The 72089-nt window shown below is 37.6% G+C and overlaps 2 protein-coding genes across 2 annotated transcripts; one reads left to right on the top strand and one right to left on the bottom strand.

Moving 5' to 3' along the window:
- Nucleotides 1-3695: 3695 nt before the first annotated feature.
- gmppab (GDP-mannose pyrophosphorylase Ab) lies at nucleotides 3696-17391 on the bottom strand. Its single transcript, XM_007230839.4, has 12 exons — nucleotides 17106-17391; nucleotides 14922-15019; nucleotides 14185-14288; nucleotides 12294-12486; nucleotides 10240-10299; nucleotides 10011-10141; nucleotides 8157-8291; nucleotides 7965-8065; nucleotides 6984-7030; nucleotides 6811-6903; nucleotides 6496-6664; nucleotides 3696-4426 (listed from the first exon to the last, which is right to left on the bottom strand). Exons 1-12 carry the CDS (start codon nucleotides 17143-17145, stop codon nucleotides 4326-4328), a joined length of 1272 nt encoding a protein of 423 aa, XP_007230901.2. The 5' UTR covers nucleotides 17146-17391; the 3' UTR covers nucleotides 3696-4325.
- Nucleotides 17392-35344: 17953 nt separating this feature from the next.
- Nucleotides 35345-71417, top strand: mylkb (myosin light chain kinase b). Its single transcript, XM_022675490.2, has 17 exons — nucleotides 35345-36396; nucleotides 39080-39196; nucleotides 43215-43280; nucleotides 51114-51164; nucleotides 52034-52161; nucleotides 53894-54050; nucleotides 58704-59009; nucleotides 59160-59201; nucleotides 59938-60028; nucleotides 60689-60892; nucleotides 61520-61737; nucleotides 63135-63258; nucleotides 64258-64410; nucleotides 64672-64795; nucleotides 65986-66085; nucleotides 66187-66321; nucleotides 68433-71417. Exons 1-17 carry the CDS (start codon nucleotides 35637-35639, stop codon nucleotides 68699-68701), a joined length of 3045 nt encoding a protein of 1014 aa, XP_022531211.2. The 5' UTR covers nucleotides 35345-35636; the 3' UTR covers nucleotides 68702-71417.
- Nucleotides 71418-72089: the final 672 nt, after the last annotated feature.

Here is a 72089-nt window from a genome sequence, read left to right as displayed (position 1 = left end):
TTGATTCTGGGTTTTGATAACAGATGGATGGTACTCTACTTGTTAGTTTAGTAGGTTCTGGGGTTTAATAACAGATGGATGGTGCTGTGCTGGTTAGATTAGTAGGTTCTGGGGTTTGATAACAGATGGATGGTACTCTACTGGTTAGATTAGTAGGTTATGGGGTTTGATAACAGATGGATGGAGCTGTGCTGGTTAGATTACTAGGTTCTGGGGTTTGATAACAGATGGATGGAGCTGTGCTGGTTAGATTACTAGGTTCTGGGGTTTGATAACAGATGCATGATGCTGTGCTGGTTAGATTAACAGGTTCTGGGGTTTGATAACAGATGGATGATGCTGTGCTGGTTAGATTAGTAGGGTCTGGGGTTTGATAACAGATGGATGGTGCTGTGCTGGTTAGATTAGTAGGTTCTGGGGTTTGATAACAGATGGATGGTGCTGTGCTGGTTAGATTAGTAGGTTCTGGGGTTTGATAACAGATGGATGGAGCTGTGCTGGTTAGATTAGTAGGTTCTGGGGTTTGATAACAGATGGATGGTGCTGTGCTGGTTAGATTAGTAGGTTCTGGGGTTTGATAACAGATGGATGGTGCTGTGCTGGTTAGATTAGTAGCTTCTGGTGTTTAATAACAGATGGATGGAGCTGTGCTGGTTAGATTAGTAGGTTCTGGGGTTTGATAACAGATGGATGGTGCTGTGCTGGTTAGATTAGTAGGTTCTGGGGGTTGATAACAGATGGATAGCGCTGTGCTGGTTAGATTAGTAGGTTCTGGGGTTTGATAACAGATGGATGGCGCTGTGCTGGTTAGATTAGTAGGTTCTGGGGTTTGATAACAGATGGATGGTGCTGTGCTGGTTAGATTAGTAGGTTCTGGGGTTTGATAACAGATGGATGGTGCTGTGCTGGTTAGATTAGTAGGTTCTGGGGTTTGATAACAGATGGATGGTGCTGTGCTGGTTAGATTATTAGGTTCTGATGTTTGATAACAGATGGATGGTGCTGTGCTGGTTAGATTAGTAGGTTCTGGGGTTTGATAACAGATGGATGGTGCTGTGCTGGTTAGATTAGTAGGTTCTGGTGTTTAATAACAGATGGATGGAGCTGTGCTGGTTAGATTAGTAGGTTCTGGGGTTTGATAACAGATGGATGGAGCTGTGCTGGTTAGATTAGTAGGTTCTGGGGTTTGATAACAGATGGATAGCGCTGTGCTGGTTAGATTAGTAGGTTCTGGGGTTTGATAACAGATGGATGGCGCTGTGCTGGTTAGATTAGTAGGTTCTGGGGTTTGATAACAGATGGATGGTGCTGTGCTGGTTAGATTAGTAGGTTCTGGGGTTTGATAACAGATGGATGGTGCTGTGCTGGTTAGATTATTAGGTTCTGATGTTTGATAACAGATGGATGGTGCTGTGCTGGTTAGATTAGTGGGTTTTGGGGTTTGATAACAGATGGATGATGCTGTGCTGGTTAGATTAGTAGGTTCTGGGGTTTGATAACAGATGGATGGTGCTGTGCTGGTTAGATTAGTAGGTTCTGGGGTTTGATAACAGATGGATGGAGCTGTGCTGGTTAGATTAGTAGGTTCTGGGGTTTGATAACAGATGGATGGAGCTGTGCTGGTTAGATTAGTAGGTTCTGGGGTTTAATAACAGATGGATGGAGCTGTGCTGGTTAGATTAGTAGGTTCTGGGGGTTGATAACAGATGGATGGAGCTGTGCTGGTTAGATTAGTAGGTTCTGGGGTTTAATAACAGATGGATGGAGCTGTGCTGGTTAGATTAGTAGGTTCTGGGGTTTGATAACAGATGGATGGAGCTGTGCTGGTTAGATTAGTAGGTTCTGGGGTTTGATAACAGATGGATGGTGCTGTGCTGGTTAGATTAGTAGGTTCTGGGGCTTGATAACAGATGGATGGTGCTGTGCTGGTTAGATTAGTAGGTTCTGGGGTTTGATAACAGATGGATGGTGCTGTGCTGGTTAGATTAGTAGGTTCTGGGGTTTGATAACAGATGGATGGAGCTGTGCTGTTAGATTAGTAGGTTCTGGGGTTTGATAACAGATGGATGGTGCTGTGCTGGTTAGATTAGTAGGTTCTGGGGTTTGATAACAGATGGATGGAGCTGTGCTGTTAGATTAGTATTGGTAGTTGGTATTTTAGAAAATATATTGTTGTAATTTAAGTAGCATCTGTCTATTATACATGCCCTTATTTGATCTGATTCTAAACACGATAAAAAAAAAATTTAAACTTGCTAAAACACTTTACTGCAGTGGGGGTTGAATAAATTTGAACAGAACAGTATTTTAGCTTTACTTCTGAGCTTCTCAGCAGAGGAAACTGACCTGTGCACGATTGATGATTTGCCTACAGGTCACTAAAATAGGACCCTAAAAGCTGCTAGAAAAAGCATTTATTTCCTGTTATACAGTGCCTTGCAAAAGTATTCGCCCCCCTTGGCTTCCAACATAAATATATGATATTGTCATTTTTTTTGGAAATTGTCATTTTTCAATTTTATTCGGCCCCTTTACTTTTAGTGCAGCAAACTCACTCTAGAAGTTCAGTGAGGATCTCTGAATGATTCAATGTTGACCTAAATGACTGATAATGCTAAACAGAATCCACCTGTGTGTAATTAAGTCTTCGTATAAATGCACCTGCTCTGTGATAGTCTGAGAGTTCTGTTTAAAGCGCAACTTTTTTAGTCTAAATACAAAGTGCTTTGTGTGGCTGAAAAGTAACACTACTCATCACCCTGAACACACCATCCCCACTGTGAAACATGGTGATGGCAGCATCATGCTGTGGGGATGCTTTTCTTCAGGAGGGACAGAGAAGATGGTTAAAATCGATGGGACAATGGATGGAGCTAAACACAGGACCATTCTGGAAGAGTCTGCAAAAGACCTGAGACTGGGACGGAGATTCAACTTCCAACAAGACAATGATCCAAAATAAATAAACGTATCCAGGTGTTAGAATGGCCAAGTCAAAGTCCAGACCTGAATCCAATGGAGAATCTGTGGAAAAAGCTAAAAACTGCTGTTCACAAACCAACACTCTCCAACCAACCTCACTGAGCTCCAGCTGTTTTGCAAGAAAGAATGAGCAAAAATTTCATCCTCCCAATGTGCAAAACTGAGAGAGATATACCCCAAGCGACTTACAGCTGTAATTGCAGCAAAAGGTGGCGCTACAAAGTGTTAACAAAGTCGCCGAATAATATTGCATGCCCCACTTTTCAGTTTTTCATTTCGTTCCACTTCACGATTGTGTCCCACTTGTTGATTCTTCATAAAAAATTACAATTTTATATCTTTATGTTTGAAGTCTGAAATGTGGCAAAAGGTTGAAAAGTTCAAGAGGGCTGAATATTTTTGCAAGGCACTGTACTTACCAAAGTGAGTTTTATTGCAGGCTGACCATACATTTGCCTGGGTTAAACACTAATGCTATTCTGTGTTTATGCATGTGTTAATAGTTAAAGTTCCTATGTGGTCGGTCTTTAAATAAAGTGTTAACAAAACAACTAAGACCCAATCCCCCTTTTACCCCTCGCCCCTACTACTCAGGACTACCTGTCCGCCTTGCTTGTTTCCTCAGAGGGTAAACATGGACTCCAAACAGACATTTCTTAAGAGTAACACTCCTGTACTGTTATGAATAATAATGGTAAGATGGCAGTGCAGGAGACCAAAGAAACCCAGAAGTTTATTATTTTGAAAAAAAATCAATACATTTTACATTGCTAGCAGTATGTCTCTGTAGTTAGCTAGCTAAATTTGCCGCTCCACTTTAAATGGTACAGAACCGGTTAAACTCCGTCATCCAAGGATACTGCACGATTTAAAGTGGAACGAGAAACTTAGAAATTTGGAGTATTTTTACGACATTGATCAGCTTCTTAAAGGGTTAATCCACTTCCCTTTATATCTCAGTTCCAAAGGAAATATGATAACTAAAAACAAGGGCTAGAAAACAAATGTCAAATGGACATTTCAAAAGGTCTTTGACATTAAACTTGTAATAAAACTAAACATCTATATTAACATTTGTGCTTCATAATTTTAGAGTAGCATAATCAGTAGGAAAGAACAACTATTAAAATCTACAGTTTCCAAAACCAAGACAGTGTCTAAACATGATAAACCCATAAAACCAAACAAACTACATAAAAAAAACCATAAAAACATATGTAGACAATAGAGATATATTAAAACGATTCTGTGCAATTAGTGTGTCCTTCCTTCCTTCCTTCCTTCCTTCCTTCTTCTATGCGATTGTTTGTCCCGAGTGTTTTCTAAAGAGGAGCTGGGGTCCTCTAGAGGATGATCTGGTTTTTGAAGCTCCGGTTGAGATCTTTGTGAGGAAGGACGATGGAATTCCGTATAATGACCTCTGATGGAATGTTCACATTACATCCTAAAAGAGGAAAAACAAACATAGGTTAAAACCTTACATTAATGCAGATTGGTGGATAAAATGTTTTGGCTTGTTGCTTTATGAGTTTAAGTATCTGGGTCTGAGAGAACACAGAATATCTGATGTATCTTTCTTGGATAAACATTGTCAGTGATGTCTATTTATCATTATCTGATTTAGCTATATGTTAAGAAATGATGCCTGATAACAAATAAAAAAACATTGCAAGCCTGCATAATTTTTGTTTTTTACCCCACGTAGGCTGGGGTGCTGGTGGGCCATTTTTGGGCCAGCAGCAAGCGTGACAGGCTTGCCTGACAGATCCCTAAATTTAGCTACTTACAATAATCAATAAAAGAGGGGAAAAAACATGAATAACTTTTTTTTTTGTTTTAAAATCCCTGTGCTGAAAGAAATACTTCTACAGTACTACAATAGTATTCATTTGCTTCTCAAAAATGAAGATTCATATGTAACCAAACGTTTCTTGCATGGTTGTTTACCTTCAATGACATTAAATATAGAAGACAGATAGATATAAAGACACAATGGCAGACTGGATAGTTATTAAATGAAACCAACAGCTCCATCTACAGGCCTATTTCCCTTATTACATCAGATTAAGAAATTTTAAACACTGCTTAAAATCTCTTTTTAAACATGGTGTTTAACATAAAATTGTTCTTTAAATTGTAAGGGTGATCAATCCTGATTCTGGAACCTTGTGATCCAGAAGAGTTCAGGTCCAACACCTGGTTCTATACACGTTTCTACACCTAAAAGTCTTGGTCTGATTTCGGCACAACACCGCTTCTTTTTCTTCTTCTGTTGCTTAATGGGTGCAAGTAGCCTGCCTTTCATATCAGATATCAGCTGTGAAATACAGTGGTGTGAAAAAGTGTTTGCCCCTTCATTCAATTTCCTTTTTTTTTTTTGCATGTTTGTGACTCTAAAATGTTTCAGGTATGATCTTCTGAAGATCATTTTGGTCCAGTCTCTTTCTTATGAGGGATTCATGAACGTTGACATTAACTGAGGCAAGTGAGTTCTGCAGTTCTTTGGATGTTGTTGTGGGGTCTTTTGAGATCTCTTGGATGAGTCACTGCACTCTTGGGGTAATTTTGGTCAGCTGGCCTTTCCTGTGGTTCGCTGGAGTCCCAAAACTTTAGAAATCTCAATTACTTTCTTTCTCATTTGTTCCTGAATTTCTTTGGATATTGACATGATGCCTGGTGTTTTGAGTATATTTTAGTCTACTTGTCAGGCAGATCATATTTAACTTATAAACATATATCTATAATGTCTTATCTATAACTACATACTTACTAATAAGACTCCAAGTACAGATATATATCTATATAATCTATAAACACGTTTATAGTTACTTTATTAGTTTATTGCTAGTTGAAATTATAATTCCAGACATTGTTATAATGACTATTAAAAAAATCCAGGTCCACAGATCCATGAATTAATTTTGACTAGTGCAAATGCTACTTCAACATATTTCTAATAGTTTTGAATATGTTGAATATGTGACATTTTAGATCTCTATAATAGAATTTTAGCTACCATTAATTCATGTTTTGCGTAGTAAAAATAATATTATTGATTTCTAAAATGTTTTACTAGTCAAAATTACAGTGAAGACATCTGGTATTATACTTTCTTCAAGTAATAATAATGATAGGTATATGTAGCTGGAATTTTACTAGTAAATATATAATTATACATAAGATGGAAGAGTGAAATTTAAATCAGCTGTAAAATATGACTGGTCAGAATTACATGAGGAATATGCTGTGCTGGTGATGTGATTTGTCAGAATGGCTTTATTAATCTGTAGATCTGATATTACTACTAGTTAATATTTCATAGCTGATTTTTGAAATAATAGTTTAAACTGGTAAATCAGTAAAATCTACCCATCCACATACCTACCTATGTAAAAAATTGAGTTATGACTTGTATTATTGGTGTCATATGAGACTAAAACAGCTTGCCATAAACTGCATAATATGAGCGAGTCCACGGATAGAAGAACGTGCAGATTAAAATGTGTTACGTACCGAGGATGGTAATAGAGGGAGTCAGACCCCCGTCCCGGAACAGAGTCTCACTGTCGATTTTAGCGTAGGGGTCATTGGGGTTGGGGTCACTTGGGGTACCCTCCACTCTCGCCCACTTTCCAATGGTACTCTCCCACCCAACAATGCTGTTCAGCACACAACAGTGATCCTGCAACACAGATCACAGCAAAATCCTCTGACATCTGTTTTCTACCTTATATTCAACATTATAGAGCCTCTCTAATTAGATCTAATAAAACAATAATAAAGAGTTTATTCACTGCGTCGTATTTAACTGAAATCAGATGATTATACCTGCAGTGTAGCTCCATGTAAAACAATACACTCCCTCACTCTGACTCCCGCACCAATCGTTACTCCTGTCCCAATAGAAACATTGGGGCCCAGCTGAAAAAAGATAAAGCCATTACAATAACAGTGTATGATAATGTGATGCATTTTATTCAGTGATATTCTGATATACTTACCACAGCTGTTGAGTCTATATTAGCTGTTGGATGGATGTACACATCTCCTGAAAATTTTAATAAGTTAGTAAGCAAAGCCCACAGAATGTAATTTATTATTATTATTATTATTATTATTGGCATTTTAATAATAGTGTCTTATTAAAAGGGATTTTAGAGTTTGCAATTCTTCTTCTTAACAAAAATCACAATGATTCGACAAATTAAATAAATTAAAAACTCATAAAAATGTATTGTAAAACAATGCTAATTGACAGCTGTAACTTTTATATTAATTGATATTATATTAATTGATATAATAATTTAGAATTAAACAGGCAATATTAGTATTGAACTAGTTTTATACTATATTTTACATAGATTTAAATAATTATGTAGATCTAATCAATATTTATCAACACAAAATATTAAAATTATAACAACAATAATAAAAATACTACTAATAATAATAATAATAGTAACATATTACATTTTATCATGTTAATGGCATTTTAACATAAAGTTAGGCCTGTCACGATACCATTTTTGTGGACGATACATCATTCCAGAAATTATTGCAATAAACTATATTAGTCATTTTAAAACCATTTAAATTCCACTGAAAAAAATATAATAGCATAGCATAACAAAGCAATTCTACTCTTTTAAATACAACAACATTATAAATAATCATAGTTTGGAAAAATATATATTTTTTCTTCACCTACTGCAGTCCACACTGTTTGTATGGAGTCAAATATGTCAATATGTGAACAAACATTAAAATGAATGCAATAGACAATATAACGATTATCAATTATTATTGAGGTCATGTCCATTTATTGTCTGATAAATTGATAGTAATTATGTAATTATGCAATTATTGTGACAGGCCTATATTAAATATATATAAATATTATTAGCAGTAGTAAAGGTAATATTAATTATCACAATAAAAGTATAATATAATAATAAAATTAAGAGTAAAAAAAAAAGTGATACCTATAATTTTAGGTCCTTCTTCTTCCTGGTTGGTGGCCAGTCTCTCTGGGTGAGTCTGATGGTATCGGTTCAGGTATAAACGACTGGCGTATATCGCTGATCTGTCAATAAAATAAGATATCAGTTCTAATATTAGTATAAATTAAGATTTATATTAAATGAGATGGGAATGTGGGCGTGTTCCTCTCTCACCCTGCAGATTTAATCTGACTCCAGAAGTGCTGAGTTTTATAGACGTACAGCTGCTTCTGAGCCGCGAGCTCTGTAAAAATATCCTTTTCCAAACGGATCGCTTCCGGCATCAATCTACCGCACGGAGGATCATCCCTGCACACACAGACAGACCCAATTACTTCACCATCAAACAGAACACAGACACTGCAGATTCCAAACACATAAAAAAAAGTTAAAACAAATACCATAGCTGTAAAAAAATATATGTATTTAATTATAATTTGAATTTTTAATATAAAGTGCGGATGCTAAGATCAGAATACCGGGTTTTAGTGTCTCATAACCTTCAGAAAGTGATTACGATTTTGAATAATTTTGACTAGTTACCATATTTCAGCCTAATTATTTTTATTTCCTATAATTCATGTATAATTCACTATTTATGTTTTGGCATTCAATAAAAAACGTTGTTCATCATCATCATCATCGTTTTAAAATAAATGTCATATTTATTTTACCACAGCAGGGTAGACAGCTTTACCTCAGCTAAATATGGAAACAATATTATAAAGTGAATTAAGTGAATTAATATTATTAATTACTGAACATGACAATAAAACAGTATGAAAATTGTGACATCACTGATATCAAAGGTTACTTTCTAAAAGGAGTGGAGAAATCCATAGAAGACAGGTTCGTCATGGAATTGTGGGACAAGGGAAATCAAATAGCTTGATACGTTTCTTTATTAAAATAAAATGATTTAATTTTAAGAATATATAAATTAAAAATGTGCTATTTAACCACTTAAAATAATTGTTTAACTATCAGTATGTTTAACATGGAAAAACTCCATCCCTACATGAAAGAAACTGTATAAAATGTAGAAAAGGTTTATTAAAGTGAAGGTTAACATTATTCTATATGTGTAATAATGTGTTTCTGTAGAGTAAATGTTTAAAAATGTATTGTTGCAGAGTTTAAAAAACTATTCTGTGACACAAAAGGCAGGTTGTATTAATCCTAACAATATTTACCAGATGTTAACACGCCCACTGATTGTCGCAGCAACATCTGAAGCAGAAACACTTTTGATTGGCTGCTTTCTAACCTGCCTGCACTGATTGGTATCTCCCATTGCTTCTTTAGTTTACAGTAAAAGATACTAGACTAACCTCCTAAGACCCGAACTCTTGCATGGCATGCATTTTTTATTTCTCTTTGCTATTAGGGCTAATTGATACCTGATTAGTGTGTAAAAACAAATAATTATCTTTTCACTTGATGTAGTTTCTGAGAAAAATTATGTCCACATATGAGGACTTTAGTTTTATATTTCTATAGAACACAAAGAAGTCACAAATAGTAAAGATGTGCAAAACATTTATTTTGTGCCTGAACACAAAAAGGAGCAAAACGTAGAAAAGTAGAAACAAAAAACATTTACTGTATTTACAGTTCATTTGAATTTCCATGGACCATCGTGGAGTAAAAATTTATAAAAAGCCAGAAAGCCAGTATTTAAAAGAAACTTTTCTCTGGGAGGACTATCACTCAGCTCAGTACAGACATCACATTTTTCTCTGATGTAGCTCCACTGTGGGTGATGGTTGAGAAACTCATAAGATTATAAACAATACAGTCTGTACAAATTCTTGTTGGCTTTCTGTACCTGAATGTCTCCAATATAAACAAATATTTCTTTACAGAGCTCTCACTTCAGCCATGGATGGTGATGCCCTGTGCATTTCAGTGTGTGATTTGCTTAATAATGCAACAAACTGAAGTCTCATAGAGCCACTGATCATGTATTTAAATACGTGCTTAACTCATCTATGTGTGTGAGAGTGAAGATAAAGATAAATCACTTACTGGAGTCTTTCTTCCTGATTTCTCTGAAACACTGTTCCAATATGGCCAAAAATCTCAGGTGTGAAAAGGTAGACGCCACAATTAATAATGTCGCTTACAAAAGTGCTGGGTTTCTCCACAAAATGAAGAACCTGAAGATAGAATCATTTCAACACAACCATTATAACATAAATAATATATGATTATTAATGTTATTATTTGTAAGGATTTTTATTTTAGTGTCAGATACCTCATTTGTTTTCTGATTTTCCACGATGCATCCATAGTTCAACGACTGCTTCCTGTTAGCCTGACAAATGTGAAACAATAATAATATAACATTTAACAAAACTGTAAAATATATATACCGTACTGCACTCTCTGAGAGAATGCTGTTTATCTGGGTAGTAAGCTTTTGTTGAGGCAGAGCTCTAGAGTGTGACCAATTTGGTCACACATGCGACTTAATTTATCAATAGTTTTATTTTCAAAAACTTTATTTTCCATCTCTGTGTGGTTCAAGACACATCTCTATCTAAACCAATCCGAGCGAGTGAAGGGCGGAACCCCACTGAATTTTAATTATATTTCAACATCACTCAGAATCCGACCAAGGCTGTTTTAACATAATTAATTAAGAAAACAGTGATTAATTTAGCATGGCCAATTAGCCGTTAGCCGCCAACGTTAGCCATCTTCATTGCATGGGACCCACAGCTGCATTCTGGTGTTGAAAAGGTATTAACTACAGACTGGAGTAAATATAGTCATAATCCACATATAGTGTAAAACCACAGGATCTACAATCACTAACCAGCACACCAACACAATCATCCACTTTTAAAAACATGTGCTGATTAATTTAGTTCAGAAATACTGTTAGCATCGCTAGTTAGCCGTTAGCCATCTTTAGTAAAATCTGCAGTCTTTTAGCCTAGCTAGCATTGAGCCGTCAGCTGTAATCCAGTGTTGTGAAGGTAATCGGTAACTAACTCGAGTGAACTACAGCCATAATCCACATCCAATATCAAACCATAGATCAGCATAACTGCATTAGCCGATTAGCCAATAGACACTGCAGCTAATCCACTAATCAGCTACATGTCATAATAAAAGTCATTAGATCAGCTTGTAGACTTACACTTGTAAACCAAGAACAATAAAGAAAATCAATTTTATTTTATTTTGACCTTACTAAGTACATTTGTGATCAAAATATGGTAAAATATCTAAATTCTCTTAATAATTGCATCTAATTTTAAGCGTTTTAAGCAGAGCTGGTATAGATTCTAGAATTGTGCTTCAAATAAAGAACTTTATGCTGACTAGAAAATTTGGGTGCACCTAACCTTCGTGCACACTGGTGCAACCAGTGCAAAAAGTTAGTCTAGAGCCCTATGAGGAGACACTAATCAGAATAAAACACACAGGCAGTCTATAATTACCCATTAAACAATAGAAGAAAAAAAGAAGCGGTACTGTGCCAAAATCTGACTACCTTGAGTAATAGAGTAATTTTGAGCAGTACAGCCATGAGTCTTCTTGGGAACGGTGCAACGGTAACGTTTTTTACACCTGAATTTGAAGATCCTCTGCCATTCTTTCTAGCAGATCCTCTCCACCAAGGCTCTTCTCCCACAATTGCTTGGTTTGGCTGGACGAACAGGTCTAGGAAGAGTTCTGGTCCTCCCAAACTTCTTCCATTTAAGGATTATGGAAGCAACTGTGCTCTTAGGAACTTTGAATGCTGCAGAAATTCTTTTGTAACCTTGGTCAGATCTGTGCCTTACCACAAGTCTGTCTTATATATATATAGGTGTGTGCCTTTCCTAATCAAGTTCAATCAGTTTAATTAAACACAGGTGGACTCCAATGAAGGAGAAGAAACATCTCAAGGAGGATCAAAAGAAATGGACAGCTTGTGAGTTAAATATGAGTGTCAGAGCAAAGGGTCTGAATACTTATGACCATGGGATATTTCAGTTTTTCTTTTAATTAATACATTTGCAAAACTTTCTAGATTTCTGTTATTTTTTGTCAAAATTGTGTTCTCAGAATACATTAGTGAGAAATAAAATGAGCTTTTTATGATTTAAGAAATTGTCTGCAATGAAACAAAGAGTGAAACATTTTAAAGGGTCTGAATATTTTCTGCACCCACTGTATGTCATGTTGGCAGCACCTTTGTGGGTGGAGTCTCCCTATTCTTGACACTGATTGATATGCACTGTATATGAACCTATACAGTCTCATTGTCACTTTTTTAGAGTGTGTGTAAAATCTCGCTTTAAGGCGCTGATTTACCGCAGTGCCGAGGATAATCCCGCAGTGGGAGCCTTGGAGCTGCTGGTGGAATCTGAGCATGTCCTGCAGGGGGAACTCAGAGCACACATCAGCATTCATCAGGAAGAACGCAGACGGACCTCCGGACAGGATCTGGTCTCGGAAATGATAAATCCCGCCTCCTGTCCCTAAAGCAGCAAACTCCTGCAGGTACCTAAACATAAAGCCAGCAGGAGACATGGAGATTAGGAAGATTACACTCAGGCTGCTTGTTTGTATGTCAGCTTGATGTGTATCATTTATTTAACCTATAAACACAATCCAAACTGATCTAACACAATCTAAATACAAGTAATCTAAATAGAATCTTCTCACCAAAAGTGTTTTTTAAAGCAAGGTCACAAAGATGTTAAGCCAAATAAGAAGATAAGACAATATATCAGAAGCTGCAAATGAGATTTAGATTTAGATTAATTCAGGATTAACAGTGAAGAGATTGTTCTTAAAATATGTTATATAATATGTTATATGATGTTATATAATTATTTTTTTTCTATTCTGCTTTTTTCTTCATTCTGCTCTTTGCTGCAAAATTTAATTAAATTATATTTAAATGTTATTTTGCTGATATTGTTGATGATAGTATAAATACAATGTTAGAAATGTCCTTTTTTGTAGATTTTTTCATAGAAAACCTTCTGAAGTATTTTACTGGTAGCAGCGTGACAGCCTTGCGCTTTAACTTCTCTCTAGGCAGATTCACTAAACTGTCTCACTTTTATTATATCCAAATTATTATTATTCATGTTATTATGCAAATCGTTATTACACAATCATCCAAATAGTGTTATTACTAGTGGTGTCAATCTATAAAAAATATATAATCAGATTAATCATAATATTATGTGATTAACTGCAAATAATCAAACTTGTTCTTGTTAAGATGCACATTTTATAGTGGATATTTAAATGTAAATAAAATAACAAATGTAAGAAATGTAAAATGCAATTATATGTATATTAGTGGTGTGAATTAAAATACTAGTATTTACTTGTATCTTTAAGCGGAAATAAAGCCAATGTGTGGCGCTGGAATAAATGTGTGTGTGCATGATAAATTGGATAAAGAAAAGTTTTTTTTTTTTTACTTAATTTTTACTTAATCTCAGTTTGGTTGTAAAGATTTCTGAATTAGAACTTAGTTTGCTGAGTATAAAAGGGTGTTTTAAAAAAAAAAAAAACCTGTAGTTGGTTTCTATGGTTTGGATTCACACAAACCACCAAAAACACGCACCAATAAACCACGTGAGCACATTGTCTCCTCTGATTGGCCAGAGTAGAAGTTGAGGTCGAACTAGGTAGAATAATTAATTGGGTTAAAGAAAATAAGAACATGTTTCTGATTGCAAATTAATCGTATGCATTAATACTTTAACATTGACTGCCCTTGTTATTACCCATTATTCATATTTATAACAGTCTCTGTTATATTTAACCACACCTTTTGGGGCTGTTGTTAGAAAAAATAAAATAAGGTAATAACATTGCATTCTTTCGCAAAAGTTTTGCATTTTCTATGCAAACGTTTGCATTCCATCACAAAATTGCATTCTTTTTACTTTTTGGAAAAAACTGCACTTTCTTGCAGAATTTTTATTTCCTTGCAAAAACATTGGCTTTCCTTACAATTGTTTTGTATTGGTATTACATTTTCTTTTTTCACAAAAACTAACATTCTCAAGAAATTCATAATCCACAACATTACAGTGTGTGTTGAATATTACATTATACCATACTTCTGAATATTAGTGCACGTCCACTCTTCTTATTTTTTTTTTTAAAAGGTGACCCACTTTAATTGTACAGTGACGTGTTCATAAATGTACAGGGGTGGAATATTCAGTTTCTCTACCTTATTGAAATTTTAAACTCCTGCTGAGCTGAAGCTAAGAACCGGTTTAGCTCCTCGTTGGGCTGGTAGAACCCGATCAGGATGATCTCCTTCATGTCAGGAACCTGTTGGAGAAGATCAGGGAGTCTTCGTTAAGGCAGGGTTTAAAAAAATGTATTTGCTTAATATGGATCTTAATGTAATAAATATATTAATATTACATTATAATCTATTAATAATGGTTGGTTGAGTGTTGATTGTACAATTGTAATTCTCTGAAAATCTCTTTTCATATTCAAACAAAACCTGTTGTAACTGAAGTATCCCTAAATTAACTGAAATCTGAGGATATATGAGGTTTCCATATAATGTATGTTTGCAATATTTGATATGTTTGTTCGTATTCACCTTTTTTATTGAAATACATAATGTAGGGGTTCTTAAAGCTATATTCTATATTTTCGCTGGGCTATAATTAACACACAGTGTTAGAAAGGCCAGTGAGACAATCAGAGACATAATTAAGAGAATGAGCACCAGGTGTGTTCAATCTAATAAAAGGGAGAGGCTGCTGTGAGTTTACTGGAGTCTTCCTCCTGTAAGTGTTAGTTTAGACCTACATTAGCTAATAAAAGAAGAAAATAGTCATCTGCATCTTACTTGGAGTATTTTTCTCTCTGCAGTGAAAACTATTGCACCAGTACTCACCAGAGTAATCCACGCATAAAGGTAAAAAACACACAGGTTACTATACGTACCTTGGCACAGGCTTCTATGTGGTGTTGGACCATGGGAACTCCAGCCACTGGGAACAGAGGTTTGGGCACCTCAAAGGACAGCGGGCGGAACCGGGTTCCTGAAAATATATAACACACAAAATGTAAGCTGTATGTCCCCATGACTCTCAGTGTGAGATATACAGGGTGGATTCACGCAAAAAAACAGTGCATCCATATTACCCCGAACTAGGAAAAAATAGCATGATGTACCTACTGCCGCTTAATTTTACAATTCATTTTTATATTTAAAAAAAATTATTGTGTAATATGAAGCCATTAAAACAATTTTGGTTGGTATGGTACAATATTGTAGTGCCACCAGTGGTAACAAGCCCAGGCCATAGTCCCATTAAGCCACTTTATTTAGAAATGAAGGGACCAGTGATTCTCTCACAAAACAAGTGGCCAGCCAAATCCCATTTACCTACATAAACAACATTAAGTCCCCCAAATAACCTCAACAAAATTTTTATTTTTAAAATACACATTTTGGGAAAATCACTAGAATGTGATCAGTGTCCTCATTCTATAAGTATAGCCGCCATTTAGCTATTTTTATTTGTTTTGCTAATTCTATGCTAAAAATCAGTCATGTTACTCATAACATAGAGTAACAGAAATGAGTACCAGTAACAGGAATGAGTGCAAGTAACAGGACTGAGTTCCAGTAAAAGGAATGAGTGCCAGTAACTGGACTGAGAGACAGTAACAGGACTGAGAGCCAGTAACAGGACTGATTTCCAGTAACAGGAATGAGTGCCAGTAACAGAAATGAGTGCAAGTAACAGGACTGAGTTCCAGTAAAAGGAATGAGTGCCAGTAACTGGACTGAGAGACAGTAACAGGACTGAGAGCCAGTAAATGGACTGATTTCCAGTAACAGGAATGAGTGCCAGTAACAGGAATGAGTGCAAGTAACAGGACTGAGAGCCAGTAACAGGACTGAGTTCCAGTAAAACAAATGAGTGCCAGTAACTGGACTGAGAGACAGTAACAGGACTGATTTCCAGTAACAGGAATGAGTGCCAGTAACAGGAATGAGTGCAAGTAACAGGACTGAGAGCCAGTAACAGGACTGAGTTCCAGTAAAACAAATGAGTGCCAGTAACAGGACTGAGAGCCAGTAACAGGACTGATTTCCAGTAACAGGAATGAGTGCCAGTAACAGGAGTAAGTTCCAGTAGCAGGAGTAAGTATTGTCTCCTGGTTTATTGATTTATTAATGTGAATATTAGTTAATATAAACAACTTTTTTTTTCAAAATCTGTTTGGTTCATCCTTTATCCATTTGTTTAATTAATACGATTATAATATATTTGAACAATTTTAGGTTTGCATCTCTTTGGAAAGATAAAAATGACTTTGCATATTTTACAATTGACATGCATATATATGTATAGTGATTTTTTTTGGTCATAAATATAAATTATTTGAACATGCAGTCGACCATTTCTTTAAAATAAACACTTTCTTAAGAGAAAATCAAAGAATTATGTGTACTTGCTTTTAAACATGCTTTTTAAATATCACACAAATTTTGTTAACAGGACTGAGAAAAATGTTACCATATTCGGCTTAGAAACCAATAAAAAAATTAAGTATAGCTGCCCGAGTTTGACCGGTACATGTTTTGAATAATTAAATACATGTGTTATTAGATTTAGTTTATTTTGGAAAAGTTACAAGAAAACAAGAAAACATTGTCTTTAATGTGTGTAATTTACCTGAAGCTAAATGAAGCTGGTGAATAATGTATTTATCTCATTATAGCTACATGCTTTAGTATCAGAGTGTAAAGTTATGATACTTGTTTTAGTGTATTAAGGGTTTATTACAGAGCAGTATAATTCACAGCATGTATAATAGAGATAGTAACAGGTGCAGTAACGCCTCAGCTATGATCAGGCTGTTATTTATATTTAATAACTGCTCTGAAATGTGTCTATTCGCTGTTTAGGTTTAGACTGTAACTCTAGACTCCACAGTGTGTGTGTGTATCAGCTGCTGTATTAAACACACACTCCTGATGTCTACAGCGCCACGTCATCTCTGAGCACTGATCGATCAGTCAGCTGACCGAACATTATAATCGATCATCTTCCTTTATCATGATCTCAGCCTCGTTAAAACACCCGCTCTGGCTCCGGTAAATAACCCCCTCACCTTTCTGAGGACCCCCGATCAGAATCACCGCCTTCAACATCTTCACACAGTTACTGCACCCTGTACGCCTCCGACACAGACCCGGGTCTACAGCCTCCTTCTGCCGCCTCCAGGAGAGGAGAACCCCGCACACTGGACCGGTATAAACCGCTGGATTCCGGTTATAAACCCGGTTTCATTCAAGAGTTTATAACTGGCTAAATCCTCAGTACTAAACCCGCTCCCTTTACATCATCACTTTCTGCACTAATTCCAATAAAGCGGAAGTTTGACTGTTGTCTCCCTGGTCGAGTCCCAAATGATCCTCTCCGGGATTTCTAGGGCACTTTTCTGGACGCAGACAGGGTTGTTCACTGGAATGTAGTGCACTATAAAGGGAGCGAGCCTGACATTGGAACTGAGCCCTTAGTTCATTTAACCCCGCCCACCGGGTCTATAGCGAGGTGGCACGCCCTCTGCTGGAATCTGGAAGGACCGGATTAGTGAGAGGGGAAGGGTCGTGCTGTCACTAAAAAACACTTTTTAAATTGTTGAATTAAAATCCAATTAATACTTTGAGTATAAAAAAAATACAATCTTCAAAATTCCAACACTTACATGGCTGTAGAGAAGATGGTATTAGTTATTTAAATATATATATAAATAAATAAATAAATAAATAAATATAATAAGCTGTCCATACCTTAACTTAGAATAAAAGTAAATAAATAGAAAATACAATTTAAATAATACATTACATTAAGGAAGTGCTTATTTTACAAATTAGCTCAAGCCACAGCAAAAAAAATAAAAAAACACATAGCAGATAAAGATTCCAAAGTAAAGATAAAACAATAAACGAAAAAAAAAACATTTAAAAACATATTTAAAAATTACCATATAAAAGTAGTTACAATAAAAAAACACTTTTTATGAAAAGAATAAAAACATCACAGTAATTTGGATTCAGATAAAAAAATATATAGTCATTAACAGAACTCATACAAGAGAAATAGTGAATACTCTTTCCAAAAGTATACCCCAATTTCCCATAACAATAAGATACAGATCTTTTTTGAAATACAAAGTAGGATACAACCCTGACAGCAAATAAGATTAAATGAATGTTAATTATTCTGGTTGTAGTACATCTTTTAAAGTTGATTATAAACAAAATAAGGTGCGTCCAACAAATAATAATATTAATAATTATTATTATACTGAGTTTAGACTCAATATAACACAGTGATTCCACACCAGCAGATGACATGGCACTTTAACAGTGTGCACTGTGTTTTATGAAGTCTAAAGTCAGTGCAGTGTTTTCCCTGAAAATCTTACAGCACTTCAAGCTTCCTTCTGCAGGCAGCTTTAATGAAGATGCGGATTTCATTTTCCAGCAGGATTTGGCACACTGCCCAAAGTAGCAACTGGTCTTACATAATATTCTAATTTTCTAAGACACTGATTTTTGGGTTTTCATTAGCTGTAACCATTATCATTAACAGTAAAAGAAATACACGCTTAAAACAGATCACTCTGTGTGTAACACATCTATATAATAAACGAGTTTCACATTTTAAACTGAATTACTCAAATGAAGTAACTTTTCAATGAATTTCTAGTTTTTTGAGATGCACTAGTATATAGACGGAGGGGATATGTATAGAGCAGTGCGGCACAGGACCTGCGGGGGGCGCTGTTGTTTGTGCTGTAATTCAGATTTGCTTTGGCTCAGTGTTTCTGTCCAGAATGCAAGAAATGCTGATTGCGATGCTGAGGTATGAACAGCTCACTGCTAGATCTAGGGTTTTAACTGTGTTAGCATCACCTGTTAGCATTTTAGCCCAATAAAACAGAAGGCTAGATTACTATACTTCCTGTCTAACCCATACCTGGGACTTTTCATAATGTTTTGACAATATAGCAATATAGCAATATATTTCCATACAAATTAAATTATTTATGCTGATCCTGTTGGGGATTTTTGTTTTTAAAATATAAATGAGAGTCACTGACTACTTTGTTTAGAGATTGTTATAACAAAGCATCACAACAGTTCACAACCGTTCTGCCACTGAACTAAACCTATAGACTGTGTATAGCTGGACAAAGCATCGTTTCTAAAAAGTGTCACCACAGGTCGGGCGCCCCCTGCTGTTCAGAAAGCTGTGTAACACCACCCATCCCCATAGGTTTCAATGGCAAAACAGAACATTTTCAATCACGTTTTTTTTCTCCAATATACTGTAATTCTACCTCCTTTATTTAAATGCAGCAGCTAGTGTAACCTCTGCTTATATTGTAAATTTTTTATATCCCCACAGAATTCGCTTTTTAAAACGTTATTTAGCTCTATTCAAAAAAGGTGTGGTTATTGTAAAAGGGCTGGTTATGGGCGGGACCAATAACAGACCGTCAGCTCCGCTCTGCAGCCTGTGACCTCGAGGTAGCCCTCAGGGGCGGGGTTATTTAAATGAGAAGGCTGTCTCTCCACAGTCTTTCTCCCTCCTCTGGTCTTTACTGCGCAGACTCGGGTATCAGGATCGCCAACATGACGGAAGATTTTGGCTTCATTTTTATTAAATGAATGGAAACTGCGACACGGCGTCCATCTTTTTTACAGTCTCTGACTAAACCAATGAACCATTCTTATTAGCTACAGTCGTATGAAAATTATGGTGTTGAACAATCTTTGTTTTCAGGTCATTTAAGAGTTGTGTTTTGAGGCTCACATGTTGTCACTCTTTAAAGAAGATACAAGAGGAAAAAAACTTGCAATTGGAACCATAACCCTTTCTCATAATTGGATTCACCTGTGTATGTAGATCAAGAGTCAATGAGCTTACCAAAGGTATTCAAATAAAAAAAATTACTCAAGGGTGCCCAAATGTATGCACCTAATTTTGTTTAAAGAACTATTGCTCACTTTCTGTAAATCCTATAAACTTAATTTCACTTCTCAAATATTACTGTGTTCATCTGCTATATGATATATTTAACTGGAATTTCTGATCCAAACAACCAATGATTTATAAAGGAAAATCATGAAAAAACATTTTCATATCACTGTAATACTGTTAAAAGTAACGTTTTAATTCCATCACAGTTAGATATTCTTATTCTTTAGCTTGTTATCTAACTTTTCCACTCCTCCTCATATTGTGCAGTGGTAAAGCCCTGCTTGAAAAAAACAGCTGATCATCCAAAAAATCATTCCCTAAACTATCATAAACTAGCTCTTGACCCGCTTAGGGTATATTTGTTCTGTATGACCAGCTGGACTTGAGCTGGATTTTTTTTTATCAGCAAGGTGAATGGGGAACTAATAATATAGATGCAGCACCATGTAAATAATGTGGAACAGAACATTTGGATAAAAAGCTGCTTAATGTAATAATTTGACATCATTTTGTAAAAAAAAAATCTGTTCCTTATATAATTTCTATTGTTATTGTTTTAGTGTGACTGTAGCTTTATTTATATATGTGATTTCCGTTGTTTTAAAGAAAAATATTAAAGTTTAGTAAAAAGTCACTCAAGACCAGGATTTGATCTCTATGTATAAGGAAAGACCAGCATATTTGAAACATAAAACATAAAATTGCAATTTCAAAAATATATTTAAAATAAGTAATGAACAACAATCCCAACCCCCAGTTTAAATAATCTGCTACTAACATATTGGTGCCTGATAACACAGAATAGTTTTAATAGCCTTGAAATGGCCTTCCATGCCTTGGCCAGAGCAGGACCAACAAAAGAGTATATTTACAGGATTAATGTTTTGGCTTATTGGGATATACAGCTTCATTACTGTTGCTGGCAGCTCACCACAAACTTTTCTACATATTTTTTTACAGATTACATAAACTTAATCTGTGACTCCAAGTTATCAAAAGGATTAGTTTTCCGCTGTCCAGAGATGGGAAAGAGCTGTGCCCACACTTCTGCTGGCTCTGTTCCTGCTGAGCCAGATGAGTGTGATTGATCTGGAGGTGCAGGTCTCGGTATGGACATATATGGAGCTGGTGTCGGAGCAGGAAAGCCCACACATAGTGTTCCTGTAAACACTGTCCCCTCGCATGGCTCTCCCAAAGCTAGAACATCTCCATTCTCAATCCCTGCACTGCTGACATGCACTATTACACTCAGAGATATACTGTACCAACACGTACGGTTCACCTGTAATCTGTCTCCTCCCACCTCATTCATTTCTTTTAATGTTTTTAAAAAAGTCAGAGCTGTGAACCTCAATTTAATTTCAAGCAATATGTTTCTGTTCTGTGTAATAATACATGCTATACAATTGCCAGAAGTATAGGACTCTTTGGTGCAGATAAACATGAACCTATTGACACCATACACCAGAAACACAATTACCTATGTGTAGTGAAACATTCTAAATAATGTTTGGAGTTAGCAAACAATTAGCAAATCAAATAGTTATTAAATTATACCACAAAAGTCTTGAAGAACATTGGTAATTGTATTCATTATGTACTTTTCCAGTAATAATACTGAAAAATAGGACAAGAGTTTGGAGTCCATTATCAAATCACACCACTAAATTCTTAAATATATCTTTCTCATGTATTTAAGATATACAGGTTTTGGACAATGAAACTGAAACACCTGATTTTAGACCACAATAATTAATTGTGTGACGGACAGTTCTGGTGGAAACAGGAGAGTTGAAGTGCACATTGATTTCTGCCGTGATTTGGGCAGCCGTGGTTTTATGTTTTTTTGGATACAATCAGCTTCCTCTTGCATCCACAGTTAATCCTGTTGGATGTGGTTGGTCCTTCTTGGTGGTATTCTGACATTACCCTGGATACCGTGGCTCTTGATGCATCACAAAGACTTGCTGTCTTGGTCACAGATGCACTAGCAAGACGTGCACCAACAATTTGTCCTCTTTTGAACTCTGGTATGTTACCCATAATGTTGTGTGCATTGCAATATTTTGAGCAAAACTGTGCTCTTACCCTGATAATTGAACCTTCACACTCTGATCTTACTGGTGCAATGTGCAATTAATGAAGATTGGCCACCAGGCTGCTCCAATTTAGCCATGAAACCTCCCACACTAAAATGACAGGTGTTTCAGTTACATTGTCTAACCCCTGTATACAGTGCATGTAGAAAGAAAATATGTTTAGAAATTTTCCAGTGTTTGGATGTTGCACCCCTTTAGAGGTCTTGTGGAGTATGTGTCTAGACAGCTCAAAACTGTTTAGGTGGCACAAGAAGCTGATGGTTTTATTGTAATGGTTGATCGGTGTGTATAAAAAAATAAAACATCTGTCATATGCTTGACAGCATAAATGTTCATATTATTTCAAATATGTGAACACCACAACTCAGTACATGTTTAGATTTTGACCAGATAACCTTTCACTGTTTTGTATTTCAGAGATTATTACTGGAGACCCCAGTTTGATAGCTGAGCCCCCCGTGTTTAAGAGCATGCTGGTGTGCTCAGTGTTGACAGTTGAGTTGTAAATGAGTTTATAACTCTGACAGCCGGGATCACACGTCCGAGCTGCTGCTGTTTGTTTATTAGTGCGGGCTGTTTGCAGCGCTCCCAGGCGGCGCCGAGCTTCTGCTTTCTGTTAACACTTGAGTAAATGCAGAAGTCTGGGGAACGCTGGATATGTATACAGATGTTCTCCTCTGGTTTTACAGAAACGTGCTTCTGTCTGAGCCACCGAGGATCTGAACTCAGAGTGCTCTTAAAAGGTGCTTTGAATTTATGTGATTAAAATGTGACAAGTGAACACACATCACCACATTTCTCAACAAACAGAGCAAACTGAAAGAGAGGAATTGTGTTCACGCAACTCTTATCTCTGCCCTAGTCTTGCCCAGTCATCAGTGTTATCACCTGAGCTTAGTTTGTAGCCCAACCTTCTCATTATCTACCCCAGATGTTCTTTTTCAGTGTTATGCTGGGGCTTCACTAGACGATAATCGGGTCAATTTTGAGGCTGATTTGCTCTTTCTGACAATTTCAGGGTGATGGTAAAGGACGATGTACCTAGATTATCCTGAACTGTGTAATCCAATCTTTAGTCCTCTGATCTTCTTTTAGAGCAGTGGGACCCTCCCAATCATGAATCGTAAATATAACATATGTTTAATATATACAACTCAGTATCCTTTAGTATGAAGTGGTAACAGATTCTCTGGGTGAAAAACGCAACTTTGAACATGTCTAAAGTGAACAGTATATAAATGTAGCAAATGTACATATACCTGTTTGGACACACCTTTTTTTTCATGACTATTTACATAGATTCTGACTGATTCTGATTGAAGGCATTAAAACTATAAATGAACACGTGGAGTTTTGTACTTAACAAAAAAGGTGAAATAACAAAAAAATATATTATATTCTAGTTTCTTCAAAATAGCCACCCTTTGCTCTGATTACTGTTTTGCACACTCTTGGCATTCTCTCTCAATGAGCTTCAAGAGGTGGCCACTTGCAGTATGCCCTCAATCCAAGAAAAATTTCTCCTTGGGAGATAAATAAAGAAACTATGACTATGACTATGACTTGAAATGGTTTTCCAACAGTCTTGAAGAAGTTCCCAGAGGTGTTTAGCACTTGTTGGACCCTTTGCCTTCTTCACTCTGTGGTCCAGCTCACCCCAAACCATCTGGATTGGGTTCAGGTCCGGTGACTGTGGAGGCCAGGTCATTTTTGGTTAAGTACATAAAACTCCACATGTGTTCATTCATAGTTTTGATGCCTTCAGTGAGAATATACAATGTAAATAGTCAAGAAAATAAAGAAAACGCATTGAATGAGAAGGTGTGTCCAAACATTTGACCTGTACTGTATGTATTTGTGTATTCACTCCCAGTACCCTCATGTTGCAGTATGTATAAGCCCTGCTGACTCCTTCTTTTCAACATGGTTACTTCCATATCTGTTTTGTTTTTCTTGGCCTTTTCTGAGCAGAAAGCATTACCACTAGCTTTGCAATGGCTTTAATGTCATCAGCCGCTTGTTTGTTTGCATCCGGTTGAGAAACTTCTGTGAGGGTTGATGACAACAATTAAAGACAGGAAAGAAAAATCAGTTTAAAATGTATTTGTGTGTGGGGTCTCTTACATTTTCAACAGTGGTTAAGATTTATAAAGTCCTGTAGTGTGGGTCATGTATTAGTGTATATACTGTATGCTCTCTTTGTTTTGTTCCACTGTCTGGTCCTGTGCGTCTCTACATGTTGGTTCATGGTTGTTCTCAAGCTTGTTCCAGTCCTGACGGTTTGATTACCTAGTTTTATGTCTTGTAATGTACATGGTCGTGTTTATTGTCAGTTTTTCCTTTGTTTATGGCCTTATTGTCATTAAAACAGGGATTGCTGCAGGTTTTGATTCTAGCCGAGCAGAAGCTCCTGTGGTCAAATTTTTGAAGATTTAACAACTGATTAAACATTTATCCACAAATGCTGTGGATTAGGTGTGACAACCATGCATTAAAGAATTTCACTTGCATTTGCTTCTGCCTACCATGCCAACCATGACACCTTGAAAACGTGTCATGGGGATGATTATGAATGACAGACATTTTTCTGTGGTATAAGCTGCTGAAGTTGCTCAGTTGGCTTGGGGTTGAAGACCTCCATCAGCGATTTTCCACAAAAAGAACTCTAGTTCTTGACCCAGTTTTGTTTAGGGCTCATAAGAACCTTTCCACCAGTTTAAGTGGAACCATCAAAACGTCACATCATATGTCATCTACAGAGGGCATAGCACAGTGGTTTGCACTAAAGAACACAGTATTCTTCGGTTGCCGCCACGAACAAGCATCCCTGATTTGGTGGAAACGCAGCAAAAAGTTCAAAATTACTGTTCCACATCGGTGGAAAGGTGCAAGTTATTACATTGTCCTTATATACTTATGTAACAGGAATACAGAACAAATGCATGTGATTTTCCTGTTTATGTTCTCAGTGTTTGAGAAGAGCGTTTACAGTAAGATTTCTCTCCTTAAATAATTTATTTGTGTGAGTAAAGCACTTCCATTTATTTACAGTAAGCTTAGATTTAAGTAAGCCAGGGTGATATTAGCTAGTGTTTCGTCCCATGTAGCTTGTTTTAACACTGTAAACACGCAGGCTACAGGACGATAATACTTACCTCTGAACGGCGGAAGAGCTAGCGCTTAGCGTGGTTAGCCGCTAATGCTGCTGGAGAACTAAACTGAAACTCCTTTGTAACGCTGCACTTCAGCAGAGTGGCACTTCAGCAGAGTACTTACAACCTGACTGCTAAAACACACATAAGTCATACGTAAGGCACACTGGATTATAAGGCGCAATAACAATATTTGGGAAAATTTAGGGATTTAAGTGCGAAAAATACGGCACTTTATTATACTTCTGTCACTGTTCTTCAGTGGTAAATATCACACAGAATCACCTCGAGCAGCTATTATGGATCAGACTCATGTAATTTATGTAACAAGAATACAGAACAAATGCATGTGTTTTTTCTGTTTATGTTCTCAGTATTTAAGAAGAGCATTTACAGTAAGACCTGCTACTGCAAGTACTGTAGCTTGTGTCTTTCCTTTATCTGAGCCCCCTGTTCTGGTTTTCAGTTGGACATGGGCTTCTGAGTAAGTTTGTACTTGTGTTGATACTTTTACATTACATTACATCACATTTGTCAGACGCTTTTGTCCAAAGCAATTTACAATAGTCAAGTACAAAAGTAATAGAAGTTAAAGGTAAAACATTTTTAGATAGGGCTTAAAGGAGGTCGAAGGGAAGTAAGGGGATACAAAAGTGAAGGAGGGGAAGAAGGAAATGAGGTTAGAAGTAGTTAGTGTGTTAGAGGTGTTAAGAGAGTAAGTGCTCTTTGAAGAGCTCTGTCTTCAGGAGTTTATTAAAGATAGTGAGAGATTCTCCTGATCTGGTAGTAGAAGGTAGTTAGTTAGAGGTGTTAGGAGAGTAAATGCTCTTTGAAGAGCTCTGTCTTCAGGAGTTTATTAAAGATAGTGAGAGATTCTCCTGATCTGGTAGTAGAAGGTAGTTTGTTCCACCATTGGGGAACTCTGTATGAGAACAGTCTGGATTGCTTTGTGTAAATGTTTGGCAAAGCGAGGCGACGTTCATTGGAGGAGCGCAGCGGCCGGGAGGTAGCGTAAGCCTTCAGGAGTGAGTGCAGGTAGGAAGGAACCTGTTCTGTCATCACCTTGTAGGCGATTGTACTTCCCAAATTGGGAGCATCTAAACAGCTCCCTTAAATCTCACACCTCCATCTATGTCCCATGTGAAGTGTACAACCCAGCTGGGGCCCAAGTTTAATCTCTATGGTCAGTAACATCCATATAAGGGGAAACTTTCGGTCAAAACTGTGTGTGACCAAACTATTAATCTAAGCAGAATGATCAGATACTGTAATATTCAGTGTTTTTCCAGGACCCATTTCGTTGTTTAGGCTGTGGTTGTGATTGCAACACCGAAAGTGGGTTGAGCTCCAAGTTAGTGTAAAGTCCCAGTGGAGAGAAGTGACAGCATATGACAGAGAGTGAGAAAGGAAGAGATGGATCAATGTGGCTTTATGAGCACATTACTCAGATTCTCTCAGAATTAGTCAGATATAAATATTCATCAGTGATGGAAAATCTAACGTGTATGTCGGTAGGGCCGTTCACAGAGGCATTCACAGCATTCAAACCAAACACATGCTTAATTCACTCACGCACACACACATGCATTCAGGCGCAGGGCTGCTAATCAGGCCTGTTAGCTATTCTAATCAGATGTAACAGGTTAACAGGCTCCCCGACCTCGCGTCTGTTCTAGAACATTCCTAACATGCTATTCTTTTTCCCAGTTTTTTTCCAGCAGCTCAGACCCTGCGTACCACAACACTCAGTCCGGCAAGGGTCAGCTCAAAATACTTTTTTTAAATGGACATTTTAAAGCCTGTCTGTGATGTCTGGAATAGCAATAAAAGTTGCTTATCCATTTCCTTTCTTTAACCCTCATGTTATTTAAATGACCCATTTCAAAAATGCAGAAAATATAGTTTAAATTATTAATTTTATAAATTATATAAATTATTTTAAAATCAAGCGAGCACTGGATGTTAATCTACACAAAATTCTCTCCTAAAATAATTTATTTGGATGAGTAAAGCGCTCCATTTATTTACAGTAAGCTTAGATTTAAGTAAGCCAGGGTGATTTTAGCTAGTGTTTTGTCCCATGTAGCTTGTTTTAACACTGTAAACACGCAGGCTACAGGCCGATAATACTTACCTCTTACCTACCTCTGAACAGCTAGTGCTTAGCGTGGTTAGCAGCTAATGCTAATGCTGCTGGAGAACTAAGATGAAACTCCTTTGTAACGCTGCACTTCAGCAGAGTGGCTCTTCAGCGGAGTCCTTACAACCTGACTGGTAAAACACACATGTCATACATAAGGCACACTGGATTATACGGTGCAATAACGATATTTGGGAAAATTAAAGGATTTTAAGTGCGCCTTATAGTGCGAAAAATACGGCACTTTACTATACTTCTGTCATTCTGTCCTTCAATGGTAAATATCACACAGAACCACCTCAGAGCAGCTATTATGGATCAGAAAACCATATCAGCCAAAAGCATTCAGTGGGCATCTTCCTGTTAAATATAGAGTGACAAGAAAATGTATATAAACCCTTTGGAATTTAAATGTTTTTTTTTTTTTTGTCATAAAATGTGATCTGATTGTCATCCAAGTCAAAGGTATTAACAAATATAATGTGACTTAAAAATACATTATGATCATTAATTTGATCATTGAGAACAGTCATAAAAACCTCATAGTGCTAAAGGATTAAGTATGTGACCCCTTGAGTTCATGACCTAAAAAAGCTAATAAGAGTAAACCTGGAGCTAGTTTGGAGGTTCGCACTAAAGCCACGGCTCACCAAAAAGAAGTCTTTCAGAAGATATACTATCAAAAACTGTTGATTTACACAAAGCTGGAAAGAGTTACAAAGTGATTTCAAAGACTTTAGACATTCACCAGTGTACAGTAAGGCAAACGTACAAATGAACAAACTTACAAATAGACATAAGTGGGATTATGGCTGCTCTGCCAAGAAGTGGACTCCTAGTCAAAATGGCCTTAAGAGCACAACAGATATTCAAAAATTAAATATAGAAATAACCCTGAGTGGCAATTAGAGATTTAAAGGCATCATTGGTACATGTTATTATGTGTGTTCATGAGTTTACACTCCATAAAACCTTGAACAAGCAGGGAGTCTACGGCAGAACACCATGAAGGAGCCTCTGCTTACTAAAAGAACATTGCTGCACACCTAAGATTTGTGAAAGAGCACAATGACACTTCACAGTGATACTGGTAAAATGTTTTGTGGACAGATGACACTAAGATTAAACTATTGCTGGACTACGTCTGACATCAAAAAGTCATCATCCCAACTGTAGAATATGGTGGAGGAAACACACCCCTGTGGGATGTAGGATGTAGAAATTAATGTAGAAAACCATAAAATTCCAAAAAGTTCACATACTTATTCTTGTCAAAAGAACAGGAGGATTAACTGACCATAATTGTGTTCTTGGCTTTAATGTAATCTAACATACATAGTCACAGGTTGAGCCTATTTGTCTTTGCGATGAGTTTACGAATAGCATGAATCTTTCAGAAAAGAATGAACTGCGTCAGGGTTGTGTATAGTATATGCTCTATACCAAAGCTTTGTCTTGATACAAGGCATGAGTCTGTTTAAAAGTATGCTACATTCTCAACACCTCATGCTTCGTGAACGTGTGCACGCTCAGATCTCTGGCCAAGACCAAAATGCTCCACACTCTGCAGTGGCTCTGTCTAAAAGCCTGAGGAAAATGTGCACTGAACGACAGTGAAAAATGAGACTCGCACCATCTGTTTGCTCTGAATATATCCAGATAGTGTTCCTGAGCCAAAAAAAATAACAGTAGGCTTAAAAAGCTTTTTTTTTTTTTTTAATCACTTCCCACTTGAATGATCCGCTATTGATTCATATAAATCTGAGATCTTATTTATAAGTAGCCTATTCTTTCACTATATATGCTATATTACTATATTAACTCCTGTAGGCTGTCTGCCTCACACTATCATTACTTCTAGGTTAGCAGTGGGCCACCAGCCTTGCCTAGCATCACTTGGCAATCTTTAAATATCTTTAGCATTGCTACCGCCCCGGTAGTATCACTTTGTGCTGGGCTCACTTAGCACTATTAGCAATGCTTTCACAGTTTTCGGCACGGCAAAAAATCGCTACAGCCGAGTAAGCAGTGCAAAAAATCGCTAGTGCAGTGTTAGCATCACTATTGCAGCATTAGCATTGCCCTGTATCGCTACTATGGCGTTAGTGCTTTCACACTGGTATACTCACCAGGTGCCAAACTCGCCTAGCATCACTAAAATAACTCAAAATTAAAACATTATCATACACATTATCATCTTCAATTCTAAAGTAGACAATCTTAATCATATTGAATATTTAAACATGGATTAGGCATTGTGCAATATTATATTACAGCATATAATTACTCACATTACAGTTTACCTCCTGAAAAAGACTTTAACCTGGTGTGCTTTTTTAATTCTCCTAGCTATTTGGGATTAGTAGGACCTTTACAATGATAAAAAACTAACCTTTTTCTTTGTACAAGAAGTCCTTTTTGCAAAAAAACAATGTTCTCATATGGGGACAATAGTTTAGTTTAACCTTAAAAAATTATTATTTCCATTTGGGATCAGAAGGACCCAATTACTGTATTTTTCAAACCATAAGGCGCACCTAAAATCCTTTAATTTTCCCAAAAATCATCAGTGTGCCTTAGGTATGAATTCTACCAGTCAGGTTGTAAGGAGCAGTAAAGCCACTCTGATGAGTTACAGAGTATAAGGGAGTTAGCGCTGTTAGCCGCGGCTGGTTATGCTGCTAACCGCGGCTTGCTAGCGCTGCTAACCGCGGCTGGCTAGAACTGCTAACTGCAGCTGGCTATGCTGCTAACCTGAGCTGAGTAGTGCTGCTATCCAGGGCTGGCTATGGTGATAATCAGGGTGGCTATGCTGTTAACTGGGGTTAGCTAGCATTGCTAACTGGGGCTGGCTAGCATTTCTAATCGGGGCTGGTTAGCGCTGTTAACCGCAGCTGGATATACCTAACCAGGGCTGGGAATCACTGCTAGTGCGGCTAATTTGGGCTGGCTAGCATTGCTAACCATGACTGGCTAGCACTGCTACCCGGGGCTGGCTATGGTGAAAACCACAGCTGGGTAGCGCTGCTAACCAGGGCTGGCTAGCACTGCTAACCGGGGCTGGCTATGCTGCTAACCGCGGCTAATGCTCACCCTTGGACAAAATACTGAAATTTTAAGCTTACTGTAAATAAACAGAAGCACTTTACTCACCCAAATAAACAGTTTTCAGGAGAGAAATCTGTGTAGATTAACATTCAGCACTCATTTGACTGAAAAGAAAATGTTTTTTTTTACTTCCCCTGATACTAGGTACCACTAGATGGTAAAGGCAGTGTTTTAAAAAAATAAGCATAATGGTGCACTGAAGCAGAACTGTAAGAGGCTGAGCATGAGTATAAATTACTATAAATATTTTAAATAATATTAATCTTCCGAATAACTGTGTAGAGGAAGTGCACAATATATTGTATTGACATCACCATTAGTGTGGACTTATGCAGTAGTCTCACTGCTGGGTGTACAGTATTTGGTTGGACTGTCTTTAGCTTTGATAAGAGCAAGCATTTGCTCTGGCATCATTTCCACAACATTTATTTTCAGTGCTGTATTATTTTTTTCCCCAAGATCTTGCATTGATAATGGGGCTTTGAACCTCTGCACAAAGACTTCTCCATGTTTGAAAACATATGCACTCTTTCACAATCTGAGTCTGATGACGCTTCACATGATGGGTGCAACACTTCAGCTGCCTCTCTTCTTACCCTGATGCTCCATCACTCTGGAAAAGGGTAAATCTGGACTCATCAAACTACATGACCTTTTTCATTGCTCCAGAGTCCAATCTTTATGCTTCCTAGAAAATTGAAGCTGTTTTTTTTGCCAGTTATTCTCACTGATCTGTGATTTTCTAAAGGCTGTTTATTCCCAATCCCTTGAATTCCCTTCACATTGTTTGTGTGGAAATGCTCTTAATTTCACAATTAAACATATCTCTGAGTTCAAGTTTTGCTTTTACTACAATTTGATTTCACCAAATGTTTAAGAGATCTCCGATCATATAATGGTCATTCATTGTGCTTGATTGAAGATGATGTTTCCCCACTGTCCTTTTTTTTTTTAAATAATGTGTTGGACAGCTCTTAACCCGATTTTAGTTTCAGCAATCTCCTTACATGTTTCTTCTGCTTGATGCGTGGCAATAATTTGACCCTTCTGAAACAGATTAACATCTTCTCCACGACCACAGAATGGGCCTGTCTTTCCACATGGTTGTTTAGCAAATGAGAAGCTACTCATTGCATCAGTTAGGGTTAAATGACTTGTTGCCAGCTGAAACATAAACACCCATGCAGTAATTATCCATTTAAGGCTCTTACCTAATTGCTTAATTAAATGCAGACGGTAACCTTTTTTGGCAAGGCAGTGTATATCACAGAAAAAAAAAATTACAATATTTTTTATAGTATGCAGCCCTACTGTGTTGGACAATGAACTGAATAAACTGAATGGATTTGCCTGCAGCCACCTTTCCATAAGGCCCTTATATAACGATTTTAGAACTAGAAGCCTTCTGTTTCTTTGCATACTTATTTATCCTCTTTTTATCCTGTTCTCCAACACTCAGGACCCCACACTAACACTGTGCCAGTGTCACTGTAGTGCTGAAAATGACCCACCAACCTGCTCTACGGTGGTCCTGTGGGGATCTGTGGAGCTCATAAGATGACAGTGTGTGTAGAAAGATGGACATAATGTTACGTCTGATTAGTCTATATACACATATATATAAAAACTAGATGTAACAGGAATCTCTGATCCAGTTTTAATCCATAAAATGCCGGGTTTGCAGGCTGAGTAATGAAGCATTCCTTTTCTTTTCAGTAATAGAGTACATTTACTAACCACTCGTCCAGGCAATAACAGAGCTGCACACGGATAAGGACACCAGCAGGCCCACTCTTTCTCGTCGCTTTAGTGTACACACACACACTCAGCACACACACACACACAAGTGTGTGTAACTGAGATGTTTATGGCCATATAAGGGAACCGATGTAACATTTTAACATAAACTGTGGGAGACATGCGACTCGAAGCTGATTGGTGGAATGCGTCTCCAAATAGCCCAATGAGGGGCTCCCGTTTATGGAGGGGTCAACAGGTTAGGCACATCCAAACAAACACCCACGGAAAATCCAGAACACTTCTCTTCTGGTTTCTGTCCAAGAACATAGAGAACATGGTCTCAGCTACCACGCCCCCCTTCCCTGTTCTCTCTCTATTCCTCTCTCTCTCTCTTTCTCTATCTCTCTGTCTCTCTCTCTCTGTCTCTCTCTCTTTATAGTCTAGCTCTCTTTCTTTCGCTGTCTCTCTCATTTTTTTCCCTCTTAAACCGACACAGAATAAGGTGCTGTGCAGGTACATCTTTTCACCAAAGTACGAACAATCCAACTGTAAAAATGTAAAAACAGCTGCAATCACTCTGCCTATCAGGAGAAACACTAATACAATGCAACAACAGAAAACAATAGAATATGCTTGATGTCTCTAGCATCACCAATAAAATACACAAAACACAAAAAAATAAAATCAACCACTAGAAAAAATCTATTATCTCTTTCTCTCAGACTCAGTTTGGACACATCTATATCACTAACACAACAGGAAATCACATAATAATTAAAAACAATTAATTATTTGCTTGTTGACTTTTCAAAATTAAACTTTTTTTTTCTTTTTTTCAACTCTGAATCTAATAACATGTATTTAACTATTCAAAACATGTACTGTTCAAACTCAGGCAGCTTAATTTTTTACAAGGTTTCTAAGTCAATAATGGTTACAAAACTCAGGTGAAATAAAAATGGCTTGTTTAAAAGCAGTTCCACTAATTTCTTTAAGTTTCTCTCAAGAAAAGTCTTTATTATAAAGAAATGGTTGATTGCATGTTCAAATAATTGATATTTATGGCAAAAACTCCTGTTACTGAAACTTACTCCTGTTACTTGTTATGTTTTGAGTAACAGGACTGAAAGTAACAGAAATGGGTTTTTAGCATAGAATTAGCAAAAACATGAAAAAGAGCTAAATGGTGGCATAGTATGAGGACACAGAGCATATTCTAGTGATTTTCTAGTGATCCCCCCCCCCCCCAAAAAAAAAAAAAAACAAATAAGGTCTAAGAGCTCATTTAGATAAAAGGAATGAGTGTTCAGATTTACCTCCAAAGTCAAATGAGGGACATTAATTTTAGTCTTCTCATGATCACCATGTAACTTCGTGTTGTAGATGTGACTAGTAGAATGTTACAGATGTTTCAAATGGGGTAATATGTTACAGTAACAGGACTGAATGATAACCCAGGGACACAACTTAAATGTGTATTGTAACTTAAATATTTTAGATTTATTATGAAAAAAAAATGTAAAGCATAGATGGGATTTAAAAAAAAAATTACATCTCTGAAGGATTTTAACAATTATATTTCATGGTAAAGTTTATAGTTAGAGAGTGGGGACAGGTAACAAATGCTATTTACTCAGTGTTCTAAGTTGTTTTTTATTAATGTTTTTAATTGCATATCTTACTTTTGCAATTAGGTCAATGTACAAGAAACTATGCTTAATAATAAAATTTATTGTCTGCACATTTATACATGTAATTTCCTGTGGACAGAAATGGCACGCATTCGGTGGAATGGCCCATATATGTATATGTGTGTATACATGTATATGTGTACTTTTATAAATGTTTTTTTGTTGGTTGTTTTATGTTTATTCTGTTTGTTTATTTTATTTTATTCTATTTGTCCTCCTTTCTTTTCTCTGCTTGGACCATCTCCTGCATCTCATCCTCCCGGTCCCTCAAACTCTGAACCCCCATGGGTATCTGCATGAAAAAAATATTGTTAAACTACTACAATGATTGTTGTAAATAAATAAATGATAAAGTATTAAAAGTCATCCAGAGAAGGGGTGGTGATGGGCCAATTTACAACTAACTCATATGATTGCATCACAGAGCCTCAAAAGCAAAGATGGACAGAGTTTTATCAATTTGTGAAAAATCTTGTTGTGTGCTCAGCTAACCCATGCAGATGGTGGGTGGTGTGGTATTACGGTTATTATGTATGTTCTGGCCGGGGCGGTGACATGGGTAATGTGGGCTAAGCTTTGCTGTTGAGGACCAATCAGTACACTTTGCAGTTCACATTCACACTACACAAAACAGTCATGATGTGGTCATATGTGTCTCTGATCACCTCCGAATGTGATCGGTTTGACTGATGGGATTACGATGCTCCTCGAGACACATGGTATCCTGTTAAAACCTGTTCTTTGTGACACTTGACACTTATGATCAGATCACCCAGGACCCACATTAACGCAATGTGAGAACAGCGTCCTTAAGGGTAACATTCCACTGACAGTTTTTTAAAACATTTTCCAGAGAGTGCATTAACTTTCATAAAAGTTTCCAATATTCCCCACTGATTTATCTTTTTTCCTGTTATTTTAAGCCAGTCTTACATGATCTTCCAGTTGCTGTATTCCCAGTGCTAATTCTTGCACAACAGTGTCACATAAATGACCAAATTGTGATCATTCTCTCCATTTTTCATTTACCATGAGTTTGCCAAGGATTCCCTTTTAGATCCGAGTTCAGATGCCTCTGATCTTCAGTCATTCCCTGCTCCCTATCCCCCAGGGCCACATCCCTTTCCTGTATGTTCCTCGGAAATGCTGATCCTGAATCAGTGGTCTCACACTCCCCGGGCAGTTTATCTCTCTGTACTGGGAGAGAGGTGCCCATGCACTGGAAGTGTTTCCCTAATATGGCAGCTGTGGTCCCCACTGATGCCATGCACACATGAACCGTGTCCCTGTCTCCAATTAACCTATTATAGAATGGAGACTAAGCTTTTAAACAATTCTTTCTCCTCCCACAATCCCCCACTTCCCCCCCACCCCCACCCCGTAAGCCCTCTCCCTCCCAGTCTATATCCCCTTCTATCTCTCTGTTCCTTTCTCTCTTCCCTCTCTTTCTCTCCTCCCTCTCTGTAGTCCAGGCCGCCGGTGCCAGGAGTGGCTCGACCAGAGAGGCTGGGAGCCACAGAAGGAGCAGGACCTCCAGAGTTCCTTAAAAAGCCTCCCCCTCAAAGACGCTTCACCACAGGGGAGAAACAGAACAGCAGAACACACAAAAAGAGGTCCTGGACATCCTGGGAAATTAATTTTCTGTCAAAACAGAAGAAAAAGAGCAGAAGCTCTCAGACGTTATCGTTACTCGCATAACAGAGTGGCTGAGGAGGACCAATGGACTTCCGAGCGGCCCTCAAGCCCCGATCGGGGCCTAAAATGGGGTCAGAAATCAAGACAAGCACCCCAACCAAAGTGGACTTCAGGTCTGTACTGGGAAAAAAGGAAGGAGGCTCACCCAAACCAGCTCAGCCCGAGCCGGCCCCCAGCAGTTCACCTGCAGATTTTAGGTCCCTCCTCAACAAGAAGAAGACCGCTGAACCTGAAAAGGCGCAACCGCAAAAGAGTGCAAAAGAGCCGGTAGCTCCTGCTCCAGCGACGGGAACCAAACAGGACAAACAGAGCATCAATGGCGTGAATGGAGCAGTGGACAACAAACCACAAAACCAGCCAAAGACCAGCATAGTGGAGAAAGCAGGAACAGAGAAAAAGAAAGATGTTGACACTCCAGAAAAGAAAAGCATCCCAGCAGAGAAGCCAAGCCCGGAGAAGAAGAGCGATAGCGGGCAGGCCGAACCAAAGTCGCATCCAAACAAAATCACGGATGGAAGTATCAATCAGAAGAAGGATACCAGTGCGGATGGAAGTTCAGCAGAAAAGAGGAGCGTGCCCAACTCTGTGGACAGCAGAGACGGAGGAAAGAAAGGCTCTGGCAAAGAGCCCTCGTTCACACAGACTCTGAGTGATGTCACCGTTCTGGATGGAGAGAGACTGAGGTTAGAGTGCACAGTCACCTCTGACCCCCCGGCTGTCATCACCTGGTCACTGGAAGGGAAAGTGGTGAAGCCGTCAAAATTCATTGTCTTATCTCAGGAAGGTATGAGCAAGGGATGTTACGATCTCATCAATCTCATCGTCACTTTCTCATAATATATAATACATATGATTATGCTAAGCTAAGGGACCTGTAGTCTATTTGCCTATACATTGTATTTCAAGATCTTTAACTGTCCTATTATCTTTGGGGTCATAATTATGCCAATGATTGACACAATTTTAGCTCTACATATTAAATGACTTTTCCTAATTTACTAACCAAGTGAACATAAAATTAAAATGAATATGTACCCACAGACACAATTAAGCATTTTAAAAACTGGCAATATTAACACAAGATAATTTTTTTTAATTAGGCACAATGAAAAAAAATACATATAGAACTGTAACTAAACTATAGTTAAATACTATTTGAATATATATGAATTTTCTTGTGTCAATACTTTCATCAGTGCTTAAAGAACACTGATCCAACTGTACATTTCAGGTCAGAGAGAAGAAAGTCCAGTTTAATTGGATGAATTGCAGTATATTTTAAATATAAATCACTGTACTCAGCATTGCAAAATATATTATTAGTGTTTTAAAGATTTGTTACTACTTAAATTTCTGTCATTACTACATGCATTTTATCTGCAAGTATTGTTAAATATTGTGTATCGTAAAAATGTCTTAACATTAGGGTGATATTGTCCTAAAATAATATCACAATATTTCATGATATTTTCACGATAATGATACACTTGCCAATATGACAAAACACAGATTTTTTTTTAAGAACACACTACTGCAACAAATTATTTCATATGATATTATATGCACACCCCTAACTGAGATATAAAAAAATACAAAAGTTTTATCAGATTTGTAACAGAAGTCAATGATCCAGAATGTCATGATACTAATAATGCAATCCAAATCTCCATATATTCAGGATTATAGGATAATAAATGATACTGGACAGATAAAATCTATTTCTAGGAGATATATAATGGGAAATGAGAACAGTGTGAATTTTTCTTTTGCCAAAAACAACAAAAAAGTAGAACCCTGATGTGATCATTAGGGGTGGGTGATATGGCACGATATTTCAGGGCATAATATCGTTCACGATATTCCAAAATGTTGGCGATATTATTGCGTAAGATACGATATGGCACTCCTACTTAACATGACACTTTTTTACTGTCACCCAGTGCTATTTAAAATGATAAAGGAGTCAAATAAGAATAAAAAAGTTGTAGCTGTAAATGAAAAAGATAAATTGATTAAAATAACTGTTTGTGTTCCGATCCGATCTTGATGTGTTGAGTTGCTGAGCGAGTTACTAAGCGAGTCCGTCAGGATTAAACTGTGTTTTCAAACACACTCAAACCGACTCCACTGCTCTGCTCTGACGGGCTGTAGATCGGAGGACAGGCCTCCAGCTCATAAAGCAGGGATTGGACCTCACATGGGTGACTGAAGCTTCCAGTTAGTGGTGTTATTTGAGCTCTTTGATCTCACTCGAGTTCGGGTCATCCGATCCAAGGGCTCAAAAACAGCCCCTCTGTTCAGCACAAAGAGACGGACGCGCTCAACCACTCGAGTACAATTAGAAAGTTCTGGAATAGCAGCAGAGGATTTCCCAAGACTGAGTGGGTGTTTGGGGGACCCAGGGGGGTTCTGCCGTGGATGTATGTTTGGCTAAGGCAGTGTGTGTAGAGTAGACAGAATGTAGCCCACCTAGTGGAGGTGTCAAATAGTAAAATCTTTTGACCCACCACATTTAAAAATAGTTTTTTTAATAGATACCAGTAAGCCTGTCACCTGACATTATTAATTTATTGTACAAAATATCAACATAACCTTAATGGTTTTGCTGATCTCGATACTGTGTTTTGGTCCAGCAGTCTAGTCTGTCACTATGAGTTGAGAATCAGTGGTTCGAATTCTGGATCATGCTGCTTGAGCATCAGCAGCCGGAATCTGAGGGAGTACAGTAGGCCATGCTCTCTTTAGGAGGGTACACATCACTCCACACATCACTCCTATTCTCCTTTTCTCAGCACGGACATCTGACGTCTGATGTGTCAGAGCTGGGCATCCGGCACTTTCCTACAAGCTCATTGACTGCCTAGTAATGCTTCACTGGAGGCAGTTGGAAAAGGGACGGAGTCTAACTTCATATTGTCGCTGTCCTATGAAAAACACTTATCTCCATTTTTGTCAATTTTTAGTTTACTACATAATTTGAACAGACAAACTGTCCCATACAGTGTGCCAAAAATTCTTGATGAACGGACTCTTCAAAATGACATAAAATAAACTCTTTCTATTGAAAGTTTACAAGGTTTTTTCTCTCTCCTGTAAAGTTGCTGTTTTGGAGTTAAGTGTTTTTCATTGGACAGCGACGATATGTATTGTAGGAGATGTGCGCTCGTACTCACGCTCCTAGTGTTGGGAGCATTACTAGTAATAGGGGGAGCTCATATGAACAGGGGTTGGGTAATTACCCTTCCAAAGTATGTGAGAAAATGAGGTAAAATTAGAAATAAATGATAAAATAAAGTTCACTTTCCTTTAAAAGGTTGTAAATGTTTTTATGCTATTGTATTAATTATTATGTCTCTGGCATAAAATGTTATTCTGATTGGACAGGTGACAGCTTCTCTTTAAATGTGCCTTTATTCTTCTATAATCAGTTTTATCTATCTAATCTCTCACTTTTTTTTTTATCTCAGGGGGAAAATGTTCACTCACCATAGACAAGGCTCTCCCAGAAGACGAAGGACGCTACACATGCAAGGCAGAGAACTCGGATGGAAAAGCTGAATGCTCGTGTATGGTCCAAGTGGACGGTCAGTGTCTTAAAGAATCCATCCCCTTTAATAAGCACTACACTATAAAAAGAGCATGGAGATGTACAGTAAATTTATTTTTTAAATACATTTAGTATACATTTATTCACAGTAAAATACTGTAATTTTTATTACAATTATTATCACTGTCCTAGGCTGCAATAAAAGACATTACTTTGTTTACTTCAAAATTTAAAAATTATAAGCCGTAAAAAAAAAAAAAAAATGTTAATATTTAAAATTTTGTGAAGCACATTGGTACTAAACAAATTAGATTTTGCTCTTTGCGTAAACCTTGTATATTTTGTAAAGCTACAACACTGCTGTCCTGTATGGACAGGAATTACTGCCAAATTGAAAAGCTAACACCATCACGGAAAAATGTAAATGCAATCCACAAGATGCATAGCATTTCCTCACTAACATGCAGAATATGTGCAAAAATAAAATGCAAAACCATTATTACATTACATTTCACTACATTTGATCTCTTTATAAAAAAAACAATACAAAGAATTGACATTTTCAAAACTAAATGCTGAATTCGTGTCAGAACTGCTCAACTGCATTGTATTCCACTGTGGTGCTGCAAATGTTCAAAAGCAAATCACAATGCACAGGATTGCATTTCGTCTAGGAGAAGCAAGGTATTCGTGCCAAAATAAAATGTAATCACTGTCCAACCAAAACCCACTACTGAAATTGGGGTGGGGCTGAGAAACCACTCAGAGTAAAACTCAATAAAAAAATGGACAAAACACACCCACAAAGAGATCAGTACTCTGGACTGATCACTCCTGGGCTCAAAAGCAGCGTTCACACTGGACTAACCGTACCGAAGCCCTAGAGTGAGCACACCCAGGTCCAGACTAAAGGCTAGTGTGAAAACGCCCCAAGTGTGAGAACCGAGCATGTGTTAAAATCTACCCTGTTACTGTGCTATCCTTAATGCAAATAATTAAAGTGTTTATTTCTTCTTATATCCTGCCGAAAAAAAAAATTCTATGGTTTAAAGTATGCTCGCTTCTGACTGGTTTTTCAGCCCCGCCCCAATTTCAGTAGTGGGTTCTGATTGGACAGGGATTACATATCATTTTGGCACAAATACTGCTCTTCTGCGAGACGAAATACAATCCTGTGCATTGTGATTTGCTTTTACACATTCACAGCACCACACAGTGAAAAATACAATACAAGTGGAGCTGATTGCATTTAAAGGAGGTTTGTGAGCATTTCTGACACAAATACAGCGTTTGGTTTTAAAAATGCAAATTTGTGTGTATTGTTTTTCAGTAAAGGGATCAAGTGCACTGAAATGTAATGTAATGTAATAGAGGTTTTACATTTGATTTTAGCACTTATTCTGCATGTTAGTGAGGAAATGCAATATATCTTGTGAACTGCATTTACATTTTTCCACAGCAGTGTTTGTTTTTTAATTTGGCACTAATTCCTCTCCATTCAAAAAAGAAAAAAAGAAAATGAAAAAAGAAACATGTCAGCATGCAAACAACCATACAAGCAGGCAAGAGAAAAAACAAGCTAGTAAACTAACGCTAGTGCACCACACACACGTAGGTAGCTAGCCAGTGATATGACAATTGGGTGTAAAGGCAAAACGAATACAGTGCATTTGCTTCAGTGAACTGAACCCTTACAGTCATTGTAGTGTTTTGCTTGCTTACTGTAATGTCTGCAGTACATAAATGATAAATTTATTACACTTGCCAATGTAGTACATACTACACAATAACCTTTATTTTTAACAGTCAAACTAAATATTATAGAGCCAATTAGTCAATCCCAAAGAAATCCCATACACAATGCTATTGGTTGCTCCCATACACAATTTACCTGTACCTGACAAATTTAATTTGCCAAATTTATTTTGCCAGCTGTCTTCTTGCTCTGAAAATGAAATTCATTAAAAAATGATATCGTGGTTATACACCAATGTATTGATTCACTGCATACATATTAAGACTTTACTGTAGAACTACTCATAATAGAAAGCTTTTAGTGAGCTTTTGTGAGGTTTATGTTTGCTTTTGTTACCTGGATTCTAATTTAAACTTAAAAGCATCTTCAGCCTGACGCTTGTGTGTGTGAGTGTGGACACAGCAGCATTTAAGGTGGAATGGATGAATTCAAACAATCTAGCATTTTCTTGTGACTGATTTACTGAAGGCAATACAGTGTATTTAGGAAAGATAGTAGCTACTTACACAGTGTCGTAGTTGTGGCAGGCAGACAAGAGGGATGGTAAGTAATGAGGAGTGGTATGCTCCACTTAAGGTTTGAAACCCCTTTTGGGGGGTTTAAGTCTTAATTAGGGGGTTGACACATACGTTTATCTAGTACTGATGTTACTACTTACTTTCACAATCTATTTAAAAATCATGTACAAAATGTTTCTCTCTCCCAGTGCAGTTTAGTTAGTGTTAGCTATGTAGCTAACAGCAGAGAGACAATAAACAACAAGTTTAAGTTTGTCTTTTAGTTTATACTGTCCACTCAAATAAACTGAAGTAAACAAAACTTTTAAGTCTTTTTTTACACATGCTATTATTTACTACCTTCTCATTCTCCTTTACTATTATTTTTTTAGACATAGGACTTACTGTTTACCACTTGTAACCTACCACTATTATAAGTCTGCTAAGCTAAAAGACTGGCTGCCTGTCTCTTTTAAATACATATCATCTAACTTACTGTAACTTTCTATGTTTATATGGGCCATTCCACAGAATGGGTGCCATTTCTGTCCCCAGAAAATTACATCTATAAATGTGCACACAAAATAACTTTAAAATACATTTTATTATTAAGCATATTACCTTGTACATTGACCTTATTGCAAAAGTAAGATATATAATTAAAAACATTAATAAAAACTATTTAGAACACTGAAAAAAATAGCATTTGTTACCTGTCTCCACTCTCTAACTATAAACTTTACCATGAAATAAGATTATTAAAATATATTAAAAATGTATTTTTTTTTTGCTTTGTTCTGTGAATCCAAATTTCATAAGTATTTTTCATAATAAGATCATAATATTTAAGTTAAAATACACATTTTAGTTGTGCCCCTGGGTTTCACTGGGTATCCCATCTGAAACATCTGGAACATTCTACAACTCACAACAAAATCTACAACAGGAAGTGACATCAGCTGGTTCTTCTGAAGATCATGGGAAGACCCAAATTAAGTTTCCTTATTTGTTTTTCTGTATAGTTATACTTATTGTTACTATGACTGAAGAGGTCAATCTAAACACTCACTCCTAAATTAATTTTTAGATTTTAGTGTCCTCATGCTATTAGCATAGCCGCCATTTAGATATGTTTCATGTTTTTGCTAATTCTATGCTAAAAGCTCATTCCTGTAACTTTAATTCCTGTTACTCAAAACATAAAAAGTAACAGGAATAAGTGCCAGTAACATGACTGAGTGCTAGTAACAGGAGTTATTTTTCTTTTGTCATGAGTATAAATTATTTGCTTTCTTAAGAGAAAATTAGTGGACTAGTTTTGTAACTATCTTCAGCTTATAAACCCTGTAAAAAATTAAGTAAAGCTGCCTGAGGTTAACCAGTACATGTTTTGAATGGATAAATACATGTGCTATTAGATTCAGAGTTAAAAATAGATATACATAAACAGTTATGGAGGATATAAAGATTATCTAATCTGCTGTAGCTTTCTGTGTCTATGTACAGTTATGGAGGATATGAAGAAGTTATTCTCTCCGCATGATAATAAATATGAGACATGGGAAATGTACCATTAGCAAAGAGGGAGTCTTGTTTAATCTGTTAAAAAGGAACCCACTCTAAAACTGTTGTACTGTGATTTACAGTAGAAATTTTAACAATGCAATGCTTTTGGAGGTCTACAGTAAATTTGTTACAGTGTACTTTTAGGCTGGTATTGTCTACACATAGAAACTAATAGGCTAATGGTTGCTGAGAGATACAATGATATGTTCTAAATGTGTACATCATTTCTTTTATAGATCCCTCAGATCCATCCGCAGAAAAAAAGAACAGGAAAAGCTCATCTTCAGCAACTACAACAGAGAGTAAGTCAGACAGCTGCTTTTTTTATTACCATATCCCATTTATCCCTTTTTTTGTGAACATTGTGTCAGTCTACAGTATAAGGATAGATCAGCTGAATTTACCGTAAATAGTTTGAGATAATTGGTTTCCTTAAAATGTTTAAGTAAGTTTACTAAAACTAATTAAACATAAAACATAAATTGTTCATTTAGAAAAAGTAAATGTATTTACCATATTTTTTGCTCTATACGGTGTACCTTATTCTAAAGTGCACTATCAATAAGTGTCTATTTTCTGGTCTATTTTAATATATAAGGCGCATTTTAAGAGACAATACAAGGAAGTTCTAATTTCGCAGGTCTCACCGCTGAGAGGTGGGGGTGGGGGGGGTTTAGCTAACAAGGTTAAGTAAAGCTAAGCTACGAACTTTCTTTTAAAATCAAATGATCGCTGGTGTAAATCTACACAGATTTCTCTCCTGAAAACTGTTTATTTAAAGCGCTTTCGTTTATTTACAGTACGCTTAAATTCCTGAATTTCTCAAACACTAAGGCTGGAGCATTAACATTAGTGGCTAACCGCTAGCGACTGCCGGACAGCGCTATACTAAGTGTCCCAGTAAGCCATGGTGATTTTAGCTAGCTGTTTGTCCCAAGTAGTTTGCTTTAACATGGTATACACGCACTACTGTCCAATATACTCACCGCTAGCGTAGCTATCAACTTATGCTAATGCTGCTCCAGCAGTGCTAGCCAGGGTTAGGAGTAGGCTACAGGCCAATAATACTCACCTCTGAAAGGTTAAAGAGCTAGGGCTTACCGGGTAATGCTAATGCTGCTCCATCAGTGCTAGCTGGTGTTAGGAGCAGGCTACAGTCTGATATACTCCCTTCTGATTGAAGAAATAGCGGTAAGCAGCTAATATTAATGCTACTCCTGCAACAGTGCTGAAAAACTAAACTGAAACACCTTTATAATGCTGCACTTTAGTGGAGTGGCTTTTTTTTTTACTGCTCTTTACAACCTGACTGGTAAAATTTATACATAAGGTGCACCTGATTAAAAGTCGCACTGACGATTTTTGGGAAAATTAAAGGATTTTAAATGTGCCTTATAGTGCTAAAAATATGGTAATTCTTTTTGTTGTAATAGTTGCTTTGCACAATTCTTCTTCTTTAAATTTGATGTGTAGGTAAATAAGAAAAGTATAGCAGAAAGCTAACACTAATTTATTCATAATATATGATCTACAAGTTTAGCAAAGGTAATCTGGGAAGGATGACTACACAATGATGGGGAGCATCAGAAAGGGACACACCCACTATGAAAAAGTGTTGGTGCTTAAAGCCAGTGGAAAAAAACATGCCAATGGCAACAGACTAAACTTAACTATTACATGTTAATTCAACTCAAAAAATCCTATTTAAATGTATTAGCTCCAAATATTCACGTAACTCAAAGTAGTTAATTGTAGTAGTAATAGTAATAGTAAAATATTTAGTTTTATATAAAACATACTTAATTTATATGAGTTTAAATACATTGTGGGTTTACAGTGAGGAGTTTTATGTAGTGTTTTCAAATCTTCCTGTCATCCCTCATGATATCAGTACATACACAGCAATCCCATGATCCTGTTGGATCAGAAGAACCTTCCTGTCCAAACATGGGAACCTGATCAACTCCATGATCACAGAGACAGTAAATGCTTCACCACAGTGGCATCGTTTGCAACACAGGCTGGATGTTAATCCAGATTTCCTTTTTAAAAACTGTTATTTGAGACCTTGAGCCCAGAGAAAGGGCAGTGCCAGTCTGGACCGGCATGCCTGTCTGGATGGATGGGGTGAGGGGCGGCATGCTTCATCTGTCAGTAAGTGTTGGTGGACATTCAGAGGGAGCTCTGTGGACGGGGTTTCGTTCTGCTTGGTTGTTTTGGTTTTAGGATTTCACACTCAGGCACAGTATATCCTCACGCTTAATCCGTGAGCTAAAGAGGAAACTCAGCCATATTTATCCAGCTTTCCTTCCCACTGTTGCCATTGGCTTTGGTCAAAAGAGACTTAGACATGGATTTTGGTAAAGATGCTGCTTTGTGATAACACCTGTTGAAATAAAAAAACACTATAACACTAAAAAAAATATTTCTAAAGTGTGTGCATAAAAAATCAGTGTGTATACATGGTCTATGCTGAGTTTTAGCTGATACTGCCGTGTATCAGCTGACCTCGGGTTGATCCTTCTTGCTATCTGGTGTCTGACTGCAGGTAAATCAGATTTGTTTCTCAAATCAGATCTGTTGAGATGACTGTCTTTACTGTTATTTTCAAGTGATACACATGTCTCTGATACACGTGTCTGTGGTACACATCACAATGCATGGGTTGCTAGAAGGTATCTAGTTCAGTTTTGTCACTCTTCTTGGACCCTTGCTCTTCTGTCACTCTTGATTAGATGAGGTCACGTTATAAGTGACACAAAAAAACGCTAACCCTCCTGTTATGTTTTGGGTCAAATTGACCCATTTAAAGTTTAAAGTTCTAGGAAAAATAGTTAAAAGTATTTTTTTCTGTATGAAACTTTTTCTACTTGCCTTAATTAGTGTTATCAACATATAATATGAAAATGGTTCATCTCACATATTTGCAATTACCCCCTGCAAAAACAAAACTATACCTGAATTGCCATGTTATGTTTCAATATTATGTAAAACTATTGTGCTTTATATGTTGGTCTTTCAAATGTAAAAAAGTTGTGAAACATTCAAAAAGGTTGAACATGTTTTTTTTTTTTTTAAATGAGTGAATTATACTAATTGAACCATTACCTGTTAGAGTTAAGGGACACCATTGCTCTAAATATTAGTAGAATAATTAGCAATATAGTTATTAATGAAATATTCACACTGCTTGTTAGGATTTGTTTGGTTTCAGACATCTATTGGATAATTAAAGATGTACCGGGTCAATATGACACGGGAACACCATTGCCGTTCCTGACAAATGAACATAACAGGAGGGTTAAAATCCTTTTTAAACATCTAGAATATGATTGTAAAATGTGGTGTCTGGCTGTCAGGATTAAAAAAATCAATATGTACAAGAATCGGATTTGGACAGTCTGAACATAGCCGTTCACTCTCTACTAGTGTGGGTGTCTTATGAACATATATAATTTTACAAGGGCCAGAAAAGTAACTTGATCATATGGAAAGGGAGGGATGGGAACAAGAAAAGTAATGCCCAAAAATGGCTGAGAGCAGTTTTCGCTCGTGCTGAGAGCCTCTTAAAGTCCGACTCTGGACCTGTCTGCGTCTTCGGACTGCGACGGAGCATTAGCGGGGTTTATATGTTGCATTGTTTCTTGACGGCTATCAAGCCTAGAATAAATAGTGGAGAGAGAGAGCCAGTGCCATTTCCTGGATCTTGGGGGCTCTATATTTAGCATGTCCATAAAAGGGGAATTCCAGCAGGCGGCGTCCGCAAAGGCAAGCCTTCTCTCCAGGATGCTGATCCGCAGAGGCAGGCCTCCCCTGGAGCTCCTGCACATTCTCCCAGGCACTCACAAATAACTGCCAACCAGCTCTCCGGTCCGATTTACAGTCCATACAGATGTTCATGCTCTCCTCTAGCATGAGACCAAACCAGTCCCAGTGTGCCTGCTTCCAGATTCGTTTACATGCACCAGTCCTGGATTCTTCTTGATTGGTGTCCACTATATAATTGAATAAATTAAATAAATTCGCCTACTCGTATTAAAGAAAAAGCAATCACAAAACTATGTCATTATGTATCACTACGATCTGAGGATTGCTGGTTTATATGCTGCTTCTCCATCAGCAGCTGGAGTCTGAGAGAATACAATCGTCATGCTCTCTTTGGGTGGGTAGGCGGTGTCCACAGCAGCAGCTTACAACAGCAGGAATAACAGAGGTTTTTTTGAGCGTTAGATATATATTATTAGTTATGTATTTACAGTAAATATGAATATTTTAAGCAGTAAGCTGACTCCAGAACAGGCTGTGCGGTGGCTGATGTTGGGACACATTCCTGCGGTATTGGTATATAAATATAAAAATTGTTGTCGTATAAATGTTTACACATAACCTATATCTCTCCTGAAAAGCGTTTATTTTGGTCAGTAACACTTTTCTGTTTATTTACTATCAGCTTAAATTACCAGTGTTTGCTGAGGCGTGGATGTAATTAAAGGAATCTGTACCACCTGTGTGGCATTAATGTGGCATTTGGACCCGCCCAAAATCGGTATCGGCGATCGGCCGATCGAAATCGGTCCCAAAAACACTGATTGGTCCACCTCTATACTTTTATCTGTAGTTGGATAAACTAGCCTCATGCACCACTAGCTGCGTTAGCCTAGGCCAAGTCTGTTATACCGAAAATACACACCGCAGAGCTGGAGTTACTAACGTTACGTTACAGGTCTTAGTAATATAACTATAGCTTAGCAAAGCCAGTTTAGACTGGTAGAAGAGACAGAGAATGGAAAAGGACTCTTCTAAAACCTGCATCTAGCTTATATTGATTGCTAAAAAGCTAAATAGCTATATAGTTGCTAGGGATGGCCATAAGTAACGTTAACGTTTACCATTAATCGTTTTGGACGTAACTAATCACTCAATAAATAAACACATTGAGAGCTAAACTGAGTCAGTATAGAGACTAAGGCTGCGACCGAAATGGCTCCCTACTCCCTCATTAGAATTGTGCTGTTTAGAGAGAAATTTAACTCATCAGTGTCGTAGTTAGATATCTTACCTGGCAGAGACAGAGCTTTTAGTCCTGCTGATGGAAAGGGTACTCATCAGTGTTGTAGTTAGATATCTAACCTGACAGGGAGACAGAACTTTTAGTCCTGCTGATGAAAATTGTAACCTGTGTTTATGTTCATTATTATTAGTGAGTATTTATGTCTTTCATTGCTTGCGAGATTATTTTTATGTACTGTATTTACTTTTTTTTGGTTCGTGTGTCCAATGATACAATGCACAAACACAGAAGACAAACATGCAGATAAACTCATTTAAATATCACTTTTTTGTAATTAGTTATATTTAAGATAATTAAGTTATTTTTTTTAAAGATGATGTTGGAATTAACCCTGTCATATTGTTGATATGATGAACATCAGCTGTTTGGGTGGTTTTCTCAGTATTTTGGTGGATTTTAAACACGTTTTACCCAGTAAATTGGTTTTATCTGAATCCCACTGTAATAATCTGGCAACCCTGATGGCTCGCTGTCCGATCTGTTTGTTCAGCTGTCTGTTGCTTAGTAGCAAGACCTGCAATGCATTTTGGAACACATTTAGCTAGCTTAGTAAGCAGCGATGTTTACTATAAATCATGATGCATTATGGGAGTTTTTAGTGCCCTCAAAATCACGTTCGAAACCCCCCTTATGATTTGGACACTCAAAGAAAAATGGCTGACATACTCAATAGTGCCCTAACTAGTAAATAGGGAGACATTTTGGTCACAGCCTAACTATCGGTTTCAGGCATATATTTTGGAGTACTCATCACTGCCCAGGTATTAATCAGATGTGACACGGCTGCTCCTCCATTGTGACTGATTGCAGCTCAGAATTTGTAGCATGACTGCGTTATCCAGCACATTCAGATCCCTTTAGCTAACCTTGCTTACCGATCTATTTCTCTCAGATATATCCTCTGCTTTTTAAATTAATTTAAACACAAGTCCCTAGTAAAAACATCTAGTGGTGGTGATAAATTACCTGACTAAATTGACTAGCCAGTTAGCTTACCTGTTCAGGGGAATAGTAGCAGCTCTGGGTCGGTCTTGTAGTCTTTTTGAGCTCTATGGGTGCTTTCACACCTGCCTCATTTGGTCCGGACTTTCTGACTTTTCAATTTGGTCCGAATCAAAGTAGCAGGTGTGAAAGCGGCCGCAAACCACGGTCCGGACCAAAGGAACAGATTTTGATCCGACCAAGAGAGGTAGTCTCGGGTCAGGATCTTCTGAACCATGGCCCGGCTCGCCTGCAGTGTGAAAGCATTTTTCTGGATGGTTCGAACCATAGACTGTGTATAGCTGGACAGAGCATCGTCTCTCAAAAGTGAAGTCACCACAGGTGGGGCGCCCCCTGCTGTTCGGTTTCAGAAAGCTGTGTAACCCCACCCATCCCCATAGGTTTCAATGGCAAAACAGACAACTTTCAATCACGTTTTTTTCCAATATACTGTAATTCTACCTCTATTCTGTAATTCTACCCTATATTGTCAATTTTTTAAATCCCCACAGAATTCGTTTTTAAAAACGTTATTCAGCTCTATTCAAAAAAGGTGTGGTTATTTTAAAAGGGCTGGTTATGGGCGGGACCAATAAGAGAACGTCAGCTCCGCTCCCCCGCAGCCTGTGACCGCGAGGCAGCCCTCAGGGACGGGGTTATTTAAATGAGCAGGCTGTTTCTCCACAGTCTTTCTCCACAACCTTCTCAAAATAACCCGAAAAGCAGGAAAATTGAGCCGTGGATACAGTTGCTTCAGGACAAGCACGTTCGTTTGGCGAATTTGAACTAACCTACTGTGCCTAAAGTTGCTGCTGCTGGTATTAAAACCACAATAGCAGCACTACTATGGAGACGAAATGAATCTGTTAATTCATTTTATCCTTATCCTGGAAAGGCTTCCCACCGAATTAACCACCCACTAAATTGTCAACACGCAAACGTCAGACGCATGTCCTTCTAAAACCAATCAGCGTCAGGTTAAGGAAAACGCATCGTTACGTAAGTGATGATGAAAGGATGTAGGAGTATCACGCAAAGGTCTTTGGTGCGCTCCCTAAACTGCAGTGTGAAAACAAAAATAAGCGGACCAAATATATACAATGTAGCAAACACATGAACCTTGGTTCGGACCACGGTCCGGACTTTCAGGTGTGAAAGCACCCTAAGTCTCCAACTTTCAAACTTACTTCCAATATTCACTCTTGTTATATTCCTTATTTTTTGAGACATGCTGAGGCTTTAACTGAACCTCTGAGCTCTGCTAGCTAGCTTCTTTGCTGCAGCACCAATCGCTGTAGTGTAGTGTTACGGCTGGCAACCTCGGGGGTGGGGTTAGTGTTGGGGAACGAGCAGCGGGCGGAGACAGAGGACAAAACTGACACAAAACTCCGGGACAGAGTGAACACTTAAAATAGGAACGTACTGCTGAAGCCTTGCTGACAAGAACTGCCAGTGCTTTCACTCAACATGTTTCCTTAATATCTGATGATACATCCTGATCATTTTATCATTTACTACTGAAAATTAGTTACATATTGGTCCTTTAAGAGAGACATGCATGCAAAAAAAACAAAAGGTCCTGAAGGGGCAAACACTGTTTCACACCACTGTACTTATTAAATACTGAACATTTTAACATCCCAGCAGACAAACCAACAAAGCACAGTACAGTAAAGCACAGTGCTTTTCCAGCCATTAATGTTCCTGGGCTAGGGAGGAGTTTGGGGCTGCCACTATTGCTCCGAAAAGTCCTCTGATCCTCCGGTAGAGGAAACACTAAAATAAGACTTAAAATAAATGGCTCGTTGTATGGTATAAATTATCTTTTTACTAATGCTTTTTTTTGCCATTTTTGGCAAAATATTTTTGGTTGCCAAATATTTGGTGCATTCTTTGTCACCCACACAGGGCTCTGTTCACATGTTTTACATTTTACTGAAAAAAATATATATTTTTAAAAACAATGTTGCAAAAACTCTACTCACTGCAAGCACAACAAGCATGTAATGTTATGCAATGACTCACCAGTCTTCTGGAATGCAGCTCATTTCCTGATGACGGATGTTTTTTTTATCTTATTCAGATGAAGCCAGAATAAAGAAAAAGCCAGCGCCAAAATCTCCCACCAAACAGGGTAAGTTGTGGATTCTCGAGAATGTGTCTGATTAAAACAAATTATAAGTCACCATTAGGCAGAGCTCTGGGTTTCAGTCTGGGTTCTAAGAGTTCAGACCCTATATATTTTCATGTTTTCAGTTTCCCTGCTGCAAACACAGCTAATCCAACCAATCAGGGCCTAGTTTGAGGTGCTCTTATATTGTAAATATAGTCAGACTATTTTTAATCATCTTTGTACTAACATGTGTTTGGGAAACCCGGCCCAGCTCAGCTAATTAAGAAGCTTTTCCTGAGATAAAACGGGTGTGTTTGTACTGGAAAACATAATTTCTTTCCTAAATCATGCTATTCCAGAATCAGGATTGGGAACCACATGGAATAGAAGGACTGTGTAATAATTTATAATGTATAAATGTATAAAAAATGCAATTGATAATCATGTAGTAATAAGTCTTCAGCTGCCTTTTAATATTGTTAAACTGATACTGATGATGCGTCTAACCTGAGTTGGTAAACTATTCAATTTTTTTGGTGCATAAGAGCAAAATGCTGCTTCCCCAATTCTCTTCTTATTTAAGCCTGTAAGCATTTTAGTGTGTTAAACTTTCATTGATGGATTTCAAAGAGTAACATGCAGAGAAAGCAATTAATACTTTACCAGCAGCAATACTTCAAAAAAAAAATCCTTCAGTGAAAGTAAGCAGCGAGTTATAGTAGTCCATTTGGAAAAAAAGAATGTGTTTTTTTTTTGTTTTTTTTTTAAACATCTTGCAGACTAATGTACATACACAAGCAAGCACAATGTTCGCTAAGGGATAAAAGGAAGATCTTGTCTATGTGTGCTTTAAAAAGTTAGTCCTCCCTCCATTGTTCTCGTCTTTGCAGGTTCTCCTCCCCAGGTTCTGCAGTTCCCTGGAGACCTGAAGATCCGAGCAGGAGAGAAGGTGGAGCTGCTGTGTAACTTCGGAGGCACTGCACCCATTACCTGCACCTGGCTCAAGTTCAAAAAGCCGGTGAGATTGGATGGAACATTACAGATGTTTTTGTACACACTGTGTAACAATACATTTTTCACCATTTACTCTGAATAATAATAATAATAATATTATTGCATGAATGTTAACCTTTTTCTAGTTTATTAAAAATACTTTATTTTGTGCCAAGCAGTTAATGGAAATATTTTTCTGTTTTATCCAAAATTATGCATTATATATATACAGTTCAACAAACGTTTCCGTTTACATTCAGTAACAGGACTGAATGTGACAGTTTTTTAAGTAAATAGTAGCTATAATTCCATGTTTAACTAAGCTAGTAGCACTGTGTATTTAGCACATTTAACAGTTTCAATTTCCTGCAAGATCTTTAGTTTACTTTCCCTAACAATTAGTTTACTATCATTTATTCATATAACAGTGTTGAAATGTTGAACCTGACAATCTCACACTTAGTAAAAACAACCACTTGCTGTTATTTGCAGTCTGCCCTTTAAGAGACATGTGTGGAGTTATCTCCTCAAAGAAAATGTCTCGGAAACTGATCTATTATTTTATAGGGGGTGAAATAAATGGTGTGAAAGGGTTAAACAAAAACTGGGGGACAGTTTTTAATGTTCAAAATATTCCTGATTTGGTTTGCTTGTAAACATTTGTGGGTGTTTATTTGTTTGTTTAAAGAGGGATATATTTGATGTGAAATTGCAACACATTAAGAAACAATACGTTTTTTTAACCATTTTAATTAATTAAACATATTTTCTCTTCATAGACTTCTGTGGCACTGTTTAATAAACACAATTTAGCATTGTTATTGTATTTTAGTAATTTCATATTTTATTTTACTACCAGGCTTAAAAATGACTCAACGCTGAAAAATGTCCCTTGCATTACTTAACAATACCCATACATTAACCTCCATTAAATTAAGAACATTTGCTTTTCTCCAGTAAAGTTAATATTTAGATTTTTTTTGGCAGGCACAATTTAATAGCTGTCATTCCCACCAAAAATTCTAAACTTGAACATCGAATCCACTACATTAATTTGTAACATGTAACATATAAAATTGTATGTATGTTTTGACAAATAGTATCTATCTAAAATAGACAAACATGTAGTTATAGTACATGTGTGTTTCAAATGTAATGATGGACAGTGGAGCTAGACAAAAGGGACTTAAATGAATTGAATGATAATTTTAAAATGCATTTTTGGTTTCCAATAATTGAAAATATTCAAACTTAAGAGCACCTGATTTTATGCCATGTCTGCAGTGTTGCCTAGTTGAGTTGAATAATTATTTTAAGTGGTCAAATAAGTATTTTTTTTAAGAATTTCTTTTTCTTAATGACATCACAACACTGTTTTATACTTGTTTTCAAGGAACTAAAGACACTTGCTGCATGTCCAGCAATTAATAATATTCATTTCATACTGAGATTAAAGCTTAAGCTGTCCACTCAGCTGTCATGGTAAAATATTAAGGTGATTAAAGTCCTTATAAAAGTCAAAATGAATCTTTAAAACAGAACAAGGTCACCATGAACAATTCAACACATCTGCAGCTCTAGATTTCCATTAGACGCTAATTCACTTAAATTGTCCACTCTGTCATTATTCACCCTGTCATGCAGCTTGCCACAACAGAGACCACGCATGTTGACAGGACATAAAAATGTGATTAAGCTGTGTTGTTCTGTGCCACAGTTCACACCATTCTGATACATGGCTGTTATCTTTGTTCCAGATCCAGGCAGGAAGTGGAGGCGTTACCATAGAAACCAAGGAGAACAGCAGTCAGCTGACGATCGCAGCCAGTGATCAGGATCACTGTGGCTGCTACACGCTGGATCTGCAGAACAAATATGGCAGCAAGCAGACCTCTCTCAATCTCACTGTAGTAGGTACGAAACTCACTGCCTAAAAAGGGCGTAGAGACAGAGGGAGAGGGAGAGGGAGGGAGAAGTATGAAAACTCAGCATATTTCATATAATATCCCATATACACAGTCCAGCCAGAATATTATGACCACAGCATTGTTTATCTTCTCAGCTCCGCAGATCATTTTAGACACTTTGTAGTTCTAAAATTTCAGACTGTAGTCCTGTATCTGTTTCTCTGTATACTTTTTTTTAATTATCATCCTTTACTCTGTTTTTCAATGATCAGGACCTCAGAAGATAAACCACCACAGAGCAGCTGTTATATGGGTGTTGGGTCAATTTCAGCACTGCAGTGATACTGATTGGTATGATGGTGGTGTTTTAGTGTGTGTTGTGCTGGTACGAGTGGATCAGATACAGCAGTGCTGATGGAGTTTTTAAACACTGTGTTCACTTTTGGAATTTATGCTTCAGCATTGATTCTAGGCGAACCCTATGCATAGTTCTGTTGCCTATGACATAGCCTGACACACACCTCCCCAGAAAGGTAACTATGCACTGCTCAGGGCAGACAGCAGCAGTTATGATTGGCCTGGCAGGCCTTGTGTTCCTGCCCAAACATTCCCGCCTTTGTGATTAAACTGCAGAGCGCGTAGTCACACGAATGCACCAATCTAAACATGCACAACGGTGTTAACCCTGAAGCTATGCTGTAATCTCTGCATTGACTTGACTTAGAAGTATAATCCATTACCCTCCACTCTATTAGACACTCCTACCTAACTGCTCCACCTTGAAGATGTAAAGTCAGAGACAGAAGCTCATCTGTTGAAGCACAATTTCATTATAGAGCTGAAAGCAGGCACCGACGATGTCTCACAGCATGGCGGTTCCTGTATGCTTGGCCCTGTAATTCAGAGCCAAAAAAACAAGTGGTTAGAATTTGTCTATGGAACACCACCAGCAAAGTACAATTGAGATAGGTAGGTGTATTTTTAGAACAGTTATGTTTACACTAGTAAAAAGTAAAAATTCACCCTGGTTCAGGTCCCCTTTCTAGACCTGAACTACACAGGTCTGTGTAAGTAAATATGTTTATATAGGACTCTAAAGCCCGGATCAGACTACACGATTTTAGCCCGATTTTGACCCGATTTTGTCAGCACCGACAAATTGCGTGCATCAGATACGAATTTCAGTATCACGAGCGACAAATATCCATGTAGTGTGACACAGTGAAAAAGCAGTAATTTGACGTGACGCTGTCGGAGCGTCCGACGGAAAGACTAGCATGTTAGAATTTTTTGTATTTTATTGCCTGGTTTGACACGCTGCTCCGCGAAGTGCTCCCTAACGCAGACCAATAGAAAGACAGAGCGTTCTGTGGCGCACAGATGTAAACACAGGAAAAGAAAGCGGCAGTGCTCCCGCAGTTCACTGGACCAGAGAAACAGAAGAATAATCTAATAATCATCTAATAATCTACTTCATCCATGAGATATTCTGTTTACACATACTGAAACCTAAGTAGCTACATCTTTACCATACCTTAGGTTCTCTCTGGAGTACAAGAAGCATGTAATGTCCATTTGGGTCACCCAGGGTCGAGTCCACAGTCACTTTTCTCTCTCATCACGCAAAGCGCTTCTGTAGCCATGATTGTCAGATTCTATGCTTCTCCCCCAGGATGACCTATGAACTCACACGAGGACGCGGACGATGATTGGTCGGTGACTAGCCTGTAGTGTTGACAGTCCCCTGAGAACAACACAAAGATAACTGCTTAATCTGACATAGTGAACATCGTGAGCTTGGCATAAGACTAGGTCAGTGGCTGTACTGCTCTTAGCAGGGCATTACACATGTTGTAAAGTAACATATGACACTGCAAAGACTGTTATGAGTGTAAACATTTCTTTATTTTAAAATGTTTCTGACTGTGGTTCTTGCAGTGCTGTTAGCCAATCAGTGGCGATATGTTTGCATGTATGAATATTCATGAGCAAGAGCCGAAATGTCCCCGGCACGCCTCCTCCGAACTAATGCAGTGTTTTACCAGATCTCCGGAGCACTTTTTTCACAAAAAACAGCTCACATGGCATTTATTCATACTAGAGGCCACAACTAGACATTTTAAAATAAATGAAAAAATGATGGAATGAGATATTTAAAAACTCTGTTTGATCCACTCATACCAAGCACAACACACACTACTAACACACCAACACCATGCCAGTGCAGTCACTGCAGTGCTAAAAATGACCCACCACCCAAACACTAGCTGATCTGTGGTGGTCTTGTGAGGTACTGTTCATTAAATATAAGGGTGAGAGGAGGATATTGAAGAGTGCAGAGAAACAGATACAGGACTACAGTCTGTAATTATAAAACTACAAAGTGTCCTATATAATCAGTGGAGCTGATAAAATAAGTGTGGAAAGAAAGAGGTGATCATAATATTCTGATTAAACTGTGTGTTTTGTGGAGTAGCCTGTGCTTTTGCTTTTAACAGTGTATGAGATACTGTGATAACTCAGGATCCACAGGCAACCCTGTGACCTATCTGACCACATGACCACACACACACATAAACACATTAACTGCTGTCCACCATCTGCGTCCTACTTATTTAAAGGCTCTAACCATGTAAACCCTGTAATTTAATTTCTGACTCGTTACTGTGACGTCAGTGTGGAGGAATGTAGCCGGAGTTCCCCAGGGTCCTCTATAACTGAACAAAGCTAATTAGCTGAGAATAAGGGAACACCTGACCTGGCATATCTAAGATAAGCCCATAATAATAGGACATGTATGACTGTAATCTGAGAACTGAAGGTAACATTCAAACATTCCTGATTTGGTTTGCTTATAAATATTTGCAGTTGTTTGTTTGTTCGCTTGTTTTGTGATCCCACACAAATAAAAATGGAATATAGGGAATATATAGTTCTGAAAAAAATAAGAGACTACTTAAAAATGATGAGTGTCTTTGATTTTACCAAACTGAAAACCTTTGGTATATATATTTAAGAGGAAGATGGAAGGAGGAAGTCATCAAACCAAGCTGAACTGCTTGATTTTTTGCACCAGGAGTGGCATAAATTTATCCAAAAGCAGTGTGTAAGACTGATGGAGGAGAACATGCCAAGATGCATAGAACTGTGATTAAAAACCAGGGTTATTCCACCAAATATTGATTTCTGAACTCTTACAACTTTATGAATATTAACTTGTTTTATTTGCATTATTTGAGGTCTGAAAGTTCTGCGTCTTTTTTGTTATTTCAGCCATTTCTCACTTTTCTGCAAATAAATGCTCTAAATGACAATATTTTTATTTGGAATTTGGGAGAAATGTTGTCCGTAGTTTATAGAATAAAACAACAATGTTCATTTTACTCAAACATGTACCTATAAATAGCAAAATCAGAGAAACTGATTCAGAAACTGAAGTGGTCTCTTAATTATTTCAGAGCTGTATTTCTTTTCATGTGAAATTGCAGTACATTAAGGAAGGTTTTTGACCATTTTATTTCGTGTAACATATTTTCTTTTCGCATGGACTTCAATGGCTTTGTTCAATAAACATCATTTAGCGTTGTTTTACTTTAAAATATGTCTCTTACATTACCTCACAATACCCATACATTACCCTTCATTAAATTAAGAAGATTTGCTTTTCTCCAGTGAAGTTAATATTTTGGAGATTTAGGTTTTTTGGACAGCCACAATTTGATAGCTGTCATACGCTCCACATCCCCTCCAAAAATTCAAAACTTGACCATCAAATCCACTTCATTTATTCGTAACATTAATAATAGCATAATGTGCTCCCTATTTATTTGCTATTTATTTACTGTTAACATGCAGTACCATCAAATTTTGGACAAACCTAAAATTCTTTTTTATTTTTTTTTTTGGGAACTACTCAACCTAGTAAAGAAAAAAACATCAAATGTTATGATGAAACTGGCTTTCATCAGGACCGCCCCAGGAAAGAAAGAGCAAGAGTTACCTCATTTGCACAGGATAAGTTCATCAGAGATACCAGCTTTAGAAACTGTGCCCCAGATACGAGCCATCCAAATGCTTCCAAGAGTATTTTGGGTTGTTTACTAAAAAGTAATTTCCTGATTCCTTTTGTGTTCCTTTATAGTCTGGATGAGTTCAGTATTAAGTCAAAAAGTAGGGAAAAAGACTAAAAAAAAAACATTGAATGAGGTGTGTCCAAACTTTTGACTGTTACTGTATATACAATATCACGGGTCACTGATTAATAACACACAGACATATTGGTAAATAATTTTCTCTAATTGTGTAGATTTTATGATTTTATTTAGATTTTTTTGCTTAATGTGGCTCAGATCTGTTTTTTTCATTGCTGTGTTAATGTGCTCTCCACTCGAGCAAAAGATTCTCCACATATGAGCAGCTAACACATCAATTTCACCTTTATAAAGCTACGATTCTTCTCTCAAATATGAAAAAAATCGGTTTTGAACAATGTGGCTTCTAATATAAGTGTAGCCTATGTATTGTTTGTATATTTCCTGAAATGTCTGTCCTGTGCTCTGCTTATGTAATACTAAAAATCTTCCCTGCTCTGGGATTAATAGAGGATTATTTTATCTTATTTTATTGTGTTGTGCACAATCCTTGCGTTTCTATCCCTCAGATAAGCCTGATCCTCCGGCTGGGGTCCCGGCCGCTTCAGACATCCGCAAGTCCTCGCTCACCCTCTCCTGGTATGGACCTACGTATGATGGCGGCAGCATCGTCCAGTCGTACAACCTGGAGATCTGGAACTCGGTGGACGATAAGTGGACGGCGCTCACTTCCTGTAACAGCACCTCCTACCACATCCAGGAGCTGCTCTCCGACCGACAGTACAAGTTCCGCGTACGAGCTGTTAACATGTACGGCATTGGAGAACCGAGTGCTGAGTCAGAACCTGTCACTGTGGGCGTACAGGTAGAACCAGGTGAGAGACAGAGTCTGGAGAGAGTGAGTTCTGTTGAGATTTATACTGGGGAATATGTATAGAAGAATTGTGAAAAGTGAATTTCATTGACTGACAGAAGCACAATTGAATTACTATATGAACTTACTTTATGTTTATCTTTCTTCATAGAGAAAAAAGAAGAGGAAACAGAGGCGGCTGTGTCTGATGACGGTATGTGTTCCAGTCAGTGTAGTCCAGGGTTCAACCCATCCATCCAAACATCCTTTTTTACAACACTAATTCCAAAAAAGTTAGGATCCACATTTAATTCACAATAGAATATAACTAGTGGTGTCACTCGATTAAAAAAAATTATCTGATTAATCACAACAAAATTCTGTGATTAACTGCGATTAATCGCATTTGTTTTTCTTCATATGCAAATTTTTATAGTGGATATTTAAATGTAAATAAAAGAATGAATGTAAGAAATGTAAATAAAAATGCAATTACTGTATATTAGTGGTGTCAATTAAAATAATAGTATATACTTACAAATTTGTAAGTCTTAATAACAAGACTTGACAGGCAGTGTTCATTTATCAGTTCATTTAACCCAAGCATATAACTACAATGTTTTACTGTAAATTTCACATTCTACAGTAGAACATGTAGAATCGCAGTAGGAAGCCATGAATTTTACATAAAAAACTGTAGAGAATAATGGAATATTAACTTCAAGATTGTATGTCAATGTACAACCAAAATGGCTTTTACAATAGAGAGACATTTTATAAGAATAAATGTTGAAATAATACTTTTAAAGATGGATGTTATGTTATAAATTCTATCCAGGTTTCCAGTCCCTATATTATTTTACTATCATTTACTGACTTGTATTCATTGCTGATGTTTCTTTTTAGTAAAGCTTTAATCATCTATAATTTCTTCTCTTAAAATGTCTCAGATTCGGAGAAAGAACCAGAATACAGGGATGTGGTTATAAAGAAAGACTGCAGTGTAAAGGATTTCTACAGTGTGGAGGATCGCTTGGGCACGTAAGGATCTCCTGTGAAATAGATTAACTGTACATTTACAACATTTTGCTTTTAATTGCATAACTAAACACTGCAAAACACCAAAACATCCAGCCATCCCCACCAAAACTTCTCTTAGACAGTTAAAACACACAAAATGACCATGCTTAAGAAATACTCTGAAAAGTCTTTTTTTTCTAACTACAAATCCTAAAGAAGCTTTAAAGGATTATGGGAACACCTTATTGTCACAATACTTAAAATTCTGAAACCTAACAGGACTTCTTTTTTTATTTTAACAGACAGAAACTCTCTGTAATGTATAAAGGTCTTTTTGTTACATTTTATACATTTATTTTTTTGCATTTTTTATATATGTAAATCATTAAAACATAAAACTAGTATTTTCTGTCAATGTACTTAATTTATTTTGCAAAGAAAACGTGTATTCATGTATTCCACAATTTTTTTTTGTAAAATTGCATAAAACATGGAAAAAACAGTTCATACTTAGGTGTTTTCAGGAAAATACTGTGACATTTTCTGGGAAAATTGTGTTTTACAGTGCATACTTCTACTGACCATGCTTTCCCTGAAATCTTTTCTATTATATTCTACAAGTGTTTAATACAAATCTTTCAACTTCCTTTAATTTTCCCTTCCCATCCTCTCTCATCTCAGGGGTAAATTTGGCCAGGTCTTTAAACTGGTGGAGAAATCTACAAAGAAGATGTGGGCTGGGAAGTTCATCAAGGCTTTCTCACAGAAGGAGAAGGAGAACGTGCGGCAGGAGATCAGCATCATGAACAGCCTCCACCACCCCAAGCTGGTGCAGTGTGTGGATGCCTTCGAGGGCAAGTCCGACATTGTGATGGTGATGGAAATGTAAGTCCAGTCCTCCTTACGTGACCCATGCTAAGCTCTAACTAGTAGAACCAAAGCTAACAGGATCCAGGTGGGTTTCGTTTCTGTCGTTCTGAGTGTGTGACGTGGATTTGAAGGTGACAGTGATGACTGCATTAAGCTGTTAAGCAAAGTGTTTTCGTCTCCATCTCTTCTGAACACGCCGGGGTGTTTGGTGAGCTTTTTTTCCTCCCTCCCAACACCCATAAATCTTTTCACCAGTTTTGCTTTTTATGGTGAGATCAGCGTGCAGAGGCAGCACTGTGTGATTGGAGAAGTGGTTGTCACATGTCCTTATATAGCACTGAAGGATACGAGCGAGGGAGGGGTTCAGGAGGGGTCCACTCAGCCTCTCGCTTGGCAGCCATGATGGAAAAAAGGCCCAGATTCGAATCTCATTTGGAGTATGAGATTTGTTTATCGGTTCTCCAGGAACAGAATAGTCTGTATTGTATAATGGAAAATGCTGATAAAGTGTACTGCTGCCAGTTGTGTCTTTGCACCGTCTCTTCCACTTTCTGTCCCTCGTTCATGTTTCCTGGAATCCCAGGTGATTAGTAAACATGTCAACTGATTGGTGATGTCACCCTGTTCTCCTATTGGCTGCAGGATCTCTGGCGGTGAGCTGTTTGAGCGAATCGTAGACGAGGACTTTGAGCTGACCGAGCGCGAGGTCATTAAGTACATGCTCCAGATCATCGATGGTGTCCAGTTCATCCACAAACAGGGTATCGTGCACCTGGATCTCAAGCCAGAAAACATCATGTGCGTTAACAAGACTGGCAGCAAGATTAAACTCATTGACTTCGGTCTCGCGAGGAGGCTAGGTACTCACATTCACCTACTCATCTGTATTTTTCTGTAACAAAAAAAGGGGGTTGATTCCATGATGAAGGTTGGGGTCTTCCTAACAGAATGAGTGCTTTTATCATATCTTATACCAGTGTTTCTCAATCCTGGTCCTGGATAGACCCTGCACTGCCCATTTTAGTGTTTTCTGTTTTACCACACCCATTGACACTAAAAAGGTTTTTGAGCTGATAAATAAAATAAATAAATAAAAAAACACTGCTTCATTAGCAGCAACTAGTGAGGCTCTGTAGGCAACCGTGCCAGCCTGTTGAAATGCAGATGAGTGGTAAAGTTCATTAACCTCTATCTTACTGCAGTTTGCTATGGTTTTGCTCTAATTTTTCCATTCCACCATTTAATTGGACATTCTACCCCTCAATCTCAAAAAAAATCGAGACACCCTAATGAATCGAACACCCTACCCCTCTATCCCCACAAAAACGGTGACACCCTTCCCCTCTGTTCCAACAAGAATCGAGACACCTTGCTCGTCTATTCCAACAGGAATTGAACACCCTACAACTACATCCCACCAAGAATCAAACACCCTACCCCTCTATCCCAACAAGAACCAGAACATTCTACACCCCTCTATCCCAACAAGAATCAGAACACCCTACCCCTCTATCCCAACAAGAATCAACACACCCTACCCCTCTATCCCACCAAGAATCAGAACACCCTACACCCCTCTATCCCACCAAGAATCAGAACACCCTACACCCCTCTATCCCAACAAGAATCAACACACCCTACACCTCTATCCCAACAAGAATCAACACACCCTACACCTCTATCCCAACAAGAATTAACACACCCTACCCCACTATCCCACCAAGAATCAGAACACCCTACACCCCTCTATCCCAACAAGAATCAACACACCCTACCCCTCTATCCCAACAAGAATCAGGACATCCTACTCCTCTATTCCAACAAGAACTGGATATACTGCTCCTCTATCCCAACAAGAATCAGACACCTTACCGATCTATTCCAAAAAGAGTTAACACCCTACTACCCCTAAATACCAAAAATAATTGAACACCCTATAACTCTATCTCAATAAAAACAAGACACCCTACCCCTCTATCCCAACAAGAATCAAAAGTCCTTTCCCCTACCCAGGACATGCTACATCTAGTTGTGAACGCGCCAAACACAGGGATAGGGATGGTGATATGGGCAAGGGGTGAAATCGAATTGAGCATAAATGTGCAGGGCAGGTGGGTGACAGGACCATGACTGAGTAACACTGCTCTATTCTGAAGATGATAAAATCCATTTGTTATTCTTAGTTTTTTAGTTTTCCATTCTAAACCCTGATTTTAAATTTGTTGTGTGGTTTTTTAACTTTTTCTTCTGTCTATAGAGAACTCTGGTTCCCTCAAAGTTCTGTTTGGAACACCTGAGTTTGTGGCCCCGGAGGTGATCAACTATGAGGAAATTAGTTATCCAACAGATATGTGGAGCATCGGCGTCATCTGTTACATCCTGTGCGTGATATTTTGGTCCTTTTGATTAGGTTTAACCTCTGAAGCTATATAGTCTGTATCAGTGTGTGTACAGAAAATACAGTACACGGAACTGATTGGAGGGGGAATCTTTGTTGAAAATGAACTAATTTTTATGGTGGGGGTTTGGTAGGTTAGCACACAAAATAAATGCACTTACCCATTTTTTTACTAACAGGAAGTGATGAAGTGTTTCAATGCCAATATACAACACAATAAAGAAATTAAAATCTGATTATATTAATAAGGTAGAAAGCAATGTTTGCAAGATTTGCATCTTTGGTGTAAGTTAAACTATTTGGTGGTAATTGGATAAGAGGCAGAGCTGACTACATGTATCATAGGAGTTATTTGCTTGTCCCGACCCTCCATATATATATATATATATATATATATATATATATATATATATATATATATATATATATATATCGCATTTTTAATACTATAAGGCGCTCTTAACACCCTTTAATTTTCCCAAAAATTGTCAGTGCACCTTATAATCCAGTCTGCCTTATGTATGAATTTTATCAGTTAGGTTGTAAGGAGCAGTAAAGCCACTCCACTCAAGTACAATGTTATGTAGCCTGCTGCTAACCCCAGCTAGCACTCCTGGGGTAGTGTTAGCTTAGCACTAGTTAGCACTTTTGTCGATCAGAGTTTAGTGTATCGGTCTGTACCCTTCCCATTTACCATGTTAAAACAATCTCTGTGGGACAAACCACTCTAGCTAATAACACCCTGGGTTACCAGAACACTCAGGGTTCCTCAGTGTAGCGCTGTCTGGCTAGCTTTAGTGGAAATGTGGAAATCTAAGCTTACTGTAAGTAAACAAATGTGCTTTACTCACCCAAATAAACCGTTTTCATCCAATGCTCGATTGACTATGTGCCTATAATCCCATACGCCTTATAGTGCGAAAAATACGATCCTATGCTATGACATCTAACTAACCCCCACCTTTCTCCTCTTTCACTTCAGGGTCAGTGGTCTCTCTCCATTCATGGGGGACAATGATAATGAAACCCTTGCTAATGTTACATCTGCAACCTGGGACTTTGAGGACGAGGCTTTTGATGAGATCTCAGAGCAGGCCAAGAATTTCATCAGTAGTCTACTCAAGAAAGATATGAAGTGAGTACTAAGATTTAAGAACACTAAATTAAAATACTGGTATTGACTTTTACATGAGCATTACTTTAATCTAATAATTTTTTTTATCACTGCATGTCAGATGTTATAGTATATCAGTATATTATAGTATACAATCAATAAGCTCCTAATGCTCTGGCAGCATCACTGTTCTTTAAAGGAAACTCATGAGGAAAGTCATTATGAATCTGTGTTCATTATATGTCTGAGTGCGCCCCCTGTCTGTGATTTGTTGAACTGCAGGGCCAGGCTGACCTGTGCCCAGTGCCTGGAGCACACCTGGCTTAAACAGGACACTAAGAACATGGAGGCTAAGCAGCTGTCCAAGGAGCGCATGAAGAAGTACATACTGAGACGCCGATGGCAGGTCAGAGTTACAGAGATCACAGTGCACACGGCTTTTGGGTTGATGCTTTGTTCACGGTGGCAGACTCTCACAGGGCCACTCACAGTAATTATGTTATAGACTTATTGTACAATATACATGACAATAGATATGAACTTGATAATTTTTGCTGACTTTTAAATCATTCATTGTGTTTCCAGCATAATTATGCACATATACATGATAATATTTTCGCCAGACATGCAGCCATAGATACACACAGAATGATCATGTGAGCGTGGAAACAACTATAAATGTTTTTTTTGGAGGGGGCACTTATTTTGGGCACTTATTTATTAGAGAAGTGACATAGAAAGTGTACATTTGTACTGGAAGGGCAGAAGGACACCCATAGATTGCCACTCATTAAGATATCAAAATGTCTTTTTCCAGAAGTAATTTATGGCAGGAAGAGGTTACCAAGAAGACACTCAATCACTTTTCCGTCTCAGAAAAGACAGCCAATTAGGGGACTTTGTCTCCTTTTTGCCCCTAGAGGGCGCTATTTTACTTTGATCATCATATGTATAAGAATCAGAGGATAAAAAAGTAGTATAGCAAATAATATACTATGTAAAGTATATGCAGTATTTCATATCCCTCTCACAAAAACTTGTCTCTAGAATGGCAACTTTTCAGAAAAAATGAGAAAGAAAGAATTCAATTTTAGTGGAATATTTATTGAAAGTTTCATGTAGTCATTTTGGATCATTTTATTGGTCCATTTATGAAATTAAATCAAAAAGTAGAAAATATCAAAATAGGAGGTTTAAGGTTTTCACATAACAGTGATGACAGATTCCATATGGATGTGTACAAAGGGATATAGTGGGAATCATTGGTTTGTTCTTATTCTGGAGCAGAATGGTTTACAACACACATTTTAATAGTTATGACACCAACCAAAAACAAATTGTTAGTCTTCTTTATTACTGAACATATAAATACAACTAGTGTTGTGTATATATATATATATATATATATATATATATATATATATATATATATATATAATACATATACAGTGTTCCAATGCTACCACCATGCTGGTCAATGTTTAAAAACAGTAAAAATAAAAAAATCTGTAAGAATAATGAAATGAAATGAAAGAGATGATTCAGAGTTGCTCATTGTGTTCAGGAACTAAGTACATTTGTATCTGTGCTGTACAGAAAACAGGAAACGCAGTGCGAGCCATTTCCAGATTCAGCTCCATGGGAATGCTAGCCGGGATTGGCCCAAAGAAAAGCCCAACAGAAGATAATAAACCAGGTTAGCAGTGCTAACTTTTCATGTTACTCACACCATGCCAGGCTTTAAAATCAGTGTGTTAAACAGGTATTAATATATTATATATGTATGCATGTCTACAGAGAACCCCCCTGCTCCAGTCCTGGAGAGTGCTGAAGACGAGAACCATACCCCCGCAGCTCCAACCTTCTCCATGGTCATCCAGGATGTGGAGGTGGTGGAGGGCAGCGCTGCTCGCTTCGACTGCAAGATCGAGGGTAATTAACACTGACCCGAAATCTCTCATGAAGTCTTCTTAAAAAAAGTTTGTGTCCCCTTGTAGACTTCAGCCAGCACTGGCACCTGTTGGTTGATGTATCAAAACTGGGGATACTGGACTTTTCTATGAGAATGTTGGCTACCCAGTAATTCTGCATTGGTGGCAGTTGGACAAATGGTCTCTATAGGGGTTCATATGAGCATGGATTGGGTAATAAGTTTTAAATTTTGGGAAGGAATTTGATTAAAATTAGAAATAGATTGTTTAAGGCAATTTATTCAATAATTTCAAAAGCAATGCTCAAGATAACAAAACCTATACAATAAACACATACAATAAAAACTTTGCTGGCTGATACCACATGAGAACATATTTATGTAATGATGCTGTGATGATGAACTACATTTTGAATAAGAAAATCATGGATACATTCAGATATTTTAATATACTTGATATTTCATTGGGAATCTAGGTGCAGTGTACATATGCCATACTCTTTAGGAATGATTGTTTTCCTTGAATTTCCTTTTTATGTTTTTAATTTAATTGGTTTGTTAGAGATGGCTTTTAATATTTTAATATTTAAGGTATTTAAGGTATATAAGGTATTTCCCCTGTAAAATTTCCGGTGGAAAATCACAGTGATAAAAGACCGCTTGTTTGGATGCATCATATTATTAAAAAAAGAAAGATTTTTCATGTATGTGGAATAAACTAATTATTTGTTATATATATGTTATATGTTATATATTTTAAAGAAACAAATTTGTCTAATTGTCTGTCAAAAACAGAGCAGTACTCTTATTTTTTAAGTATTTCAACAATGAAGTGTTCCCATGATGCTTTGGGGTTTGTATTGAGTGCCTCCTCTGATACATGTGAAGTCAGTCACTGCCTCTTTTCCAACTGCTGCTAATGTAGCATTGCTGAGTAGCATCACAGCACTCGCAGGAAAGTGCAGCGACTCGGTTCCTTACAGACGCCTAATGCTGCAGACATCACCCATTGGAGTGATGTGGGGAGAGAGTGCCATTTACCCACCCAGAGAGAGCAAGGCCCATTGTGCACACTCAGGGCTCTGGTAGCCGATGGCAAGCTAAATGAACAGGACTCGAACCAGCAATTATAGGCGCACTCAGAGCCACATTTTAAGAACTGTGAAGATGCCACAATGTTTTGAGTTGTTGTAATTGTCCCCATCATGATGGAAACTATGCTGAGTTTAAGCTTTATTCAGAATGAGGGGTTTCTATTTTATAGTCTCCATATATGAAAGAACTGTATTGTTTATGTCTATATGAAACATTTTACTTCACTTTACTTTAGTTTACTTTACACTGATGTAATTAATGGTAGCAGTGTCCTGGCACAAGCTTTCCTGCAGTGTCTAATATATTCATTCTAAAACCAGAGTGCTCTGGTAGGTTTGTGGAATGTCCAAATTTTAACATTATTTCATAAATAAACAAAAATAAAAAACAAAATAGAATTCCACACAGCAATTTATTTACCAATACATTGACGTGCATTAAAAGAACTTTTCCACATTTTATGTTCAAGTACACATTCTTACCGGAGAGTAGGGGTGAGCGATTATGGCTCTAAAATAATATCACAATATTTCAGGGCATTTTTGCGATAACGATATACTTGGCGATATAGGAAAACTATAATATGAGGAATATATAATATAATAAGAATATAGTATAATAGTATAACAGTATAATCATAATGTGGCAAAATAAATAATATAGCATAAAATAATATAATGCAGCAAATAATACTGCAGAATATTTAGTGCATGCATATAAACCGCAAACTAAAACAATTCTACAATAAATACACCTAAACTTCACAGTGAATAATAGACTACTTTTAAGACAGAACAGCCCTATTATCACAATATGGATTTTTAATATCATGATATTCCTGTGTCACGATATATTGTATATGATATAATATTGCCAACCCCTACCAGAGAGGTCTATATATCTCCAAATCACACAAATTTACGGACTGTCTCTTTAATTTGGAGTTGGGCTTTTTAATCTAAAAGGACTTCTGTACTTTTTTTACAGCTATTTTTTTACTCATGTTCTTTACCTTCAGGGTACCCAGATCCTGAGGTGGTGTGGTACAAGGACGACCAGCCCATCAAAGAGACACGCCACTTTCAGATCGACTATGAGGAGGACGGCCACTGCAGCCTGGTGATCTCTGAGGTGTGTCCCGACGACGACGCCAAGTACACCTGCAAGGCAGTCAACGGCTTAGGAGAGGCATCCTGCACCGCTGAACTGATGGTGGAGTTCATGCAGGAGGAGGAAGGAGAGGGTGAGGAAGAGGAGGAGGAAGAAGAGGAAGAAGAAGAGGAGTGAATAACGGAAAAAACGAGGACAAGATCAGAAGAAAGGATGAATGAAGGAAGGAATGGACGAGTGGATACTGTGGGAGGCTCAGAATCTTCTTAAAGCTTACGCTCTTTCGCTGCTGCTTTCGTTACAGAAGCAGCCTGTACGTTTTTCACTGATCTAAATATTTATTCACTTCTGTCTTTACAGTGCAAGTGCTGAAAGAGGAAAAAACTGTTTGTATGAAATGGATGTTCATCAAGATCAAAGACATTCCAGGGTATGCTCGATTCCTGAGAACCATCAACAGCAGAACTCCAGCTTTTCCAAAAATGGACTGCTCACTTGAACTGCATGTCTGTCGGACGACCCCTTTGGTCCTTTGGCTTCTACATCTGGACTTTTGACGGTTTCCTGGGTTCATTTTTCTGTGGCCTGCTTTTGGGGCAGACAATGCTATGTTAAATGCGTAGACACAAAATGAATTATATAATTTTATTTTCGCCACACTTATCTTTACTTTAAAACACCAGGATCATCTTTCATAAGGGGCTGATAATGACCACATTGACATTAACCACATTACATGACAACAGCTAGCAGTTAGTTATTAGCCTAGCATTTACTCTGAATTGCTTGACATGTTTCTGCCTCCTCTCGCGCTGCCTTTGGTATTCCCTTATTTAGCTATCAGGCTAACGGCCATAGCTAACCTAGCACACAGCTCCTCACGCAGTCAGACTGAGAGAAGGGATTGTAGGTGATTTCTCAGGCCCCTCACCATTACACAGCTCTCAAGAGGGCTGTCCTCCTGCCTGCTTTACCAGAGTTACATAGTGCAGTTAGTAGCAACATTATTATATAAAGGTGCTTTAAGTTTTGGTCAGGGAAGAGTTTTATTTTTGCAATTTTTGTAAAAAAGAATTCTAATAATTTTGGGAACATAAATGTAACACACAAATGTAAATATGAAATACTACAAGCGATGGAGGCAACACAACGGCCAGAAGTCATTCGTTTTCAGTTATTAAAGTGACACCAGTAGTCAGCAAAAAAATCTCTCTCGTACCCAAAAAACATGGAGAACTTTTTTTTATTGTTCAAAACAGTATTTAAATCTGTATTTTTAAAGGAAAATTTCCCATCAAGATAAAAAAGCATATTCTGAATAAGTTAACATGTAGCTATGATGAGTTGTGAACCTTAAATTAATACATAAAGCCATATATATTGTTTTTACTGGTTTGCTCTACGAAACAGTTTAGCATACAACCTGCCTACTAGTCTATCGTCTGCTGCACGGGTGACGGAGAGCGATTTTATCGTGGTGTGCACGTAGGGCTAAGAGCATACTTTTCAGCCTTGTTGACATGGTTTGTAAATACATGTCAGTGTTTGCTTATTTAACACGTTTATTTATTTCACACAAACACAGGTTTTCATTCCAGGTCTAGAATGGAAAAAAACATGTTGTTTTCTGCCCCAAAGGCATGCTGTCCATGCCATCATCACTTATTTTATGAGACGGGTCACAGTGCTTGGACTACTCTTAATTGTCTGTCATCTTTTTTTTTTTTACACTTTGTTAAAGGTTTCCAGTAGTACAACACATTTTGTTTTCAAGGAAGGCATACAGATATCATATAAAATAAATAAACAAAGTCTGTTCCAAAGCATTGAAAAAAAAACAGTAAGGTAGAAAAATAAAAAGTTAAATAAAATCATTGGCAGATGAAAGTGTAGGTAGAATTTTCAAATAAATGTGCAAAACAATGCATATACAAGATCTACACACAAAAACAATTGAACATTGAGTCATCTGACGCTGGAGCTGCATCACTTGAGTGAATGAAGAACTTTCCTAAAAGTACCAATAACCTTATAGCATCATCTGACTGTCTACAATGTGTTCTTTTTTTATTTTGGTGCACGTCTCACTGTTTCTACTCTGCACTGTAGCGCACTCTAGTGGTGCAACACTTTATTATGCTTTTAAACACTTTAAACATAGTTTAGCATGAGTTAGATTATTAGCCTTTTGGCCTGTGGCTTAAAGGCAACAGACACACTGGTGGAGACCTTACTGTATAAAAACTTTTTTTTTTATTATTAGATTTTTTTGACACCAGATTTTATTATTTTTTTTACCTGAGAATCGGTTTGGCAATGAGTGGGATTTTTAGTATTTGTCTAAATGAGTGAATGTTAGTTACATTTATCTGATGATCCCCGTCTTCTAAAATGCGTTCAGAGTAAAAATCCATGCAGCACACTTCAGCTGACTGGCCCAGGTTTGTCTGCACTATTTCTGTTCAAAGCTTTGTTTGCCCTATTTTAGTTGACTTGCATGACAAAGCAGACTGGCATATCGAGGTAAAACTCGGTGTAGAAGGTCCCACTGCAGTCCTCATCTTTTATTTATGTCTTTGTACAGGCTTCTGCCGCCATGCTGCGTGTCTCTGAGTAGTCTCTGACAATGAATTAGTTATAGCTGTAGAACTCAAACTTCAGTTTGGTGAGTTTTTTCCACTTTGCATATTAAGACAGTAGTCCCTCACACTTCGGATCGTACTCCACATGCAGACAGACGCAGAAGTCTGGTTTGTGCATGAGACATTTACGCAAGCTTCATTGAGACGAAATGAAAAATCATGTCTAATGAACCATTACATGTTGTACTAGATTTTACACTTTATCACCAGTTTACAGTGGCCGCATCAATAAAAGTGATTTCCTCTCTCAATGAGTGTGTTTGTTTGTTTGAACACATACAGTATCTAGGGATGTATGTGTATATTACAGGATTTTGCAATGTTACTGTAAGGGCTGTTGCCAGATCGCTGTGTCCTCCAGGGCATCTGAGGGCGCACCAGGCCAGCGCCCAGGGTTAATTGGCTAATTACTAACACCTGTCATGAACACCTTTTAAGGGACGCCAAACAGCCACTCGGTGCTGGATCTCTGACACTCATGGGAGCGAATCTATGCCGTTTTTTTTTCTGGGCTCCGGCTCTCGTTTCCCTTCTGTCCTATCCACTGCAAGTGCCGTTTTTTCCCCTTCCGAGTTTGGTGTAGCTGTGTAGAGCAGTGTGCTCCACAGCCTCCATCTCTCTCTCTCGAGTCAGGTGGAGCAGAGCGTTGTGCTCGCTTCCGCCGCCCCACTCTCGAGTCTTTGTCTGTGTGTGTGTGAAGCAGCCGCGAGGCACGCGGTTTGCTCACCTTCTCTCTCCCGCGCTGTTCTTCCCCTCTTTGGTGGAGCAGCGTTTAAATCCACAATCACCTCAGTTCAGTTTTGTTTTCTTTGGAAGCCCTTTTGTTTAGTTACTCCTTGACCTCGTCTCATAAGAGGTAGCCGCTCTTCCTCGGCGATACTTGTTTACATTTTCTCCCCCTTTCTCTCTTGCTCACGCTAGGC

This window comes from Astyanax mexicanus, chromosome 5, assembly GCF_023375975.1.
Source record: "Astyanax mexicanus isolate ESR-SI-001 chromosome 5, AstMex3_surface, whole genome shotgun sequence".
In the NCBI taxonomy this organism is placed as follows: domain Eukaryota; kingdom Metazoa; phylum Chordata; class Actinopteri; order Characiformes; family Acestrorhamphidae; genus Astyanax; species Astyanax mexicanus.
This window is presented reverse-complemented; position numbering and strand designations above follow the sequence as displayed.

Excerpts from the sequence above, each read along its gene's own strand:
- gmppab (XM_007230839.4), bottom strand. The coding sequence starts at position 17,145 with ATGTTGAAGGCGGTGATTCTGATCGGGGGTCCTCAGAAAG. Across the intron at positions 14,289-14,921 it reads ACATAGAAGCCTGTGCCAAG|GTTCCTGACATGAAGGAGAT; the intron begins GTACGTATAGTA and ends CTTCTCCAACAG. Across the intron at positions 12,487-14,184 it reads GAGTTTAAAATTTCAATAAG|GTACCTGCAGGAGTTTGCTG; the intron begins GTAGAGAAACTG and ends CTTTATGTTTAG.
- mylkb (XM_022675490.2), top strand. The coding sequence starts at position 35,637 with ATGGACTTCCGAGCGGCCCTCAAGCCCCGATCGGGGCCTAAAATGGGG. Across the intron at positions 63,259-64,257 it reads GGCGTCATCTGTTACATCCT|GGTCAGTGGTCTCTCTCCAT; the intron begins GTGCGTGATATT and ends CTTTCACTTCAG. Across the intron at positions 66,322-68,432 it reads CTTCGACTGCAAGATCGAGG|GGTACCCAGATCCTGAGGTG; the intron begins GTAATTAACACT and ends CTTTACCTTCAG.